The sequence below is a fragment of the Lepisma saccharinum genome, chromosome 23, assembly GCF_977018435.1.
Source record: "Lepisma saccharinum chromosome 23, izLepSacc3.1, whole genome shotgun sequence".
NCBI classification, from domain to species: domain Eukaryota; kingdom Metazoa; phylum Arthropoda; class Insecta; order Zygentoma; family Lepismatidae; genus Lepisma; species Lepisma saccharinum.
Genome location: NC_139251.1, coordinates 4,542,203 through 4,614,291, shown reverse-complemented (window position 1 = coordinate 4,614,291; position 72,089 = coordinate 4,542,203). Strand labels below are relative to the sequence as shown.

The 72,089-nt window shown below is 40.7% G+C and overlaps 1 pseudogene; it reads left to right on the top strand.

The window, feature by feature from the left end:
• Window positions 1–53,884: 53,884 nt before the first annotated feature.
• Window positions 53,885–54,367, top strand: LOC145977844 (protein GVQW3 pseudogene; annotated as a pseudogene).
• The last annotated feature ends 17,722 nt before the right edge of the window (window positions 54,368–72,089 follow it).

Genomic DNA, 72,089 nt, shown 5'->3' with positions numbered 1-72,089 from the left:
TGGTCTAACCTAACCTAAAGCAAGGAGCTGGCAACTTTGCTTGAGGCTTACCTTACAGTGCATAAAGCAATTTGCCAACCTACTGGTACTTTTGCCATAGCTTTTTACAAAAAAAAAGAGAGAGGAAAGAGAGGGAAGAGTTAAACAACCGACAGTGTTGCCAACACCTACCTACAGCCCTTTTTTCTTACATGGCAAGGGCTACCTTGCTTGAGGCTTAGCCAATTTATATACTGGCGTAACATACACACACTGGGCAAGGAGAGCCGGCAACAAATATATACTGCCGTAAAAGAGAGAGAGGGATGGATGGATGGCAACACAGTATGTGTGTGCGTGTGTGTGTATAATATGTAGCATTATTAACTAGATTGTGTTGGCAACCCACCTACAACTAAAAAAATAGAGATGCCAATGTTGCTGTAAGATAAAGAGGGAGAGACCTATCGTGACCTTTGTAAACCTCTCTCGGGGGAAACACGATGTGCTATACACACGTGCGCGCGCTGGTGCCTCTTATTATTTTTCGTATTGTGAGGCAAACAAACAAATAAATAATTGTTTTTTTTTTAGGATTCCTGGCCCCTATAACCTCGCCAGGGTGCGTGGTGCCCAACCAAAAAAAAAGTAAAAGGTTCTAACGGCTGCGGTTGTAGATAACCGCACCTCTGTAGGGTTTCACGTGTTTTTTTTTCCCCCAAACTTCCATGAAACCCTACAGAGGACCTCCGTAATGCATGCAACGTGTACTAACGACTCTAGTGTTATTTGATGTTGTAATATTTTGGATATAGAGTTTTATTGTGTGATAGATAAAAATAATTATGTTTATTATAATATTTTTTTTGATGAAGATGGAGAATGTATGTGTGTGTTACAAATAAAGTTGCATGCTTATTTTTTTAGTGTATTTGTATGTGTATGTGTTTTTGATGTTCGACAGCATCTGAAACGATAAAAAAAAAATTTATTGTTAATTTTCTCATGTAAAAACAACAACAACAAAATTTTTGTGCAAAAATTTCTGATTGTCTCGTGCTATAGTGCAAAAACTGATGAGAAAAAAGATATTGTAACTGATAACTGATTAAATTGATATTGTAACTGATCTTGAACTAGTGAAATTTTCGTATTGTGCCATTGAAACTGATTGTGCTAGTACAAAAATTTCTTATTGTGCAAGAAAAAATGTTAAAAACTTGTTAAAACTGCTCTGTGACCCTCTCGTTCTTCACGTCGTGGACGAAGGACTTCTCGGCGACCAGGATCACATTGCATACGGTGTCCTCGGGCAACGGACTGTTGAACTCGCAGACGACCTTGATGTTGGTGCGATCGTTGACCACCACCTGCTTCCTCTTCGTGGTATTGATGACGGACATGGGTCTGTGGGTTATGAATTCGCTGGGCGTGTAGTACATGTCCACGTTTCCCTCGGTCACGCGTTTGAAAGAGGTGTAAGCTTCGTAAAGTTTTAGGTAATCGTTTTTGGTCATGTCGAGGTTGTAATTCTCGCGCGGGAACACTCCGTTTCTTCCATTCTTCAGATAAACGTTCTTGATCTTGCAGTCGTCGAATTTGCTGGAATTTTTTTCCTGATTCTTATCGCGCCCGGTCTGAAAGAGCACCACGACGAAATCTGGCATGTCGAACTGTATGTTGTTGAACTGCGTTGTCACGTCGAATTCCATGTGACTTCCCGACGCCACCTTCTGCACGCACTGGTAACCGTGAAAGTGAATCGGCACCTGCGGACTCTTCAAGATCTCCGCTTTGTACTTGAGGGCGTAGTTTGTTTCGTATTCCACGATCGGCATTCTCAACTCCATGCTCCGGATGACGCACTTGGCTGCTTCGGGTAATGTGTTGGCAATCGGCGTGCCGTCGGCGTTCAAGTTACTGTATCGCATCAGCGCGTCGTTGTCGTTGGCTGCTCTTCGAAAAGTGACGCGCAATCCTCCCTTCCACATGATCTCTTTGTAGTCCGAGAAGAATCCCGGCAGCAGACGCATGGGAAAGAGCACTGTGTGACTTGTCGTCGATATTTTCGTCCCTGCTTCGAATCCTCCTGCTTGATAGTACGCTGCGTCTGTTTTGGATAATTTCAATGTTCCCACTGCCGTCAGTAGTACAGTGTCCCGGGTTCAAGGACAGAAAATGGGGTTCGGTGGGGCTCGCAGTGTTGCCAACGCCTTACTCGAAAAAATCACTAAGGTTTTTGTGTTTGGGTATAACCTAACCTCAAGCAAGGAGCTGGCAACACTGCGAGCCCCATTTTCGGGCGCAGTGTTGCCAACTCACCCCAAGAAAATTTCACCATGTGATATTTCACAGGAGAAGCTAACCTACAAATGGGAGTTGCCAACACTGATTAGTGGAGGTGCACGGGTTCTGCGCTATTATTTGTGATTCAGTGTTGCCAACTCACCCCAAGAATATTTCACCATGTGATATTTTACAGGCGAAGCTAACCTACAAATGGGAGTTGCCAACACTGACTAGTGGAGGTGCACGGGTTCTGCGCTATTATTTGCGATTCAGTGTTGCCAACTCACCCCAAGAATATTTCACCACATGTTATTTTACAGGCGAAGCTAACCTACGAATGAGAGTTAGCAACACTGGCAACATCAATTGCGGTTCAGTGTTGCCAACTCACCTCAAGAATATTTCACCATGTGATATTTTACAGGCGAAGCTATCCTACAAATAGAAGTTGACAACACTGGTAACATCAATTGCGGTTCAGTGTTGCCAACTCACCTCAAGAATATTTCACCTTGTGATATTTTACAGGCGAAGCTAACCTACAAATAGAAGTTGACAACACTGGTAACATCAATTGCGGTTCAATTTGCCAACTTACCTGAAGAATATTTCATCATGTGATATTTTACAGGCGAAGCTAACCTACAAATGGGAGTTGGCAACACTGATTAGTGGAGGTGCACGGGTTCAAGAACATCAATTGCCAGTGTTGCCAACTCACCCTAAGAATATTTCACCATGATATTTTACAGACGAAGCTAACCTACGAATGGGCAACACAGACTAGTGGAGGTGGCCGGGTTCTGCAACATTAATTGCCAGTGTTGCCAACTCACCTTAAGAATATTCCACCATATGATATTTTACAAGCGAAGCTAACCTACGAATGGGCAACACTGACTAGTGGAGGTGACCGGGGTTGCGTCCGAATCAGCAGCAGATGTCACCTGCACCGTTACATCCGGGGACTCAGCTAATTTTTGTTGTCCGAATTTGCGGTAGACGTGGAGTCGGAGGGAAGAGCAGAGAGGCGCGACAGATGCACGCTTGAACTCGCTGTGACGCTGCGCTTGGCAGCCATATTCTAATTTTTATTTTGTACAGGCAACATTTACTGATTAGAGGATGTAAAACTCAGTTATATTTTAATATTTTATCGATAATGAATGCAGAAAAATTGTAAATGATGAAATAGCGTGTTATATTTTTAATATGAGTAGTTAGGTGGAAATCATTGTCATGTTTGTTTGCGCCCCACGCAGTGGGTGAAGTTCGGGCTGACACCTGGCGGGAAAAGTGACAGCCGTACTACAAGGGGACATGCAGATTCGGGCGACTTGGACGTGACTTCGACGGCACGCGAGAGCAACGGGGAGAGAACGGGGTGGAGCGCTTGCCAATCCGGACACGGCCTTTGTAAACCTCTCTCGCGGGAACGATGTGCCACACACACGTGCGCGCGCGCGTGCCTGTATTGTGACGCAAGCAAACAAACAAAATAATAATTGTTGTTTTTTAGGATGCCTGGCCCCCTAACCTCGCCAGGGTGCATGGTGCCCAACCCAAAAAGGTTTTCTAACGGCTGCGGTTAAAGATAGCCACACCTCTGTAGGGTTTCACGTGTTTTTTTTTTTTCCCAAACTTCCATGAAACCCTACAGAGGACCTCCGTAATGCATGCAACGTGTACTAACGACTCTAGTGTTATTTTGATGTTGTAATATTTTTGGATATAGAGTTTTATTGTGAGATATAGATAAAAATAATTATGTTTATTATAATATTTTTTTGATGAAGATGGAGAATGTATGTGTGTGTTACAAATAAAGTTGCATGCTTATTTTTAGTGTGTTTGTGTGTGTATGTGTTTTTGATGTTTCGACAGCATCTGAAACGATAAAAAAATATTTTATTGTTAATTTTCTCATGTAAAAACAACAACAACAAAATTTTTGTGCAAATTTTCTGATTTGTTTCTCATGCTATAGTGCAAAAAAATATATTGTAACTGATAATCCTTAGCGCGACAGCCCATGAAGGGCCTGGGCATACCTACCGACTGCCGGTCCCCCTCCCACACTTTCCTTCGTCACCTCTAAGCGTGGAGATCTTCAACCAGTATTGGAATAGTCGGGGGGTCGGCCCGACGTATCCCCAGCCGTTATAGTAGGTCTCCGTGACCGGATTACGCTCACTCACTCGGAGCTCCCCAATTTCCTCACGATGGTGGGTTGCCACCGGCCCTATACGTAGGCCGAATAAATTCCGACCAGAGCCGGATTCGAACCTACGCCGTCCCGCAGCGAACGATCTCAAGACGAGTGAACGCCTTAACCCGCTCGACTACGGAGGAGGACTGATAACTGATAACTGATGAAATTGATATTGTAACTGATCTGAACTAGTGAAATTTTCGTATTGTGCCATTGAAACTGATTGTGCCAGTACAAAAATTTCTTATTGTGCAAGAAAAAATGTTAAAAAACTTGTTAAAACTGCTCTGTGACCCTCTCGTTCTTCACGTCGTGGACGAAGGACTTCTCGGCGACCAGGATGACGCTGCACACGGTATCATCGGGCAGCGCGTCGTGGAACTCGCAGACGATCTTGATGTTGGTGCGATCGTTGACCACCACCTGCTTCCTCTTCGTCGTGTTGATGACGAACATCGGCCTGCGGATTTTGAATTCGCTGGGCGTGTAGTACACGTCCACGTTTCCCTCGGTCACGCGCTTGTAAGCTGTGTAAGCTTCGTAAAGTTTGAGGTAATCGTCTTTGGTCATGTCGAGGTTGTAATTCTCGCGCGGGAACACTTCGTTGCGTCCATTCTTGAGATAAACGTTCTTGATCTTGCAGTCGTCGAACTTGCTGGAATCTTTTTCCTGGTTGTTATCGCGCCCGGTCTGAAATAGCACTACGACGAAATCTGGCATGTCGAACTGTATGTTGTTGAACTGCGTCGTCACGTCGAATTCCATGTGACTTCCCGACGCCAACTTCTGCACGCACTGGTAACCGTGAAAGTGAATCGGCACCTGCGGATTCTTCAAGATCTCCGCTTTGTACTTGAGGGCGTAGTTTGTTTCGTATTCCACGATCGGCATTCTCAATTCCATGCTCCGGATGACGCACTTGGCTGCTTCGGGTAATGTGTTGGCTATCGGCGTGCCGTCGGCGTTCAAGTTGGTGTATCGCATCAGTGCGTCGTTGTCGTTGGCTGCCCTTCGAAACGTGACGCGCAATCCTCCCTTCCACATGATCTCCTTGTAGTCCGAGAAGAATCCCGGCAGCAGACGCATGGGAAAAAGCACCGTGTGACTTCTAGTCGATATTTTCGTCCCTGCTTCGAATCCTCCTGCTTGATAGTACGCTGCGTCTGTTTTGGATAATTTCAATGTTCCCACTGCCGTCGACGTGATGCCTGGATAATCGATTCTGTTGATGACGGTGTTGTGTTTCCTCACCTCTACCTGCGAGAACAGGTGAGGCACGAAGTTGTCCACGAGTTTCAAATTTGCATTGGGCGGAAACGCGTCTCCGCTTTCCTTTTTCACCACGTCGAATTGAAGGTAGAGGTCCGCTCTGTGAGGATGAACAAACCCGTCGCCTACGTCCACATCGTATTCGATCTCCCTGTTTGCTTCGTTGAGATTGGCGAACGTGCGACGGTTCGGAGGGAAAGATTGCAATTCGTAACTTTCGATTTGCGCCATTTTTACTATGGGTGTTATTTATTATACGTTGATCTCCACGATGGCAGTGGTCGTTGCACCTGCGAAATCCACCACGTCTCCTTTCTCGTTTGTCACCACCAACTCTATGTCGTCTATGCGGTTGCGGCATACTGGAAAATAGATCGGCGAAGATGGCGTGTAGATGATCGGTTCCATGAATTCGGAACTGGGTTTGAACGTAGCTATGATTCCCGTCTGCTTGTGACTTCCCAGCAACTCCCCGTCCGAGGATTTTGTGATCATGCCTTCCGCCACGTTGCAGTGAACGTTTAGAGTTTCTATGGCTAGAAATTTAGGAATGTTTGCTGCCGTGTGCTTGATGCCAGCTTCGAGTTTGGTGTCGTTCTCGAAACCTAAAAGTTCTCCCATGGTGCCCAGGTCCACGGTCTCCGTCGCCGACACGATTTCCACTCTGTGCGTGACCGAATTTTGAGAAAAATACGTGCCTTTGGGTAACTGAGCTTGCAAAGTGGAAAGATTGTATTGGCCTGGCGTGACGACGATGTGTTCGTTTCCGACACTAATTTTGTTGTTGTGCTGCGTGACGTTAGGTATGAGGTACATGCTGTAGAATGCACGCAGAGCTACGGATTTAGGATAGACGATGTTGTCGTGCAGCGTGAGTTTCAAGATTGAAGATTCGCTTGTGAGATGGAACACGCCCATTGTGTTTAAGATTCCACAATACTTTTTGAAAATGTTCCACCGACGGGTTATTTATTTTAGACATGTATGCGAGAACAGAAAGACATAGGTGGCCGCAGTTAACATCGGTGAAACCTTGGATGCGTTCGTCATTGTAGTAGAGGTTGGCAACACTGAGATACTTCACCAACCTGGCAGGTGGTGTGCCACCGAACGAATCGAAAACAAATGCATTGTTTTCGTCAATTTTGAGGTAGCATATCCAATGTGTACCAGGATTTTTGTAACTGTCCAGGTTGACCACGCCATACTCTTTTTTCTTCACAACAGAGGGTAGAGAATCGGACATGAAAACACCCCTGAAGTTTTTTATTCCCAACAGTTCGATCAGAGATTCAATATCGAAGTTGGACAGGGATTCTTCTTTTTTTTATATTTCTTCAAAGCATCGAGGTTGCTTTTTTGCTTTTTGGTTATACCTTTCCCCTTTTTCTCCATAGCCAGGTTGTGACGTTTCTGTTCTTCCAATTCCGCTTTGTTCTTCTTCGAGTCGATGACAGTTTTTGCGATAGCGGCGCTACCGCCGGCCAAACTTCCAACGGCCCCCAATGCTGCCAGGATGGCTGGGATGCTGAATATGAAACCACCGATTTTTTGCTGTTTCCGCGAACGCTGCAAGCGTCTCAATTGAGGTGTGCTGAGAAGTACTTTCATTCCGCGTCCTTTCGTCAAGCAAGAACGTTTCTTCTCGCGTTGTTTCTTGGTGAGTAACCCATCGAGGGCACCTAGATTTTTCAGATTGGAGTATGGTATCTGGTACACGACACCCTTGGGCTTCAAGTTGATGCTCTATATGTTATTTTCACGGTATGTTATTTATATATATGTTCTGAGATTTTTTTGTTTTGTGTAATTTTTTTCGGTATGTTATTTATATATAAATGTTCTGAGATTTTTTTTGTTCTGTGTAATTTTTTTTTCAAGGATATACTCCGCGCAGAGCCGTTACACAAATTTTATTACGTGCTTTGTTTTCTTACCAAGAAGTTCCTTTGTACCCTTGTACACGATTTGAGTTTTGTTCTCGATTAAAATAGCTAGCTTCTCGTCGGATAACATGTTAGCGTATCGATCTGGTAAAAATAGACTGTATTGTGCGTTGAGCAACAAACGCGCCTTGGGGCCATACTGGGTAGAAACAATTGAACCGGAACTTATTGTGTAAGGTTTGTCCACTTCCAATTCCTGAATTTTTACATATTCGACTGATGAATTTAGCATTTGTTTTAATGCTTGGGCGTCTAGTGATTGTTTACTCATTTTTTTATGGCAAACACAACTGGAGTTTTTTTTACGTAGTGTTATTTATATACCGAAGAATTTTTTTTTTCACGGGTTGAGAAACTTTTTTATTTCTACACACCCCATCCAAATTTTTGTTTCGTGTTCATGGCTATGGTGGTGCCCAGTGCTGCAACTCTTTCTCCCAGCGATGCGTCTCTGCTGACGAATCTTTCGAAAGCTGCGTGCTCTAACTTTCTGTCTGCTTCGTGACGTGCATCCAGATCGGTGCGAGTGGTGTTGTAAGCGATGTCGTGATCTTTGCATGCGGCGTCCAACGGATTCACACCCTTGTCTCCTCTCTCCAATCTTTTCTCGAGTTTGGTACCCGGTCCGCAGTACTGGTAGCCAGGTAAATGCATCTCGAAAGGTAACTTGTTGATGATGTCGTTCACGAGTCCCTTTCCTTCGGCCACGTTCCAGAATCTCGGAGGCAGCGTGTTGATAATTTTAATGAGGTAACCTATGCCCTTGTCGTTGTTCACGATGAAGTTGGAAAGTTTTGTGCTGATCATGTCCACAATTCCTACCTTCTCGTTGTAGAAATTACGATTGCCTGCATTCTCCTCTCCTGCAATAACCAACAATCGGTCTATGAGCTTGCGCACGTCGTCCACCCAAAAGAATTCTTTGGGTAACGTGTTGTAGAGTTTGACGCCGCTGCCTGTTTTGACCTGGTTCCAAATCGGTTTGATGAGATTTCTGTACTTCTCGCCGCTGCTCGATTTCACCCTATTCTGCGAGGCGTCGTTGTTCTGGTACAAGGCATCCGTCATGATCAAAATTTCCTTGTAACTTTGGTAATCTTCGTCGGTGTAATCTTTCGGCTGCTTTTTGGCAACGAGTTCCCACAGTCCCACCGTACCCGGATACCTGTTCCAACTATTCTTCTCGCCTAAATTGACTTTAATGTCGTTGCCTTCGAAGGTAACCTTCGATTTTCCAATCTTCCAAACCACACCGCCGCCTTCGTTGCTCTCCATGCTCGGATACAATCCGAACACTTCATCCTTGTCGAATTTTCCCGTGCTCAGGTAGTCTCGTGCCAAAGGTCCCAACTCGATCTTATCCAAAGACGACGACGTGCTACCTATGGCTCGACGTTGTGCCGGTACGTCCTTCAGTTCGAACGGCGTCGAAGGAATGCTCGAAATGGGCGTGGGTACGGTGTAAATTTTAGCTGCAAGTGGTACGAGTTCGTTGATCAAATTTTTATTTTGTTCCGTGACGCCTTTAATTTCTTTACCTAGATCGCTGATAGCGTCGATCACAGGTTGATCTTGACGTTTCTTCTCTTCGTAGAATCCGCGATTCTCGGATTTCCAACCTTTGAAGCGTTTCGCGAGGTAATCGCGAAGCTTGAGATTTTCGTCTTCGATTTTTCGTTTCGTCATAACGTTATTTATACACGTCGTTTCTCACAACGTTGCAACGTTTAGAAAGTCGTTGATTTTGTTTCTGTATTTTCCGTCGTTGGGTTTTCTCGTCATGTCGATCGTTGCGAATCCGAAATCGTCACTGTTCCAACAGTGGGAGCAGCAGCGTTCCGAAAATTGATTGTAGTTCATGTCTCCGCTTACGTAGTCATCGTACGCGTGCTTGAGGTTGGTGTGATCTTGACGAAACAAACATATGAAATTAGCGTTGTCGCGTACTAACTGTTTTGGAATTTTGGAAAACGTTTGAGCTAGGAAGAAGCAATCCATTCCTTTGTGACGACCTTGCGTGAAAAAATTGCGAATTTCATTTTGATTTTCCAGGATGACATCGTCGAACACAACGACTGAATTTTCACGACAATCGTCGAGTGGTTTTATTTCCGAAGCGAACGTTGCAATGTCCAGACCATCGTACAGTTTCATCAGTTGCTGGTATTTGGATTGCTCCAAACTTTTCGAGAACACGTACAGGTGCCTGTTCTTCCAATCTAACCAATTCGGTGCGAGGAGAAAATTATCCACGAGCAGTGTCGTTTTCCCACACCCCGAAGGACCTACGATCAGACAGCGGATGCTGTCGGGAAGCAACTCGCCGTTCCTTTTCTTTTTTCGATTTTCCGAATCAGGTAGACGTTTCACGACATTCCACGCACTCATAGAATCACTTCCTTTGAATCGATCCAACTCGTGTCCGGAAGTCCCAGCCATTTCACCAAAAGTTTGTCGCCTCTCTTACGCAAAACTTTTTCGATAAGGTACGTGTCGGGGTATTTCGTTTTAGAGAGTTCCTCCTCGTAGAAGCGCCCCAATAAAATTTCACCGCCACTGTCCTTTATTATATACGTGTGACGGTTTCCGGGTAGAACTCGAACCACGGTAAAAAGTTCCGTGCTCCAGTTTCGTGTGAAACCCCTGTCGAACGTTCGCTTCAATTTACTGACCCTCACCTGGTCTCCAATTTTGTATTTTGATTTCTTGGTAGTCGTGGGAGTGTACTTTGGACAGTAAACTGTAGAAATTAAACGCTGCTCGTCGGACTTGGTAACGTCAACTGGCTTCATGCCTATCGTTCTGTGTACCGTATTATTATAGGCATCGACGAGTTCCGGCAGAATGTCGACCCATTTGTAATTTCCCCGAAGCGTGAATCGTTTCCACATGTGTGTTTTCAAGGTTCGATTAAATCTTTCCACGATGCTGGCTTTGATGTGACTGAAAGTCGAATAATGTCGAATGTCATGTTTTTGAATAAACTTTTGGAATACGGCATTGTAAAATTCTTTACCGTTGTCTGTTTGCAAAAACCGTGGTCGTCTGCCGCCGCTTTCGCGAAAAATTGTCTTGAATGCTTCCGTGACGCACGTCCCCGTTTTCGCCTTCAAAGGTAGAGCCCATGCGAATTTCGAAAATGTGTCTATGACTGTGAGGAGGTACTTGTTGCCCTTGTTCAATTTATGTACGTTTTTTAGATTGCCGCTGCTCATCTCCACGAGGTCACTTTGCCAGAGGTCATCGATGCCCTTGGTTACCACCGCCAAACGTTCGTAGTTGCGGCGTGCAGGTTTATGCAATTCTTGGACGATGGCTTGCCTAGACATTTTTTTAGAGATTACGTTTGAAGAGAAGCACCAGCGTGATGGGATTCAAAGAGGGTGGCACCTCACCTGTGTTTTGAACGATCAGCTTATCGCCGGCACTCACGTCGAAAACGGTAAGATCTTCGTCTTCGTGTATTTCATATACGTTGCGCGTTTCGTTCCAACGTGCTAGAGGAATGTTTCCCGCTTTCTGAACACCACGATTCGATATTAAGGTCATGGTGGGAACGCTAGCTTTTCTGCCGTGAGACCAGTACGAAAATTCGTTTATCTGAATCGTGCCATCGAGGAGAAACTTGTAGTACGGATGATAAGGATGCAACATGTACAGTTTGTTACCTTCGACGAACGTGGAGATTCTCTGTTGATTGGGTACGCTGTTGATTTCGATGGCTTGCAGAGAATGCAGTTTAGCGAATTTAGTATCGACGCTAACGAGGTTGCTGTGAAGCTGTCCCAGTGTATTTTGTACGGGCAACAAATGTTCGACGATGGTATCCGTTACTGTAGAAAATGACGGTTTGATTTTCACTTCCACGTTCAACTGCTTGTAGTTTTCGTTAAGTTCTTGTAACTTGGCACCGAAAGAGGCCAGCGTCGATTCCTGCGTGGATTCCAGCACTCCAACTTGATCCCTGATGTTGACGACAATACTCTGAAGGTTCTCGACTTGATTGAATTTCGAACTTTTCTCGGTGAGATCGTTCACGATGCTTCGCATCTCGGTAAACTGCGTGTGAAGGTCTGCGACGCTCTGCGAAGTGGGCAGCGTCGACACCAGCGAAGCAAGTTCGTCTCGAATCTGTTCCACGTTCGCCGTTTCCGTTTCTAGTCGTTTCAGCATACGTGATATGTTCCTTTTTAAAGCGTGTAATTCTTTGGAGGTGGGGAGATTGGCCACCCTACTCTCGAGATCGCTCAACGAACTTTTGATGTCGCTCGATTCGGATAGTGCCGTCACCGCCGTTTTCAATTTTTCCAAATCTTCGCTCGAAGGCACGCTCGTCCGTAACGATTCCAAGTCACCCTGTATATTGTCGAGGACATGATGAAAATGAGCAAGATTGGATTCGACGTTCAAATTTTCTAAATATTCGATCTTCTGCTGAACCGTGCTCAACGTGTCTTGTATGCTCGTCAACGCACTGGCTTCAGCCTGAATATTTTTAATTTCTTCGTTGATCAACTCCAGAGACGCCTGAAGCGTAGCGATGGTGGTTTGAATGTGTTCGAAATCTTGATAAGCCTCCAATTGAATTTTTATGTTCGCGACGCTTTTGCTGATGACCTGCAGTTCGTCTGACGATGGTAGGTTCGTCATGGTATCTTCCAAAGTCTGTAACTTGGATTTAATTTCTTCCAACGTGCCGGCGAATTCTTCTTGTAATTTGGAAACAACAACATGCAAGCGTTCTACATCAATATCCTTCACGACGGTTTGAAGTTCAGAGAAATTCTTTTCGATTGCCGAAGTTCGTTCTTCGATTTCGAGTTTCAATTTTTCCAAATCTTCATTTTTCGATTGAAATTGTTGTAATTTGGCCAAATCATTTTGAAGCTTATCCACGCTCAACTGTATATTTTGAACGTTGTCGTAAGAAGGTACGTCGACATAATTTTTTATGAGCGTTTTCAGTTCGGAATCGATTTTCAGAATGGGGTCGAGACATTGCGTTTGGAGCGTAGCGATCTCGGACTCTAAACTTTTGTTTAAGGTCTCCTGCAAAGCGATCAAATCGCTCCTCAACTTTTTAATTCGGACGTCCAACATGAGAATCTCTTCTGCGTGGTCTACACGCTTGGTGTTGCCGAAATTATCGTTAGGCATTTTGGTTAACGGTTATTTATAATAGGATAGACGATTCGTAATTCTACGAAGAGAGGAATGAGTTTGTCGTAATCTCCTAGGAGTTCCACGTATAAACAATCTCCTGCAGAAACATCGTACGTAATGCTAGAAAGCATCTTGTCGTGCTTGATTCGAAAAATGTTCTTGCCGGTAGATATTTTGATTTCGCCTACGTTTTTCGGATTCACGGCGATTTGAAGTTTTCCATCGATCGGAATTTCGTAGAAATGTAAATTGTTGTTGAAGACGTAAAACATCTTGCCCACATCGTCATCCAATTTCGTCCAAATGCTGTTAAGGTGAACAATCAGTAGACCGTTGAGTTTAGTTAACATGGAAGGTAGAAATTCATGATCTGTCGTCGCGCGGTGTACAGTCTCCATGTTGGTTTGTTTTCGGAAACCAAAAAGATTCATAGGTATGCTGGTTATTTAAGAATACGGCCAAAGTTTTTTTTGTAATAACAGTTAGTGTTTTTTTTTTGTAATAACTAACAAAATGATTTTTTTTTGTTTTTTTTTTTGTTTTTTTTTGTTTGTTTTTTATGAATCTTCTGTTGAAGATGGGCATATGTTGCAGGTTTTGCTTTCTGCTAAACGATAGTGCCCCCACGGCAGTGTGTGGATTCCACATTGGAGAACGCACCTCTTGTCGTCGTTGGGATCCAGGGCAATCTTCCTCACCTTGTTGGTGGTCAACACATGGTCGACGCTCTGGATGCGCTGTTCTGCTCTTAGAATCGACGACCTGGTCTTGAGGCAATCCATGAAGTCCTCGAATGTGAGATGCTCTCGAACCACCTGTCTGCCGACACCCTTGGCCTTCTTGGTGACGCTACCCTCGGCTTTGATGGTATAGGCCTTGGCGCGAAGACCTACAAACTCAAGAATCACGTCTCCGTCCTTCTCGTCCTTGAGTTTACCGGGCACCTTCTTGTTTCGGGCCAGGATACCGTACTGGTTCGGCTGGGGATAGCCCGAGGTGTCGAAGAGGTTAACCAAAGATGGAACTCTGGCTATATCCTCGTATGCGTCGGCTGTGCGAACGTGGTACACCAAGCTGTCCGTGTCCGTGTAGAGAAGCGAGATGTTGTGGTCGTAGTGTGGACGTAATATGTCGTAGTACGTCTCGAACATGTGGAGCTTGCTCAGATCCAGAACAGTGGCTCCGACGTAGATGGGCTTGGTGAGTTTCACCACACCTTGCCTCATGTGAATCAGAGCCAGCCGCTCGTTGTAGATTGTTCGAGACTTGAACAATGGACTCGCGACAAGCTGACGACATAGCTCTTTCCTCGTCACCAATTTTATGTCCACGCGATTCCGTACATTCTCCATGGTCTTGCCAAACACCGCATTATTCATGAGCTTGAAGAAATCCTTATCAAGCTCGGACTCGGCTTTTTTGCGGTGTTCAGTGTTGACATCAATATATGGACGCAACCACGGAGAATGCTCGAACTTGAGGATGCGGTGAACTGCGTGGACCGTGACCCCTCGCTGCATCAACCACCGGAGATTCTGGTAGTGCAGAACGTAATTCTTCTTGGGTTCGAAATCCATGACGAGCTTCGTCTGGTTGGAATCGGGTGGACACTTGAACTCGGGTGCAGGGGGGAGATCGCAGAACAAATCCTGCAGCTTCTCGGAGAACTCAAGGTCCACCTCGGCGAAGAACCCATGTTCCGAATCGTTGAAACCTTTAACGTCGAAGTTGGAAGGGTCAGCCCACTCGAACCCTCTAAAGGGGAGTGGCTGCATCATGGAGTGCCCGTACAAGTTATTCACGTCCGTGTGCATGATGTAGCTTGACGGTTGGGTGGAGTCGTAGCCAGTAGCCATGTGATGGTTGTTGGCGCGCGCGTGCCGTTGCGACACCTGGACCATGCCACCCCGCACGGCACGTTCCACAAACAGTACCATGTCCACGTCCGAAAGAAGCTCCAGCTCGATTTTCGTCACCAGAAACATGGCCGACCACGCCAGTCCGGGGAGACTATAGAAGTAGGCGGGATCCAGGTGGTAGATTTTCATTGCAGTCGGACGGAACGTCTGGAACACGTCGGCGAGGAGCATCACATCAAGTTTGAGGTAGGCATTGTGGTAGTCCTCGAAAGTTCGACAACCCAGCTCGCACCACATGGACTGGGCGTGGTGATATTCTTCGTCGGTGATGTTTGAGCCTCGTAGCTGACTGTAGAACTTCGCCTGGGGAGGTAGCGACGTCTCCGCAAACTTGGTACGGTCTGTGATGTATTCGTAGGGGTAGACCCCCTTACGCGTGAAGAGACCGGGGTCCAAGTTTGGAAAATTCGCAGAGGTGATGCGCATTTGTTCGTTGCTCAGCTTTTTCGTCAGGGCATCGAGGCTGGCCGGGAGGAACCTCAGGGAGTCGAGGAAGCGAAGCTCGACGGTAGAGCCGGATTCTGGGATCGACACTCGCTTGCTCACACTGATGTAACGCTCCTCGTTCTGGGCCAGGACGTTAATTCGCATGTCGTCGTACCCAAGATGCTTGATCAGGTGGTGAAAGTCGTATCCCGAGCCATTGTGAAAAAACACAGGGATAAAGTACGGGTCCCGGGCCATGAGGTTGCATCCGTTGCACCAAGGACCTACGTACCTACCGTTAAAGTGATCGTGGTGATGGACTTTACGGTTGTTGGCGGTGTACTCCTTAACGCAGACAGGGCAAGCGATGGCCTCGTCGTGTCTACGTTGATCGTCGGGGGACAGTGGGAGCATAGACTTGGAGGCCAACAGTATCTTCCCTATCTCGATGGCCTCGACAACCATCCTCTCGAGGAAGTGTTTGGCTGCGTCGAGACCACTGTACACGTAGGGCTCAGGGGGGATGTGTTGGTCTCGTCGCACCACAACGTATGCGAAACTGGATGCCTCGTGAAGTTGGTAAGGGGTGGTGGAGGAAACTTCGGGGTCGGGATCGCAAGTAGACAGGGGTTTGAGAAAAGCCTCGAAATCCGCGATGAAGATAGCGGGGTGCTCCACCATGGCACCGTGCATGCGGAAACGCTCCACGGTGCCAGGTTTGGGCAAAACTGCTACCCCAGGCTCGTTGGCATTGCAATAAAGTTTGTGGCGAGCGAGTTTCTCGGCAGCGATGTTGTGACCTCTGATGCGCTGGTAATCCTGCCGTTCTCGATTACGAAATATAGACAAGCACCTGGGACAAACTTCTATGTGGGTTTTGTCTTTGCTCAGCTGGCTCGAAACAAGTCTAGAGAGAGAACGGATGAGGGTGTAGTGATGGTGAGTTTCATTCTTGATGAGCAGAAGGTGAATTTCCTGCGCACCGTCGTCGTCTACGTCGCTCACCCGAATGGGGTACACCACATTTTCGTCGATGAGGCCATAAACGTTGATGGCCAACCGAGGGTTGTGTGTACGGGCCTCAAACTTGCGAATGTCCGAAAGCGCCACCGGATAGTCGATCCCAGCCATCGCATCTTCCAGCTCTGGCTCGTAGGGTAGGTAGTGGGTAACGCGTTTTGGTTGGTTTTTTGGCTCAACAGGGTGTAATGCTGCAAGCACCGACCAGAGAAAGCACTTGGCGTCACTGTTCTGAATGTTCAGGACGGCCTTTTTTCCACAATTGCTTTTGGTAAGGGGGTGTAGCTGGAGGCGGAGAGAGGTACAAACTTGCAAAGTTTGACGCGCAGTTCGTGAGGCTCACCACACAGCGAACCCCCCGAGCCCTTGGCTTGATGTTCCTCCTGCTTTGCCACCAGCTCCTCGGCAAACTTGTTGTCAATAACCTCGAGGTTGTCGACATCCGCCAGATGCAGCGTCTTCGCCTTGGTGTTGTGGCAGAAGCTGTAAATTTCATCAGACGGCTTCTTGTACTGGCAACGTAGCGATGCGTAGAATTTGATGGAGTGCGTTGCAAGCACATCGCCGAGGATGGAAATAATTTGGGCTTGCACGTTCTCCAAAAAGCTACGCACGTCGCATGAGTCCTCCGAAGTAAGGGGAAAGTCCTCTAACAAACGCTCGAAAGCAGACTGGCTCGCTTTTATCGCAGGCTTGACGCGTTTGGCGGGTGGTGCATTGATGGAAGCTGCTTCTACCTTCCTCTTGGTGGAGGTCGAAGGCTGGGCCCCAGATGTATTTTTGCTTAGACAAGTAAGCTTATGCTTCTTGGCATACGCAATTGTAATGTGTTTATTGCATCCGGAACACAGTTCGGTGGCAGCCAAATGCTTGCCTGGCACGCAGGTGCGACAATGTCTTGCAAAATGTTTGCTTGATATGGTTGTTTTGCACACAGGGCAACTTTTCATGGAGCGCATTTTTTCGGGGTATGTTTATTTATATATGGGTGGTGTTGCCTTCCTCAAATATGTGCTTTAATCAACTCTATAAAAAAATAAAAAATATATATAAGAAAAATATAATTGTAGATAGAAAAAAAAACACAATAAATATTGTACGCATGTGTAATTCTATTTAGTTTATTTTTGTTAGACACAAATTTTCTTCAGATTTTATTGCCCACTAATATATTTTTCTACCAATCTAGTAGATTGCACAAAAAAAATTTGTTGTTGTTTTTTACACAAGAAAATTAACAATAAAATTTTTTTTTATCGTTTCAGATGCTGTCGAAACATCAAAAACACATACACACACAAACACACTAAAAATAAGCATGCAACTTTATTTGTAACACACACATACATTCTCCATCTTCATCAAAAAAATATTATAATAAACATAATTATTTTTATCTATATCTCACAATAAAACTCTATATCCAAAAATATTACAACATCAAAATAACACTAGAGTCGTTAGTACACGTTGCATGCATTACGGAGGTCCTCTGTAGGGTTTCATGGAAGTTTGGGGAAAAAAAAAAACCACGTGAAACCCTACAGAGGTGTGGCTATCTTTAACCGCAGCCGTTAGAAAACCTTTTTGGGTTGGGCACCACGCACCCTGGCGAGGTTAGGGGGCCAGGCATCCTAAAAAACAACAATTATTATTTTGTTTGTTTGCTTGCGTCACAATACAGGCACGCGCGCGCGCACGTGTGTGTGGCACATCGTTCCCGCGAGAGAGGTTTACAAAGGCCGTGTCCGGATTGGCAAGCGCTCCACCCCGTTCTCTCCCCGTTGCTCTCGCGTGCCGTCGAAGTCACGTCCAAGTCGCCCGAATCTGCATGTCCCCTTGTAGTACGGCTGTCACTTTTCCCGCCAGGTGTCAGCCCGAACTTCACCCACTGCGTGGGGCGCAAACAAACATGACAATGATTTCCACCTAACTACTCATATTAAAAATATAACACGCTATTTCATCATTTACAATTTTTCTGCATTCATTATCGATAAAATATTAAAATATAACTGAGTTTTACATCCTCTAATCAGTAAATGTTGCCTGTACAAAATAAAAATTAGAATATGGCTGCCAAGCGCAGCGTCACAGCAAGTTCAAGCGTGCATCTGTCGCGCCTCTCTGCTCTTCCCTCCGACTCCACGTCTACCGCAAATTCGGACAACAAAAATTAGCTGAGTCCCCGGATGTAACGGTGCAGGTGACATCTGCTGCTGATTCGGACGCAACCCCGGTCACCTCCACTAGTCAGTGTTGCCCATTCGTAGGTTAGCTTCGCTTGTAAAATATCATATGGTGGAATATTCTTAAGGTGAGTTGGCAACACTGGCAATTAATGTTGCAGAACCCGGCCACCTCCACTAGTCTGTGTTGCCCATTCGTAGGTTAGCTTCGTCTGTAAAATATCATGGTGAAATATTCTTAGGGTGAGTTGGCAACACTGGCAATTGATGTTCTTGAACCCGTGCACCTCCACTAATCAGTGTTGCCAACTCCCATTTGTAGGTTAGCTTCGCCTGTAAAATATCACATGATGAAATATTCTTCAGGTAAGTTGGCAAATTGAACCGCAATTGATGTTACCAGTGTTGTCAACTTCTATTTGTAGGTTAGCTTCGCCTGTAAAATATCACAAGGTGAAATATTCTTCAGGTAAGTTGGCAACATTGAACCGCAATTGATGTTACCAGTGTTGTCAACTTCTATTTGTAGGTTAGCTTCGCCTGTAAAATATCACATGGTGAAATATTCTTGAGGTGAGTTGGCAACACTGAACCGCAATTGATGTTGCCAGTGTTGCCAACTCCCATTCGTAGGTTAGCTTCGCCTGTAAAATAACATGTGGTGAAATATTCTTGGGGTGAGTTGGCAACACTGAATCGCAAATAATAGCGCAGAACCCGTGCACCTCCACTAGTCAGTGTTGGCAACTCCCATTTGTAGGTTAGCTTCGCCTGTAAAATATCACATGGTGAAATATTCTTGGGGTGAGTTGGCAACACTGAATCACAAATAATAGCGCAGAACCCGTGCACCTCCACTAATCAGTGTTGGCAACTCCCATTTGTAGGTTAGCTTCGCCTGTGAAATATCACATGGTGAAATTTTCTTGGGGTGAGCTGGCAACACTGCGCCCGAAAATGGGGCTCGCAGTGTTGCCAGCTCCTTGCTTGAGGTTAGGTTATACCCAAACACAAAAACCTTAGTGATTTTTTCGAGTAAGGCGTTGGCAACACTGCGAGCCCCACCGAGCCCCATTTTCTGTCCTTGAACCCGGGACACTGTACTACTGCCGTCGACGTGATGCCTGGATAATCGATTCTGTCGATGATGGTGTTGTGTTTCCTCACCTCCACCTGCGAGAACAGATGAGGCACGAAGTTGTCCACGAGTATCAAATTTGCATTGGGCGGAAACGCGTCTCCGCTTTCCTTCTTCACCACGTCGAATTGAAGGTAGAGGTCCGCTCTGTGAGGATGAACGAACCCATCGCCTACGTCCACGTCGTATTCGATCTCCCTGTTCGCTTCGTTGAGATTGGCGAACGTGCGACGGTTGGGAGGAAAAGATTGCAATTCGTAACTTTCGATTTGCTTCATTTTCACTATGTGTGTTATTTATTATACGTTGATCTCCACGATGGCAGTGGTCGTTGCACCTGCGAAATTCACCACGTCTCCTTTCTCGTTCGTCACCACCAACTCTATGTCGTCTATGCGGTTGCGACATACTGGAAAATAGATCGGCGAAGAGGGTGTGTAGATGATCGGCTCCATGAATTCGGAACTGGGTTTGAACGTGGCGATGGTCCCCGTCTGCTTGTGACTTCCTAACAATCCGTCCGAAGATTTCGTGATCATGCCTTCCGCCACGTTGCAGTGTACGTTTAGAGTCTCGATGGCCAAGAATTTAGGAATGTTTGCTGCCGTGTGCTTGATGCCAGCTTCGAGTTTTGTGTCGTTCTCGAAACCTAAAAGTTCTCCCATGGTGCCCAGGTCCACGGTCTCCGTCGCGGACACGATTTCCACTCTGTGCGTGACCGAATTTTGAGAAAGGTACGTGCCTTTGGGTAACTGAGCTTGCAAAGTGGAAAGATTGTATTGACCTGGCGTGACGACGACGTGTTCGCTTCCGACGCTAATTTTGTTGTTGTGCTGCGTGACGTTAGGTATGAGGTACATGCTGTAGAATGCACGCAGAGCCACGGATTTAGGATAGACGATGTCGTCGTGCAGCGTGAGTTTCAAGATCGAAGATTCGCTCGTGAGATGGAACACGCCCATCGTGTTTGAGGTTCCACAATGCTTTCTGGAAATCTTCGATCGTAGGCTTATTTATTTTAGAGAGAAACGCGAGCACGGAGAGGCAGAGATGACCGCAGTTCACGTCTCCGAAATCTTGAATGCGTTCGTCGTTGTAGTATATAGAAGTTTTGTTTGTTTTCAGATAATGGACTAAATTTGTAGGTGGAACGCCTCCGAAAGAATCGAAAACGAATACTTTGTTATTGTCATTATTTTTGTGGTAACATATCCAATGCGTGCCTGGATTTTCTTGACTGTCCAAGTTGACTACGCCGCATTCTCTTTTTTTTAACGGTCGAAGGTAACGAGTCGGACATGAAAACTCCTCTGAAGTGTTTGATTCGTAACGGTTCGATTAGAGATTTAATGTCTCGGTTGGTGAGTGCTGTTGTATCTTTTTTTTATACTTTTTCATCACGCCCTTCCCTTTCTTCTCCATGGCCAGGTTGTGACGCTTCTGTTCTTCCAATTCGGCCTTGTTTTTCTTCGAGTCGATGACGGTTTTTGCGATGGCGGCGCTTCCGCCGGCCAAACTTCCAACGGCCCCCAATGCTGCCAGTATGGCCGGGATGCTGAATATGAAACCTCCGATTTTCTGCTGTTTCCGCGAACGCTGCAAGCGTCTCAATTGAGGTGTGCTGAGAAGTAATTTCATTCCGTGTCCTTTTGTTAAGCAAGAACGTTTCTTCTCACGTTGTTTCTTGGTGAGTAACCCATCCAGGGGACCTAGATTTTTCAGATTGGAGTATGGTATCTGGTACACGACACCCTTGGGCTTCATGCTGTTTTTTTTTTTCACGGTATGTTATTTATATATATAAATGTTCTGAGATTTTTCCCGTGTAATTTTTTTCACGGTATGTTATTTATATATATATATATTTATGTTCCGAGATTTTTTTTTGTTTCGTGTAATTTTTTTTCAAGGATATACTCCGCGCAGCGTTGTTAAACAAATTCTATTACGTGCTTTGTTTTCTTACCAAGAAGTTCTTTTGTACCCTTGTACACAATTCGAGTTTTGTTCTCGATTAAAATAGATAGCTTTTCGTCGGATAACATGTTAGCATATCGATCTGGTAAAAATAGACTGTATTGTGCGTTGAGCAACAGACGCACCCTGGGACCATACTGGGTAGAAACAATTGAACCGGAAGTTATCGCGTAAGGTTTGCCGACTTCCAATTCCTGAATTTTTACATACTCTACTGACAAATTTAGCATTTGTTTTAATGCTTGGAGGTCACTCATTTTTTCAGTCGTCATATCAAAGAGAAATTTCAGTGTGTTATTTATATATATTTTTTTTTTCACGATGTGTATTATTTATATATCAAGTTTTGACACGTATATATATATTATTATTATTTTTTGACAGAGGAAGAAAGTTCGTGCTTCGGAAAACGCGATGATGTGCGTGATGATTTCTTCAGTTTCCTGTTTGGACTTACGCCAATTATCTGTGTATCGTCTTCTTCCCTGCCTTGCCTTGTGCAGTTCGTCCATTCTCTTGTTTAATTTTTTCCCCTGCAGCCGAAAGAAGAGTGTCGAGATCACCGTACCTCATGCCACTGATCCCCCGAAGACGGTCCTTGATAGCCATTTTACAAGGGATGTGAAATTCCGGCGTTGATCTTGCTATGATTAAAAGTTTATTAACATCTCTGTTTACTGCCTGTTGGAATATTTGACATAGTAGTTCGTGCGGCAAATCGGTTATACGAGACATGTTGTTTTTTACTCTATGTTATTTATATACCCCACCCAAGTTTTTGTTTTGTGTTCATGGCGATGGTGGTGCCCAGTGCTGCAACTCGTTCACTCAACGATGCGTCTCTGCTGACGAATCTTTCGAAAGCTGCGTGCTCTAACTTTCTGTCTGCTTCGTGACGTGCATCCAGATCCGTGCGAGTGGTGTTGTAAGCGATGTCGTGATTTTTGCATGCCGCGTCCAACGGATTCACACCCTTGTCTCCTCTCTCCAATCTTTTCTCGAGTTTGGTACCCGGTCCGCAGTACTGGTAGCCAGGTAAATGCATCTCGAAAGGTAACTTGTTGATGATGTCGTTCACGAGTCCCTTTCCTTCGGCTACGTTCCAGAATCTCGGAGGCAGCGTGTTGATGATTTTGATGAGGTAACCTATGCCCTTGTCGTCGTTCACGATGAAGTGGGAAAGTTTGGTGCTGATCATGTCCACGATGCCAACCTTCTCTTTGTAGAAATTACGATTGCCTGCATTCTCCTCTCCTGCAATAACCAACAACCTGTCTATGAGCTTGCGCACGTCATCCACCCAAACGAATTCTTTGGGTAACGTGTTGTAGAGTTTGACGCCGCTGCCTGTTTTGACCTGGTTCCATATCGGTTTGATGAGATTCCTGTACTTCTCACCGCTGCTCGATTTCACCCTATTCTGCAAGGCGTCGTTGTTCTGGTACAAGGCATCCGTCATGATCAAAATTTCCTTGTAACTCTGGTAATCTTCGTCTGTGTAATCCTTCGGCTGCTTTTTGGCAACAAGTTCCCACAGTCCCACCGTACCCGGATACCTGGTCCAACTATCCTTATCGCCTAAATTGACTTTAATGTCGTTGCCATCGAAGGTCACCTTCGATTTTCCAATCTTCCAAACCACACCGCCGCCTTCATTGCTCTCCATGCTCGGATACAATCCGAACACTTCATCCTTGTCGAACTTGCCCGTGCTCAGGTAGTCTCGTGCCAAAGGTCCCAACTCGATCTTATCCAAAGACGACGACGTGTTACCTATTGCTCGACGTCGTGCCGGTACTTCCTTCAGTTCGAACGGGGTCGAAGGAATGCTCGAAATGGGCGTGGGTACGGTGTAACTTTTAGCTGCAAGTGGTACGAGTTCGTTGATCAAATTTTTATTTTGTTCCGTGACGCCTTTAATTTCTTTACCTAGACCGCTGATGGCATCGATCACAGGTTGATCTTGACGTTTCTTCTCTTCGTAGGATCCGCGATTCTCGGATTTCCAACCTTTGAAGCGTTTCGCGAGGTAATCGCGAAGCTTGAGATTTTCGTCTTCGATTTTTCGTTTCGTCATAACGTTATTTATACACATCGTTTCTGACAACGTTGCAACGTTTAGAAAGTCGTTGATTTTGTTTCTGTATTTTCCGTCGTTGGGTTTCCTCGTCATGTCGATCGTCGCGAATCCAAAATCGTCACTGTTCCAGCAAGAAGTGCAGCAGCGTTCCGAAAATTGATTGTAGTTCATGTCTCCGCCTACGTAGTCATCGTACGCGTGCTTGAGGTTGGTGTGATCTTGACGAAACAAACATATGAAATTAGCGTTGTCGCGTACTAACTGTTTTGGAATTTTGGAAAACGTTTGAGCTAGGTAAAAGCAATCTATTTTTTTGTGACGACCCTGCGTGAAAAAGTTGCGAATTTCATTTTGATTTTCCAGGATGAAATCGTCGAACACAACGACTGAATTTTCACGACAATCGTCGAGTGGTTTTATTTCCGAAGCGAACGTTGCAATGTCCAGACCATCATACAGTTTCATCAGTTGCTGGTATTTGGATTGCTCCAAACTTTTCGAGAACACGTACAGATGCCTGTTCTTCCAATCTAACCAATTAGGTGCAAGGAGAAAATTGTCCACGAGCAGTGTTGTTTTTCCACACCCTGAGGGACCTACGATTAGACAGCGGATGCTGTCGGGAAGCAACTCGCCGTTCTTTTTTTTCGTTTGACTTTCCGAATCCGGTAGACGATTCACCACGTTCCACGTACTCACAAGATCACTTCGTTCGCGTCGATCCAACTCTTTTCCGGAAGTCCCAGCCATTTGACAAACAGTTTGTCACCTTTTCTACGCAATACTTTCTCGATGAGGTACGTTTATATATGTTTCGTTTTAGAGAGTTCCTCTTCGTAAAATCTTCCTTTCAAAATCTCGCCGCTACTATCTTTTATTATATACGTGTGTCGGTTTCCGGGTAAAACTCGAACCACCGTAAAAAGTTCGGTGCTCCAATTTTTTGTGAATCCCTTCTCGAAGGTGCGTTTGAATTTGCTGATCCTCACCTGGTCTCCAATTTTGAATTTTGATTTCTTGGTAGTCGTGGGAGTGTACTTTGGACAGTAAACTGTAGAAATTAAACGCTGCTCGTCGGATTTCGTAACGTCAGCTGGCTTCATGCCTATGGTTCTGTGTACCGCATCATTAAAGGTGTCGACGAGTTCCGGAAGAATGTCAACCCATTTGTAATTTCCCCGAAGCGTGAATCGTTTCCACATGTGTGTTTTCAAGGTTCGATTAAATCTTTCCACGATGCTGGCTTTGATGTGACTGAAAGTCGAATAATGTCGAATGTCATGTTTTTGAATAAACTTTTGGAATACGATGTTGAAAAATTCTTTACCGTTGTCTGTTTGCAAAAACCGAGGTCGTCTGTTGCTTTCGCGAAAAATTGTCTTGAATGCTTCCGTGACGCACGTTCCCGTTTTGGCCTTCAAAGGTAGAGCCCATGCGAATTTCGAAAACGTGTCTATGACGGTGAGGAGGTACTTGTTGCCCTTGTTCAATTTATGTACATTTTTCAAATTGCCGCTGCTCATCTCCACAAGGTCACTTTGCCAGAGGTCGTCGATTCCCTTGGTAACCACCGCCAAACGTTCGTAGTTGTGCCGTGCAGGTTTATGCAATTCTTCGACGATGGCTTGCCTAGACATTTTTTTAGAGATTACGTTTGAAGAGAAGCACCAGCGTGATGGGATTCAAAGAAGTTGGCACCTCGCTCGTGTTTTGAATGATCAGCTTATCGCCGGCACTCACGTCGAAAACGGTAAGATCTTCGTCTTCGTGTATTTCATATACGTTGCGCGTTTCGTTCCAACGTGCCAGAGAAATGTTTCCTGCTTTCTGGACACCACGATTCGATATCAACGTCATGGTGGGAACGCTAGCTTTTCTGCCGTGAGACCAGTACGAAAATTCGTTTATCTGAATCGTGCCATCGAGGAGAAACTTGTAGTACGAATGATAAGGATGTAGCATGTACAGTTTGTTACCTTCGACGAACGTGGAGATTTTCTGTTGATTGGGTACGCTGTTGATTTCGATGGCTTGCAGAGAATGCAGTTTAGCGAATTTAGTATCGACGCTAACGAGGTTGCTGTGAAGCTGTCCCAGTGTATTTTGTAAGGGCAACAAATATTCGACTATGGTATTCGTTACGGTAGAAAACGACGGTTTGATTTTCACTTCCACGTTCAACTGCTTGTAGTTTTCGTTGAGTTCTTGCAACTTGGCACCGAAAGAGGCCAGCGTCGATTCCTGCGTGGATTCCAGCACTCCAACTTGATCTCTGATGTTGACGACAATACTCTGAAGGTTCTCGACTTGATTTAATTTCGAACTTTTCTCGGTAAGATCGTTCACGATGCTTCGCATCTCGGTAAACTGCGTGTGAAGGTCGGCGACGCTCTGCGAAGTGGGCAGCGTCGACACCAGCGAAGCAAGTTCGTCTCGAATCTGTTCCACGTTTGCCGTTTCCGTTTCCAGTCGTTTCAGCATTCGAGATATGTTCCTTTTCAAAACGTATAATTCTTTGGAGGTGGGGAGATTGGCCACCCTACTCTCGAGATCGCTCAACGAACTTTTGACGTCGCTCGAATCGGATAGTGCCGTCACGGCCGTTTTCAATTTTTCCAAATCTTCCCTCGAAGGTACGCTCGTCCGTAACGATTCCAAGTCACCCTGTATGTTGTCGAGTACGTGATGAAAATGAACAAGGTTCGATTCGACGTTCAAATTTTCCAAATATTCCATCTTCTGCTGGACCGTGCTTAACGTGTCTTGAATGTTCGTCAACGCGCTTGCTTCAGCGTGAATATTTTTAATTTCTTCGTTGATCAACTCCAGAGACGCCTGAAGCGTAGCGATGGTGGTTTGAATGTGTTCGAAATCTTGATAGGCCTCCAATTGAATTTTTATGTTCGCGACGCTTTTACCGATGACCTGCAGTTCGTCCGACGATGGTAGGTTCGTCATGGTATCTTCCAAAGTCTGCAACTTGGATTTAATTTCTTCCAATGTGCCGGTGAATTCTTCTTGTAATTTGGAAACGACGACGTGCAAGCGTTCTACATCAATATCCTTCACAACGGTTTGAAGTTCAGAGAAATTTTTTTCTATTGCGGAAGTTCGTTCTTCGATTTCGAGTTTCAATTTTTCCAAATCTTCATTTTTCGATTGAAATTGCTGCAATTTGACCAAATCATTTTGAAGCGAATCCACGCTCAACTGTATATTTTGAACGCTGTCGTAAGAAGGTACGTCAACATAATTTTTTATGAGCGTTTTCAGTTCGGAATCGATTTTCAGAATGGGGTCGAGACATTGCGTTTGGAGCGTAGCGATCTCCGACTCTAAACTTTTGTTTAAGGTCTCCTGCAAAGCGATAAAATCGCTCCTCAACTTTTTAATTCGGACATCCAACATGAGAATCTCTTCTGCATGGTCTACACGCTTAGTGTTGCCGAAAATGTCGTTAGGCATTTTTGGTTAACGGTTATTTATAATAGGATAGACGATTCGCAATTCTACGAAGAGAGGAATGAGTTTGTCGTAATCTCCTAGGAGTTGAACGTAAAGACAATCTCCTGCAGACACGTCGTACGCCATGTTAGAAAGTACCTTGTCGTGCTTCATTCGAAAAATGTTCTTGCCGCTAGATATTTTAATTTCGCCTACGTTCTCGGGATTCACGGTGATCCGAAGTTTCCCGTCGATCGGAATTTCGTAGAAATGTAAATTGTTGTTGAAGACGTAAAAAATCTTGCCCACGTCCTCATCCAATTTCGTCCAAATGCTGTTGAGGTGAATGATCAACAGACCGTTGAGTTTAGTTAACATGGAAGGTAGAAATTCATGATATGTCGTCGCGCGGTGTACAGTCTCCATTGTTTGCTTTCGGAAACCAAAAAGATTCATTGGCATGCTGGTTATTTAAGGATACGGTCAAAGTTTTTTTTGTAATAACAGTCAAAGTGTTTTTTTTTTTTGTTTTTTTTTTTTTATGAATCTTCTGTTGAAGATGGGCATATGTTGCAGGTTTTGCTTTCTGCTAAGCGATAGTGCCCCCACGGCAATGTGTGAATACCACACTCGAGGACGCACCTCTTGTCGTCGCGTGCGTCCAGGGCAACCTTTCTCACCTGGTTGGTGGTCAACACATGGTCGACGCTCTGGATGCGCTGTTCTGCTCTTAGAACCGACGACTTGGTCTTGAGGCAATCGACGAAGTCCTCGAATGTGAGATGCTCCCGAACCACCTGTCTGCCGACACCCTTGGCCTTCTTGGTAACGCTGCCCTCGGCTTTGATGGTATAGGCCTTGGCGCGAAGACCGGCAAACTCGAGAATTATATCACCGTCCTTCTCGTCTTTGAGTTTGCCAGGCTCCTTCTTGTTGCGAGTCGGGATTTTGTATCGGTTTGGCTGGGGATAGCCTGACGTATCAAAAAGGTTCACAAAAGCTGGTACCGTGGCTATATCCCCGTATGCATCGTCCGTGCGAACGTGGTACATCAAACTATCTGTGTCCGTGTAGAGTAGGTTGATATTGTCGTTATAGTGCTGGCGTAGTATCCCATAATATATTTGAAACATGTGCAGTTTGCTCAGGTCTAATACTGAGGCACCAACATAAATTGGCTTGTTGAGCATCACCTTGTTCTTCCTCATATGCACCAGAGCAAGCTGCTCATTATAAATAGTCCTCGATTTGAATAACAGGTTTGCTACGAGCCTGCGACATTGTGCTTTGTTTGATATTAGCCTCACATCTACATGATTTCGCACATTCTCCATAGTTTTCCCAAACACCGCATTGTTCATTAACTTGAAGAAATCGCGATCGAAATCAGAAGTGGCGGCTGTACGATGTTCGGTGTTGAGCTCGATGTATGGCCTCAACCATGGAGAATGCTCGAACATCAAAACTTGATGTACTGTGCGGACGGTAACCCCTTGCTTCATCAACCACCGGAGGTTTTGGTAGTGCAGGACATAACGCTCTTTGGGCTCGAAGTCCATGACGAGCTTCTTCTGGTTGGAATCGGGTGGACACTTGAACTCGGGTGCAGGGGGAAGATCGCAGAACAAATCCTGCAGCTTCTCGGAGAACTCAAGGTCCACCTCGGCAAAAAATCCGCATTCCTCATCGTCGAAACCTTCAACGTCGAATTTGGAAGGATCAGCCCACTCGAACCCTCTAAAGGGGAGTGGCTGCATCATGGAGTGTCCGTAGAGGTTATTGACGTCCGTGTACATGATGTAGCTGGACGGTTGTGAGGGGTCGTAACCGGTGGCCATGTGGTGATTGTTGGCGTGCGAGTGTCGCTGCGACACCTGGACCATTCCACCCCGCACGGCACGTTCCACAAACAGCATCATGTCCACGTCCGAAAGAAGCTCAAGCCTGACTTTCGTAACAAGAAGCATGGCCGACCATGCCAGTCCGGGAAGACTGTAGAAGTATGCAGGGTCCAGCTTGTAGATGGTCTTCGCAGTTGCACGAAACGCCTGGATCACATCGGCGAGGAGCGTCACATCAAGTCTGAGGTAGGCGTCGTGGTAGTCCCCGAGATTTTGGCAACCCAGCTCGCGCCACATGGACTGAGCATGGTTATTGTCATCCTCAGAAATGCCCGAGCCTCGCAGCTTGCTATAGAAGTTTGCTCGAGGAGGTAGCGACGTCTCCGCAAACTTGTCGGGGCCCGTTACGTATTCGTAGGGGTAGACCCCCTTACGCCTGAAGAGACCGGCGTCCAAGTTCGGAAAGTTTGCAGAGGTGATGAGCATTTTCTCGTCGCTAAGCTTCCCCGCGAGAGCATCGAGGCTGGCCGGGAGGAACCTCAGGGAGTCGAGGAAGCGAAGCTCGACGGTAGAGCATAATCCCGGGATCGACACTTGTTTGCTCACACTGATGCAACGCTCCTCGTTCTGGGCGAGAACGTTGATTCGCATGTCGTCGTACCCAAAGTGAGGCACCAGATGGTGGAAGTCGTATCCCGAGCCATTGTGAAAAAACACAGGGATGAAGCGCGGGTCCCAGGCCATACGGTTGCAATCGTTGCACGAAGGACCAACGTACCTACCATTAAAGTGATCGTGGTGTCGGACTTTATAGTTGTTGGCGGTGTACTCCTCGACGCAGACAGGGCAAGCGATGGCCTCGTCGTGTCTACGTTGATCGTCGGGGGACAGTGGGAGCATAGACTTGGGGGTCAACAGCACCTTCCCTATCTCGATGGCCTTGACAACCATCCTCTCGAGGAAGTGTTTGGCTGCGTCGGGACCACGGTACACGTAGGGCTCGGGGGCGATGTGCTGGTCCCGACGCACCACAACGTATGCGAAACTGGATGCCTCGTGGAGTTGGTAAGGGGTAGTAGAGGAAACTTCGGGATCGGGATAGCAAGTGGACAGGGGTTTGAGGAAGGCCTCGAAGTCCGCGATGATGATAGCGGGGTGCTCCACCATGGCACCGCGCATGTGGAAACACTCCACGGTACCAGGTTTGGGCAAGACTGCCACCCCCGGCTCGTTGGCATTGCAATAAAGTTTGTGGTTAGCGAGCTTCTCGGCAGCGATGTTGGGACCTCGAACATGTTGGTAACTGCGTTGATCCTGTCCGTCGAATATTGACAAGCACCTGCGACACACCTCGACGTGGTGACTATCACTGCTCCGTTGGCTCGAAACAAGCCGAGAGAGGGAACGGATGAGGGTGTAATGGTGATGGGTCTCGTCCTTGATGAGCAGATGAATTTCCTGCACACCATCGTCGTCTACGTCGCTCACCCGAATAGGGTACACCACATTTTTGTCAGTGAGGCCATAAACGTTGATGGCCAACCGAGGGTTGTGTGTACGGGCCTCGAACTTGCGAATGTCCGGGACCTTCACCGGGTAGTCGATCCCAGCAATGGCATCTTCCAGCTCTGGCTCGTAGGGTAGGTAGTGGTTAACTCGGCGTGGTTGGTTTTTCCATTGGACAGGGTGTAACGCCGCAAGCACCGACCAGAGAAAGCACTTGGCGTCACTGTTCAGAATGTTCAAGACGGCCTTCTTTTCCACAATCGTATCTGGTAAGGGGGCGTAGCTGGAGGCGGAGAGAGGCGCAAACTTGCAAAGTTTGACGCGCAGTTCGTGAGGCTCCCCACACAGCGAACCCCCCGAGCCCTTGGCTTGATGTTCCTCTTGCTTTGCCACCAGCTCCTCGGCAAACTTGTTGTAGATGACCTCTAGGTTTTCGACATCCGCCAGATGCAGCGTCTTCGCCTTGGTGTTGTGGCAGAAGCTGTAAATTTCATCAGACGGCTTCTTGTACTGGCAACGTAGCGATGCGTAGAATTTAGTGGAGGAGTGCGTAGCCAGTGCATTACTAAGAATAGAAACTATCTCTGCTCGCTTCTCCTCTAAAAAGCTACGAACATCGCAAAAGTCATCCGACAATCGGACGTAATCTCCTAATATTCCTCCGAAAGCAGACCGGTCTGCTTTTATCGCAGGCTTGACGCGTTTGGCGGGTGGTGCATTGATGGAGGCTGCTTCTGCCTTCCTCTTGGTGGAGGTCGAAGGCTGGGCCCTAGATGTATTTTTGCTTAGACAAATAAGCTTATGCTTCTTGGCATACGCAATTGTAATGTGTTTATTGCATCCGGAACACAGTTCGGTGGCAGCCAAATGCTTGCCTGGCACGCAGGTACGACAATGTCTTGCAAAATTTTTGCTTGATATAGTTCTTTTGCACACAGGGCAACTTTTCATGGAGCGCATTTTTTCGGGGTATGTTTATTTATATGTGATCTGTTGGTGGTAGAGTGTTTACAAAACAAAAATGCCTTATGAGAAAAATTTTGTAAGCTAATTCTAATTGGTGTTAGTTTGAGGGGTTTATTTATATATGGGTAGTGTTGTCTTCCTCAAATATGTGCTTTAATCAACCCTATAAAAAAATTAAAAAATATATAAGAAAAATATGATTGTAGATAGAAAAAAAAACACAATAAATATTGTATGCATGTGTAATTCTATTTAGCTTATTTTTGCTAGACACAAATCTTCTTCAGATTTTATTGCCCACTAATATATTTTTCTACCAATCTAATAGAGGTGTGAAACTATGAAAATATTCTTGTTTATATATATTCTTTTGTTTTGGCTGATATAATAGCAAATATATATATATAGCTATTTTGAAATTCTAAAATTTTCAGGTATACTTATTTTTACATGCAAACATACATCATAAAAAATTACACAATCATATTTTTTTTCCATACACACATTTTTTATTTTCAGAAAACAAAGTTATTTTCGATCTCCATTTTTTAAATCAAACAATAAACATTATTTGTGTTTATAGTATTTGTCGGGCAATAGCAGATAAAACAAGAATGGGTTTTCTACGACCCATAGTTTTCGAGTTACAAAACAACTTAGAAATTACATCTTGAAATTTAAATTTAAAATAACTCGAAAACAGTAAGCACTAATCATTATGTTTCCAATAGGTTGTAGAGTACATTTAATTTTTTATCAAATGTTATTAAAATTTTCGAAATAGGGTAAAAACTAAGCCAGCAAATCAAGTTTCTCAAAAAATAAAAAAATTGTCTATATTTTTGAAATTTGAGGGGGTGGAATCGATTTTATTTGCTAGTCGAATAGTTTTCGTCAAATTCTATCCAACAAACTTAAAATCATCATCCTAGGTCAATTAGGAGCCAAGAAAATCAATGTCTTGGAAAACATCTTAAGACAAATGTCTTAAGAAAATTTTCTTGACAAACCGGAAGTAACATCTTGACAGACCGGAAGTCGACTTTCTTAAAGATTAAGACAAATATCTTAAGATGTTTTTCCAAGACATTGATTTTCTTGGTTCCTATGGGGCCTAGAACCACGCAACTTTGGATTATGTATATACCGTTGTTTTTTCCTACATATTTACTAGGGTTCAATAGTACTGTGGTTGTGTTGTTGCCATGTAATCAAGAGGTCCTAGGTTCGAACCCGATAAAAGTATATAGTGGTTCGGATCCTACTTTAAAAAAACTGTAGGCCTAGTCCCGATTAGCCTTACTGTGCATAAAATAGACTTAAAACAACAAATCCAACCCAGAGTATCAACAAATTCAAAAAAATAAAATTTCCCTCTGTACACTCCAAGTTCGATACCCGGCGGAGGTGGTTCGGATCCCACTGTAGGTCCAGTTTCGATTAGCCTTACTGTGCATAAAGTAGACTTAAAACAACAAAACCAACCCAAAGTATCAACAAATTCAAAAAAAAAAAAAAAAATCCTTCTGTACACTTGTATAATTTTAAACTCCAAGTTCGATACCCGGCGGAGGTGGTTCGGATCCCACTGTAGGTCCAGTTTCAATTAGCCTTACTGTGCATAAAATAGACTTAAAACAACAAATCCAACCCAGAGTACACGCGTCAATACTATCCACCATGAGTAAACTAACATGATCATAATCATCGTCCCACCCCTCCCTCCGATTGTTACCTCGCTTTTATGTTATTCGCGATGAAGAATAGTTTTTTCAAGCGCACGTTATATATGCTCATATTTTTTTTTGTTTAGCGTAATTTCGTTGTTTAATCAAAACAACACTTTCTGTTCACTAACGCCACTCGCAATTATTATTATTAACACACACACATGCAAAAAAAATAACAAAAAAAAACAAAACTTACCTACAAAAAGCTGCTAGCAATTTAACACACACAAAACGGTAGTATAATCGCGTACAGTTGTAAAAACGTTACTCTTCTGTGCAGAAGCTTTCACATTACTGTGTTTGATCTAACCTACATCGACACCACAGAACAAAAATCACCCCCCCCTTTCCCCCCTCCTTTCCTCTCTTCCCCCCTCTCCTCCTCTCTCTTTCAACATGAACTTGGGGAGTGGTGCACATTCCACACCAAAACATCCGTTCCGCCCGGCACAAAAGTTGATGTTTATCGCGACGTTATGAATCCAACAGGATACACGTGGCGCGTTGAGCGTGTCTCGTAAGAAATACAGTGCTGGGCAGAACAAAAGTTGATGTTTATCGCGGGAGCACGAATCTCACCGGCTGCACAGAAGCAGGTCTCCACGTGTATTTCTCACGGGGACACGCTCAACGCGCCACGTGTATCCTGTTGGATTCATAACGTCGCGATAAACATCAACTTTTGTGACGGGCAAACTGCTCGAAATAGACGACAAACAAAATACGGCTAAATTGATGATAAACAGCATGTATAGTCAGATGTACGAATTGAAAAACATTCCTTGCCCAGTGTGTGTATGTTACGCCAGTATATAAATTGGCTAAGCCTCAAGCAAGGTAGCCCTTGCCAAGTAAGAAAAAAGGGCTGTAGGTAGGTGTTGGCAACACTGTCGGTTGTTTAACTCTTCCCTCTCTTTCCTCTCTCTTTTTTTTTGTAAAAAGCTATGGCAAAAGTACCAGTAGGTTGGCAAATTGCTTTATGCACTGTAAGGTAAGCCTCAAGCAAAGTTGCCAGCTCCTTGCTTTAGGTTAGGTTAGACCAAAATAAAAACCTTGGTGACTTTTCGAGTAAGATGTTGGCAATACTGCAAGACAAGCCTCAAGCAGTATTGCCAGCTCCTTGCTTTAGGTTAGGTTAGACCCAAAAAAAAACCTCGGCGATTTTTTCGAGTAAGGTGTTGGCAACACTGCGAGAAAATGAGGCTCATGCCTTACGAGAGAAATCCATTAAGGCGAGCCTCACCGAGCCTCATTTTCGGTTTGTGAACCGAGTTGATACTACTACTAGCGTAAAAAATTATTGTACTTTAAGGAAACAAAAATAGGGGGCTGTGGCAGTGGCGTCAATTTAAATGAGACTGTGTGACTCGAACCCACACATTAATTTGACTGTTATATTTTTTTTAGAAATGAAGTCTCTCTGCGATTAAGAAAACAGACGTTTATATCATTATAGACTAAAAGAATTATCGCAAGTTTAATTACTAAGTGTTTTTAAAATTTTACATAATTTTTATGAGACTTTTCAGTGTCCTATATTATTTACATCATCCACGGTCATCACTATTACAAATCTAAGTGAGGTTAAATAAGGACTTATAAACAGGATGAGGATTGATAGGCATTAAAAAATCGCAAAATAAACAGGAAAATAAGAATAAAATACAAAATAGGTACTAAACGTTCTTCACATTGCCCTACGACGCCAGGGGTCCCAGGTTCGAATCCTGGCCGGGGCATGGATGTTTGTGAGTGTTCATTCATCAATTTCAACACATCACTCATGTCCATCTCCGCAAATTAGCAAACATTGGCACAAAACGCGAAGTAAAATAAATACAAATTAACCGTGCTGAACATTTTTCATTATTTTCATGGATTAGACACTGCAAATGCTGTTATATTCGAAAGAAGCACTTGTGACTAAAACAGTCACAAAAGAACAGTAAACCTGTGAAACATGAATTCCACTCATTCAGGCACATAGTGGTTCTGGTAATTTACAATGCATTACAGAGAACAATGACGCGACCAAGAAAATTTTTGGATCCAATTTTTTTGCAGGCTGTATTCAACATTCATTTAATAAGACGCAAAATATTTCACGGGGAAGCCAATGCATTCTTTCTACAGGGTGGCTCAATAAGTCACTTAACACCCTCAGTACAAGGCCACTGCAGCGCGCAACATGGAAATGGTGATGACCAATCGTTATCAGGCCTAGGGAGAGCATCGGTAATGCATCGAGATCAAAGTGACGTCTAGGGAGAGACGTTCGCATGCCATTGCACACGATTTTAATCGAATACATCCATGAAGAGCTGCGCATTACAAATGGTTGTCGCGAACAATTTACAGTGTGACGCTTCCATTGAATTAAAAGTCCTTCACAGTGACAAGGCTAATGTTTATGTTCAGAAGGAAGTTAAATAAAAGTAGGGCGATGCGCTAAACAAATTTTAATGCATATTTCTAACACCTCGAAAAGGAGCAAATTGGTACACGAATTCAGTCATAACTTTTTACTGGTTAAAGATACGTCGAAAAAACCTTCACCATTGCATTTCTCGTGAAATTCTAGCCCATTTTGATATGTCGCACGACCCCCTTCAAATTTAAAATTCTGAAGTTGAATTCAAGATGGCGGACATCAAGATGGCCGCCGACCGTGTGGGTGGCGTCAATGTGGTTCCCCCTTGGCCTGATAACGATTGGTCATCACCATTTCCATGTTTCGCGCTGCAGTGGCCTTGTACTGGGGGTGTTAAGTGACTTATTGAGCCACCCTGTATTACAACTTTTGCGCCTCCCCGATAGTTTTGGATTGATTGATTGATTTGTTGTTTTAAGTTCACTTTATGCACAGTCAGGCTAATCGGGACTGGAGTTACAGTTTTTATGTGGGATCCGAACCACTGTGCCTCCACCGGGTATCGAACCCGGGACCCCTCGATTACAAGGCGACGACGTTACCACTACGCCCCCTCTCGATGGTGTAGTGGTAACATCGTCGCCTTGTGATCAAAGGGTCCCGGGTTCCATACCCAGTGAAAGCACATTTTTTTTAATCCCACTTTAAACTATAGGTCAAGTCCCGATTAGCCTTACTGTGCATAAAGTGGACTTAAAACACCAACTCAATCAATCAATCAATCAATACCACTAAATGTCACGAGACGATTTTTAAAAATAAACGCCTACATTATCTGGAGTCTATTATTGTTGCATAAAATTTAAAACAAATTTCCGGGAACAGGCCACAAATTTCCTAAAACTGTGACAAAAACGAGTGGATACACGAGGAGAACATTTCCAACATTTCCTGTGACAATTAACGTGCTTACTTTGAATGTAATTGTAAATATAATTCTGAGAACTTGAAGTTATTTCGAAGCTAGCTGTTTCCATAGTGGAGATATTGCACGCGATTTGACGGTAGTTGGCGTCCGGGCGGACGTTAAGCGTCCAGCCGTCAAGGCGTCTAAGGCTAAGCGGAGGACCGTGTATAACTAACATTCCATCACATAGAGATGCTGACGGGAGTGGAGCCATAAAATTTCGACGGGGTGGGTAGGATCAACATATTCATAAATTAGGGTGGGCAAATGTAAAGTATATATGAGTTTCACAAACATGTATTCTCTCTCGCTCCCTTAATCCACTCTAGAAAAGTTGGCGTAGCCATGTTAAAGCATAGGCCCAAATTTCAATGGATAAACCGTACAACTAATATAGATTCTGTTAGGAAGAAATTTTCGCATATAAAAGATTGTTTTAATCACTAGAACTTGTGATCCTTATAATTTTGTTACGATTGAAGGTATATAAGTAAATAACAGAAAATGAAAATTATCCGTCATGTTCAAACTTCTGCGAACAGATGACGCTGAAGTGGTAGTTTTGTGAATTCCGGTGCATTTTTTTTTATTTTATGACTAGCATGGAAGATTTCGTGGTGAAAGAAAGATCACATGTTCTTCCCGCAAGCATCTGAAATACTATGTGAAAAAATGAAAACATTTCGTACTTTCAGAGAGTAGCGCTTATCATTAAATTTTTTGAAGTGGCGTTTCGTCGCAATATACACTCCGTGGTACACAATTTAGGCAACACCGTTGCCGAGATTTCTCTGCGTGTTTTATAACGATACGTGTAATGCAAGTGCTTCGAAATCGTGAAAGTTAAACCAATTTACCAGAGAATAACAAATCCAGTAAATGTTGGAAGAAGGAAACATCGGAAAGAACTGAACGGTAAGTCTTATATTTAAATGCTTGTTGCGTAATCCATCAAAAGCAAAACGTTTGCAATATTCAAGAGTGCTGCAGAATGTATGATTAATTTATATGTTGAGAAAATACCTTCCGGTATAATTTCTGTGAGAATATCACTTCAACGTGTCTACCTTTTCAACGAAGCACGCCTTTTTCCTAACAAACAAAGTTGATATTTTTTGCAATTGTAAAATCTGAAGAGAATGCTATTTTAAATTATGTATAATGCAGATATTACTAGTTTTGTGATTATTACTAGAGCATGAAATACCTTGATATATACATTCTGGTTATATCGATATTGCACAAAATGCTTTACTATCGTTCCTGTGAGATTATTTTCGTATTTCACTGGTGCTATTCAAATGTACGAACATGGGAATTTGTATTACAAATCAGTCGTTCATTATAGTTTCACTTTCCCTTGTAGTGCATGGTTGGAATGAGTCGTTTCTGACATATTTTGAACAAGATTTCTCTCCTTTATGTTTTGAAACTTGAACACAGTTCATAAAGCTAGCAAATGTTAAATGCATTAAGTAGGATAAGTTAAGTTAGGTTGGATTGGAATAGATTTAATGTAAGATCTCCGAATTTTGTGCAAGTTCTGGACAACATTCAGTTATCTTCTTTCACAGAATCAGGTCAGAAATCCGGTTTTGTAAGCTGTATAAAACTATTCCGATTTCTCCTTCTTTCATAATTTTGTACGCCTTTTAATAGAAGTGCACCATTTCCAATAAGTTCAAGCTTTATGTATTTAAAGTGTAAAAGTACACCCTAACAGCTAAAATAGTAAAGTCCTAATCGTCGAACAAACAATAGTTCACGTGATTGCTGCGAATTTGCAAATTAGTATAGATTAGTAAAGAATACTAGTTCACAAATTTTACAAATGCAAGGCCAATCATTTTTTGTCGGTAAGATTGATTGATTTTCAGAGAAATCATGTTTTGTCCTGCATATGTTACGAATATTTGATTCAATAACCTACTGAAGTCCAAGTCCTATTTTTCATGCACTGTAAAGATAGATCTGGGTTACTGAAGTGAGCTGATACCGTGAATCAAATCTTTAATAATTCTGTTATAACAGGACCACTTCGTTAATCATTATGGTGCAGTTCAAATCAATTATATTCACATCCATTTACACAATATCTCTAAGTTGTTTTTATTTTATTATTAAATCAACTTGTCTGAGGTTGCAACAATGTAATGTAAATATGTTTTTCTTATCTTTTTTCAGTTCATAGTCTCATACAACATATTAACAATATTTTATTTGCTCCTTTTGCAGATGAACATTTGAGAATCTATTTGATGTGTCATCTAAAAATACCTTGAAATTTGTAAAAAGGACAAAAATTTACAACAATGGCAACCCAATACCGTGGAAGTTTGTGGATATGCTTCTATGAAATCAAAACCGTCTGTGTGGATTGTTTGAACTGTACACAATTTGCAGATAAATGGTTGAATTTCGATGGTTTACAAGATATCAAGAGTCAAAAATATACTCAAGAAATGATGTTGCAAGAGTTCCTTATATCTGGTTACAAGTAGTCAGCAACTGGGAACGGTATATTAGAGAAACTGAAATTAATGAAAATAGTATATCTTGTTTGTCTTGTCTGTCAAAATATAGCACACATTCCCTGAAAGTTTTGCTAGTTCCAATTTTTAAGGGTATTTGCCCAAAATCTTAGGATATTCATTGCTTTTTGAATGGGATGATGATTCCAAGACAGCAAGAAGCATACGTATCTATGAGAGAACGACAAAATCTTTTGCAGGAAGGGGGATGAAGTTACGTTGAAAGAAATATGTTAATGTGAATTTATTCGTATATCCCGAATATATAGTTTTATTACTCCCTTTATGAATGATTTGAATATTATCTTAAAGGTAATTATTACCATATTGTATCTGAGAAAACTTCTCTCACAATTCTTATATCTGAGTAGTGCTGAGATCTGTGATATCAAAGTTACTTTTCAATTGTAAGTTAATCACTTCAGAAAATTATTCAGTTATAATTACTGTTGCTTTAAAAAGTATCTAATTTACTTACAATTACAATTATTTTATTCTAAATTAATTACATCTCGTAAGACGTGGTTCAGAACATGAAATGCAAGCGCGCTATTCATTTCATCACAGACGACCACCAACAACTTAGCAAATGGGTATTCTTTGTATGTGATCCTTCATAAGTTTCATCATAATATCACTCGTTCTCATCTTTGCGATTAAACCAAAATGGCAGAAAGCGTAGTAAGATAAATAAATTAATTAAATTAATCAACCATATAATTATAACTAAGTTAATAGATTTTATATGTAAATACACAAGCAAAAAAATCCACATCTTTTAATTAAAATTGAAAAATAATATTTAATTGTATTTTTGTTGAGCAAACAATATATTATTCATAATTATTATTTAACTGTAATGATCCAATCCAATGAGGATTGTTGGAGATTATATAGCCTTATGTCGAAATTATTATAACTAAAATACGCATGGAATAGATACATTCTGGTTCTTGACAATAAATAAGGTTTTTTTCATGGTCTCACGATTTCAATAATCACTAATTCATAAATTCTTTTAGTCGAGGATATGATGCAACAAATTGTAAACATGGAAAAGAAGAAAATTCCTTTCTATGCGAAAAAATAGTAATTGTACACTTCTGTTCAAATCAATTGGTATTTATTTCAATTGATCGACCCTATAAAGAGAGACACTTTATGTGTACAGGAGTGTACAACTAACATTCAATTTAGTTACTAGTTAGGTGGAAAGATATCTGAATTTCAGGTACTAATTTCATAACGTAAGTTAGTAACAGTAACTAAAGTAGTTTAGTTACTGTTACTAGAAAATCTTACTGTTACTTCCAAAGACAGCTGCAGAAGAAACCTCTATAATTCGTGAAGAACTGTGAAACAGGACTTTGGACATTGTGCATAGGCAACGTGTGTAAAATTGTTATTAGTATTTTGAAACGAACAAATATCACTCTGCTGCTCGTTTACTTTTATTCCCGGTTTTCAAATAAACGCCTCGCTGATGGCGTAGTAGTAACGTCGTCCCCTTGTACTCAAGACGTTAGATACATGGTGAAGGCACATTGCACAGTGGTTCGGAACCCACTCTAAACAGTCCTCATTAGCCTATCTGTGCATAAAAAGGACTTAAAACATAAATTCAAAGTTTTCAAATAAATAATTATCTTATACTATATTAATTCGAGCATTAATTTCCATTGTAACACTGTTAAGCCTTGTTTCCATGTTAATGAAACATTTAAATGCTGACCAAGGAAAACTTTTTTAGTATAAAAAATATATACATAAAAACCTAACGTTTAATGTTTTTTGAATTTCCATCATCAGTTTTCTTACAATATTGCAAATAAGAACTTTTTCAGGTTATACGTTTAAATATTATAAACAAAGATTAATTGGCATTATCGTCATCCTGAGAAAATGGAACACTTTTTTTGTATCAATTGGAATTATGAAAAAAAACCATTAAGAAACTGAAATTTACGGCCTTGTGGAAGAATTAACATTACTACTTTTAAGCACTTTTCAACAATATTTGCAATTGAAAAAATTGAAAATGTGTTTTATCTTTAATTTCATTTTACTAATACCGGGTGCGGGAAATAATATCTTGCAAATGGCATTTCAAAAATGCAAGCACGGTGCGTTGCGTGGCGAATTTGCACAGCTCTTTTGACATAGTTCGTTAATTTTGTTGCCATGCAGTATTGAACTGTTTGAGCGTTCCTAATGTGATAATTTCGCTATTAGCCCTTCTTCCATTTCATAAATAATACTTAATACACCAAAATATTTAAATTTTAGATAGCCTATCTTAATTTCTGCAGCGTTATTTTAAGTAAAATGTGATAAGAATTCGCTGTTCAAATTTCGTCCAAATGTCCTCATTTAGATAGTGATCCGTCATATAGGAGCAACCTGAACAGTATTATTATTATTATTATTATTATTATTATTATATATTATAAATTCTTTATTCACGTTCCAAGTTCATCCTGTGGTTGGTCTACCACTTAACCCACAAATTCTAATACAATAAAACAATCAAAAATACAATACCCTTATAGTTGTAACATGATAATTCCATTACATTTATCGCTTCTAAATTTTCAGTAATTAACACTTAAAGAGATAATATAATGAAGCTTTATTTTCATATAAAAATCACTAAGTTTCTGACGAAGGCAGTTTATTAAGATATATAAACACTTAATATGTAACGTTTCAACCCAGTATGAGGGTCTTTCTCAGACTAAGGACTAAACTATTTTTTTTTAGTTTAGTTCTTCGTCTGAGGAAGGCACTGATATAGGATTGCAACCTTACATGTTAAGTGTTTTTATTTCTTAAGAAGCTGCCTTGGTCAGCAACTTAGTGTTTGTTTTAAAGAAAAAGACAATTTTACTCATTCAAACACTTCAAAATGATCGTCTTGGGTTCAAATCTGCTCATTTTTTGTATGTTTTGTTTTCAACTTAAGCATGGTGAATCTAGTCATGTGTTTATGAGGCTCTGTCCCTGATCATCTTGAAGTACTTTTGATACTGCCGTTTTAAAGCTATTGTACGTCGCACACGAGTTAGCATCTGGTGGCAGCGCATTCCAACAATATGCAGAAGCAGCTTTGAAGGATGACAGAAATATGGATTTTGTGAATCTGTCTAGATGAAGATTCACAGAGTGTCGAGTCATGTAGTTGTGTATGTAGTGTCTAAATTGGAGTCAGTCGCATAAGTATGTTTGTGCTTTTGTTTGCGGAATTTTGAATGTTAAGCAGGACAGATGTAGTTTCATGCGTCGTGTAATATTCACCAAATTAAGCCCACTTAAGTACAGCAGTATGTGATCCCTTCTTTTTAAATCAAAAACAAAACCTATACATGAATTCTGTACCTTTGTAAAATTTTAGCATTCTTTTTGGTTAAATTATAACGTAAACGACGGCATAGTAGTCGAAGATGGTATGAACGAGAGTTTGCATAAGACGCAATTTAACATCAGTTGAAAGTAACTGCGATGATTTATAGAGTGATCTATCTATACCATAAGCTTTTGATTAAATATCACACCTAAGATCTTAACAGTCGTGCAGTGTGGGAACCTCACATCATTAATATTAATTTATAAACAATTTGTTTGAACCAATTAATGTAAAGACCATTACGTTTACACTATTTATATAAAGCATCAAGGTCAAAGTTCAGGAGATAAATCGCTGGTTTCGCATGTTTGGGGTCTATTGGCGTCATCAGCTGCGTGTCGTCAGCATAACCACGAGGAACACTGTGTCGTTTTGCAGAAATAAGTCGGCGGTGATGATGGTGTATAGAACAGGGCCTAAAATACATCCCTGCGTGACATCTGAGAGTATCGTGCTGGTAGTCGATGTAACTCCAGAAAGAAGCGTCACCGATTACACTCACGCAGTAAGGAAAGACCGGTACCATTTTATTTCTCCCGTTGAAAATTGGTAGTAATACATTTTTGAAAGGAGTAACTTACGAAATACAAGATTAAAGTTGTTGCACAATTCAAGCAACAACACGACTTTCAGTGCTTGTAAGATGCCGTCTTTTACTTTCATGGTCGCCGTTGAAGTGCTGTGGGAAGGTCGGATACCAACTGTACTGCAGGCAACATTTGTTTTAGCAACAAAACATCCTATCTGCTTGCACACTGCTTTCTCGCTAACTTTTAATGAAACAGGTAAAAACTAATTGGTCGTATGTCATTCATTTCGGTGACGTGCCGTTTCTTTGATAAGGGCAGAATTCTAACTTCGTCTTTTCTAACGAGAAATGTTTCAAGTAAGTCAGAGGTGAAAGAATGTGTGGAAGTATTACCCGTATCATTTCTTGGTTTATGCAGTCTATGCCATAAGAATTAGAATGTACTAGAGTGACACTAAGAGTTTTTAGATGCGGCAGCACTGATTGCAGGAATACATTGTCTCTAGGATATGTTGAAGTTAGTAGTCTGTGAAGTGTGATAATGCTGCAGAATTTATAGTTGTTAATTGTTGTGTGCCAGAAATTAGTCAATTATTGTCGTTTGTGTACAGTAAAATGGATTTAACACGGGAGCACTTCAGAGCAATGATTTTTTACGATTTTCGAGCAGGTTTAACGCAGCAGCAATGTTATGAAAGGCTCCGAAATGCATTTCAGGAGGAAGCCCCATGCCGTGCGACTGTGTTTAATTGGTTTTTAGAATTTCGACGTGGACGTCAGAAACTCAGTGATGAATTACGTGATGGTCATCCTGTGACAGCAACTTCTCAAGAAAACGTCGACAGAGTGCGTCGCATGATAGAGGAGGATAACCGGGTGACATATGCAGTTATTAGTGCAACACTGGGTATTGGTATGAGTCAGGTTCAAACGATCCTGCATGACCGCCTTGGTGTCAGGAAGATCTGTGCCAGATGGATCCCACACCATCTTACTCAGGAGCAAAAGCAGGCACGGGTCACATGGTGCATAAAAATGCTGGACAAATTTAACCAAGGACAATCAAATGCAGTGTATGACATCGTAACAGGTGACGAAACTTGGGTGTACTGTTATGAACACGAGAGCAAACGACAGTAGACGCAGTGGATCTTCCCGGATGAGGACCCACCAACAAAAGTCAGGAAGGGACGAAGTCTTGGCAAACAAATAGTTGCCACTTTCTTCAGTCGGACGGGCCATATTGCAACAGTGCCGCTACAGGGACGTCGGACCGTTAATGCTGAATGGTACACTACGGTTTGTTTACCGGAGATCGTACGGAAAGTTCGTGAAAAACGCCCACGAAGTCGCATTATTGTGCATCAAGACAATGCGCGCAGCCATACAGCAGTACGAACAATTGAATTCTTCAAAGCCTCCAACATCGAAGAAATGACTCATCCTCCTTACAGTCCCGACCTCGCCCCTTGTGATTTCTTCCTGTTCCCTAAAATCAAGGATACATTACGAGGTTCTTCATTTCCTACTCCCGAAGAGGCAGTCATAGCCTTCGTTCAGTGCATTCAAGAGGTGCCTGCAGATGTGTGGTCCCAGTGCTTTCACACTTGGTTTGAGCGGATGAACAAGTGTATCAACTGTCATGGAGAATACTTTGAAAAATTATAGCATTCATACTTTTGGTCTCCAGTATTTTACTTGCGCGTGTCTAAAAACTTTTAGTGTGACCTATCGTATTTTGGAAACGATTTGTGCAATTTCTGTTTCCTTGACGGGCTGAAAGAAGAAGGTGTCGTCGTTTTCAGTAAAGGTAGTTGTAAGGAAACATTCACACTCTTCAAGGCTGAGATCGTCTTTTTTTTTAGAGGGGCTAGCGCTGTCAAGAAAGTGGGTGTTTAAGAGATGTGGATCATTTAAAAAGTCTGCGACACTCAATTCAAACTTTCCGTAAATACAACATATATAATTATATCTTTCCACATTAATTTCGAATCATAAAGATATCTGTTGATGCGGAATGAGAGGTAGGCTTTCTTCTCCTGTCTTATATCCGACGTCGTGAAATTCCGCAGTACTTTATAATAATCCCAACGTGACGGATTATTCGTCAGTATATATTTTCTGACAGCATTGTCTCTAAGTTTCATTAATAGTTTTGTATTGTCGGTTATCCACAATACATTTTTCTTGGTTATTCGTGTAGTATATATAGGGGGATGCATACCTAAAATAGTCCTACTACCATTATTAAGGAAGTTTTATTTTTCGTCAATACACAGTAATGCTCAATTTTGTCTCAGTGAAAAGAATTAGCTTCGGTTTCAAAACTCGCCACATCGATCAATGGGTAGTCTATGTAGAAAATTATTTTGATGCGTTTATCGAGATTCTCAAGCAGAAATGTGAAGTAATTCAAAAAACTGTCTGAATTACTGATCGGCACCGTCACGTCAGCTGAGTGCACAATGAATGGATCGTTATAACCACAACGTAAACTCATGTTTTTTTTTAGAGATTCTTGTAATTCTACTTAGTTTACAAATGACTTGCGTCATGCCGAAGGTGTCTACTGTTGATTTGAGGAAAACTGTTTCTGGCTTATTTTGTGATTAGTAATCGCTATTCATGTCACCGGCTACAATTAGATTTACAACAGTAGGAAACACGTGCGTTGTGTAGGGGATAATGGGGATATATATGCAGCAATTATGCCAGATGATTTGTTATTTACTTTTAATGACGTACATATTATTTCTATTTCGTCGCCGGGAGCAAAGCTTTCGCAGATTTTCAGCGAGGTGTACCTAAGATTTACTGATACGATTGTGAGGCATCGGTGGAGAGAGGCCCGGTTGGGATGTGTCGATGGCGACGGGCAGTAGGTGAAACCGTTACCTATTTGTCTGGAGGTCAGAGTTATAGATGCACCGTGCGCTGGCAGGTTTACCAACTGCTTAGTGTGAGACATTGTATTCCAGCGAGCGAGGGGATAGAGAAGATACGTATATTAATTATATGGAAAAGTTACTTACGATGAGAGAAAACCTTGTGGGAGTCTAAGCGAGCAGTGCAGGCACAATTACATATAATGAAAGACGGACACTACACAAAACACACAAACGCACACACATACACGAACACAGAAGGTTAAGTATAAGGTGGTCCTAATTTGATTATGACATGAAAGTGACGCTCGAAGAGTGGTACTTGCTATGGTTCTTTCCAAAATTTCAAAATAAAAACTTTACGAACAACATAGAAACTTTTTTTACTCTTTGTATGACCTTCATATACCTACGTGGTATTGTTTTTCAATTTTCTTCCTATAATACCATATCTCATAGAACTATTAACCATTAGCAACTGAATAAAATCATTCAATTGAAAACAGAAAACACCAAACAAACTGAATAACAGTAATCATTATCATTAACAACATCTAATTACCATCGCAGACTTGTAAAATCAAGGTAACGTCAAACTACATTCAAAACATCATTCAGTAAAATTCAGGGTTTTTCAGAGCGACCCAGACAATACCTTTTTCTCGAGAACGGAAGATCGTATCAAGTTGAAACAAAAAATACACCACTAAGCTGGGCCCAAAGAATCCGTAGAAAGTATTTGCAACAGCTCGAAAGCAACCCTTCTTGGTTTATGAGTGGGGGGGCACATGCCCCATTCGTGCAGTTTTCAAATGGGAAGGGTATGTTTGGAAAATGGTGTAGAAAATGGTTTTGCAAGAAAAGGAAGGTGAGCCAAATCGAGTATACAGAGCTTAACAATTAAGATATGTGCAGTACCATAACAGTTTTGGAAAGTTCCGGACACAAGCTTTCCAACGATATGCCACATGATGACTGTGGGACTAGATAAGGATGAAACCGCGTGATCGAAGAAGGAGGTCTAAGATTAGGGAAGAACTTGAAAATTTCAAATGGCAAGGGGGGGTCAAGTATTACTTCGTTTTAAAGGTCACAGAAAACGTGAAAAAGATGCGAACATGATTTTTTTAATCCACTGAGATGTTTCAAAATGCCGACCAAAATAATTCCAACCACTGAAGTTGGTGTTCCAAAGTGAGGAATTACATACGTAAATAGCAAGAAACAAACACTGGACAGAGTACATAAGATCATGTACAAAGAATGCCATCGGAACAACTGTTTATTCGTGGCAAGGTTTTTAAATGGTTACTGGTTCGCTACCATTGTAAGACCATGACACCGGTAACATGTAACGTCAGTGTACTGAACGTCCGGGTGAGAGGTTTGCGGTTTCCTAGTAGTACATGCCTCTTTGACTGTACAACATGCAGTGAGTATAACTTCACGTCCATTGTGTCCCACGTGTTCGGTAGGCTTCATTACACAACACAGAATGCTGGCTCAGTTGACAAATTACAAAGTACACCAATTTCCGACGTGTCCAGTTTCATTTGGTTGCACTTACGCTGTTCCAACTGCCCGGTTCAACCAAGCCGATCGGAAATTACCACGGGTCGAGGTGTGACGAGCTCGCCTGCATAGCTGTCGGTTAAAGTGTGCTTGCACTGAGAACGCAAATACGGTCCTACAATCTTGGAATCATTCACAGTTTTCTTTTACAAGTGGTTGCATTGTCGAAAGCATTGTGTGGTATCTCAGGACGTTTTACAGTGCATTCTTCGCGGGTAGTGTGCATTCCTGTACTTAATTCACATTGGCAAATTATTGAATGTGAACTAATAGTGCCTTTCACAAACGAAGAAGCATTTGATATGCTCATGGTGTTGGGTGAGTGCCAACAAAATAGCTCTGCTGCTACTCGTGTGTGTGCTGCAAGGTATCCCGATTGGGAACATCGTTCAAGATATATTGCTCGCATCCTTGCCGATCGTGTACGCAGAAGGGGAAATGTTCAGCCTTCTAGCAGTCACAAACATGAACGTATTGCCAGGCCTGTTATTGATCAGAGGTCTGCTGGTGTACATGCAGCATTCCATCTCAATCCTCACGTGAGTATCAGGCAAGTTGCTCGTGATTCTGGTGTTAGCGCATGTACAATGAGAAAGATTTTAAAGGATCACAGATTTCATACGTACCACCTGTCCCTGCATCAAGAGCTACATGGAACTGATTTTGAAAGCAGACTAGAATTTTGCGTGTGGTCTCAAGCTCAAGTGAATGCAAATGTTCGATTCTTTGACGAAATGTTGTGGTCTGACGAGGCTACATTTAAGAGTCAGGTAAATTGGCACAACATGCATTACTGGGACGCTTAAAAACCCACGTTGGATGCAAGAGGTTGATCATCAACGTAGATGGTCTGTGAATGTGAGGCGTGTAATCATTGGCGGACGAATAATTGGACCTCATTTTTTTCAAACGAGGTTCACGGGTCATGTGTATTCGCACATTTCTTCAAGAACAAATGCCCAGTCTTCTCGAAGACGTAGCCTTACACATCAGAACACACATGTGACTACAACAAGATCGCTGCCCAGCACATTTTGAGCTGACAGCGAGGAATCAGGTGAATGCAACGTTTCGTGGTTGCTGGGTAGGTAGAGATGGGCCTGTACCCTGGCCTCCTAGGTCACCAGACTTAACATGTTTATATTATTCCTTTTGTGGACGACTGAAAGAAATTGTTTACCAAAATCGCCCTACAACGAGGGATGACATGATCGAGCGCATAGTTGCTGCATGGAGGCACATTAGTGAGGCAGAAGTTATTGCAGCACAAAATGATTTTAGTGTCCGTGTGCAGAAATACATTGAGACCGAGGGAAGACATTTCGCACATCTAGTGTAAGTTGGTAAATGTGCATCACACTGGGTGAATTACACATTCTTCTCGTTTTCGTTGTTCATTGGTTTCTGATTACTCTTTCGTTTTTTTTATCATAATTTCAGTTAGGCCTATTTCTCTTGTCAAACAATGGTTTGGCAATCAATTGTGAGAAAAGGACTTTTTTCGTTGTCAAAGCAGCCGTTAAACACGAAAACGAATTCCTCATTGTGCATGACAGTAAACCATGCTTTGCCATTCCTAAGCCTGGACAAAGTGTGAAGGGTGGTCCAAGTTGCAGCTCAAACAAAGCTTAAAATAGTTCAGTGTTTCAAGAGCGGACCCATTACCCATTCCCTAACTTTAGACCCCCTTTTTTTGGATCATGCGGTTTCATCCTTTCTAATTCTCGCAGTCATCATGTGGCATATCGATGGAAAGCTTTTGTCCGGCACTTTCCGAACTGTTCACGTGCTGCACTTATACTAATTTTTAAGCTTGGTATACTCGATTTTGCTCACCTTCCCTTTTTGCAAAACCATTTTCTACACGGAAAACGGCAGGTGGTAAAGACAAATGTTTCATATGACAATTGTATTTTTCCCCGCCTTTTCGAATCTGCATTCCAAACATACCTTTCCCATTTGAAAATCGCACGAACGGGGCATGTACCCCCACTAAAACACCAAAGGGTGGCTTTCTTACTGTTGCAAATACTTTCTACGAATTCTTTGGGTGCGACTTAATTGTACATTTTTTTGTGTGAACTTCATACGATCTCCCGTTCACGAGAAAAAATTTAGTGTTTGGGTCGCTCTGAGACACCCTGTATAGTTACAATTATTGAGTTGTGGTGTATATGGTTGTTTGTATTGGAAGAGTGCATCCCATGCTAGACATATTTAAGTATCATAGCTTCATATTTTGTATTGAGGTTCATCCTGTCCCTTTTACTCTTGGTATTTACATTTAATGTACGAGATACTAGTTTTCTTGGTTTCGGGAACACAGCCGTTACGCTATCAGAGATCTTGTCTTCGGATCTTTCTTCAAGTAAACAGTTCTGTACAATACTCAATCTGTTAACGTCATCCCTCAAATTTGTCACAGTGTCCCGATTCCAATGATATTGGACCTGGGTGAGAACTTCGATTCCGGATTCCTCTGACTCTTATGGGAATAGGGCACAAAGTCAGAAACCATCTTTTCCCTGAAGAATTTCCTCGAATGTTGGTCCTTTTCCTACCGGTTTGTGAGAATTATCCTTGCTTATATCTCGCCCAAGAACGTGCGATACAGAGGTCATCTTGGCAATCAGCTTCTCAAAGTTTTATAACACATTCCTGGTCTCTTGTAATTCTTTTTTCATTACTTCTATGTCTTCAAGTAATCCAGTTAGGAATAGATAAAAACACGTTTGTTGTTATATTGAAAAATATTTCAAGTCGTGCGAATTTTATTAATTATATTACTAAAGTCGAAATAATTTAGTGATTGACTTGCAGATTTGCTCGTTTAGGATATTCTATGCACCAGCGTTTTAATTTCATTCGTTTGCACGTATTTCATTGGCAGAGGTTTACTTTTTCCTTTACTCATACATATATTTCTGGTGCTCAAATTGTCCTTCTTCAATCATGATGTTTTTGTGTATTTTGTTTTTTTTGCTCGGAACAGAAATCCGTCAAACAGTTCATTAATAGGAAAATATTCAATCACAGCTAAGTCAACTTCCCTCATAGCTTCTTCATTCCATTTGCAAGAAATCTTTCGTTTTCGAATAACGTCATAACGTAACGGTCTGCCTTCAATCTCAATACTTCCAGAACTTTCATCAGTACGGAGAATTTCATCGTCGAATTACTACCTACTATTTCCATCTGTTCAGTTACTTACTTGGCTTCGTTTCATCCAGGTCTGGGTTACAAGGGGGTGCTGATAAGTTCCAGGATTTGCTGTCTTCCCATCGTTTCCCATTCGTAATATGAGTATGTTATAGTGCATCAATAATATTCCTCCCCTAATAGCTTCTTTCTATTTTTCAGGTTTGAAGTTGTTATGGGGAAGGTTCAAGTCAGTTTCACGAGGGATGTGGTGACCCCCTCATGTCGCCATTCCATGGACTGATCCTTGATCTCGGGATCATAGATATGTAGCCACGTTTCATCCTCAGTCACTAGTCTGTGCCAAAAATCCTCTTCACCAGCACGAAACCGAGCCAAAATGGCCTCCGGTACTTCACTTTCTGAAATTCCTAATCACTGTTCAAGCATTTTGGAACCCATTTTGCAGAAAGTTTCTTCATGTCCAGCACATCATGTGGCACTCCCCTTCGGGTACATAGTCACCTGCCAGATTAGCACAGGGGTAGTAGATTCATACGATAACTCGGGGCAATTAAACCTGAACAACACTTTAAGGGTTGAGAAAGGAAACACAATAATTTCCAACTACAGAAGGAGTAATCCGTCATATATTCTGAAAAACAAGTTTTTATACAATTCACACACTTAATCAATTCTTTACAATTTCTATATATCGTTTCGTGTTCCAAAATTTCTTCTATAAATTTCAATGATTACAATTTTCTTCTTCTTCTTTGATTACCGGATTCATCTTTTTTTACTAAATATTTCTTCTTCTGTAGCAACCTCCTGTGTTCATATATGGATTTCTTCTTTGACTACAGACTTCGTCTTTGACTACAGGCTTCTTGTTCTGTAGCAACTTTCTATATAATATATCTAAATATGTATTCTGTGTCTACTAGCTTCTTCTTTGGCTACAAGCTTCTTCTTTGACTACAGGGTTCTTCTTCTGTAACAATCTTCTATATTTATCTAATTTTAAGCATCTACCCAAACATCAAAAGCCTCTCCTTCGGGTCGCTGCTGGAAACACTGCCACAGCCTAACTCAACCAAAAAAGGGGTAATCTAAAGGTGCTGTCGATCCCTCGCTGAACCTCGACTCTGAGCTGCATAAATGCGGTACCCGAAAATGCTTGGCGGCTGCCAAGTACTTGGCGCCACCACAGGACAAAGAACCAAAAGGTCAACGGAAAAGCTCGTTTCCGTTAAACAGTAAGAACCCAGAATCGTACTTATCATTTGGTTTCTTTTCTTTTCCTCCCCAACCATATGTCATATTATTTGCAATCCTTTTTTTCTGACGCCTCAATTCAATTCATAATTGTTACATATTCAAAGATTAAACATTTATAATTAACTTTACTATTTACAAGTACTCTCATATGTTTTCCTCGCGCGTTGTTCCATCAATCAGCGTTCTTTCATATTTTCCCGCGCGCTGCCATCTATCGTCTGCTGTATAACTAACCTTTGCGTTCGGGTACGTAAAACATGTATGATGAATCCTACTCGCTCTCTGGAGATGTTCATTATCTCTGCAATCGTCTTGACTGATATTCGCTGATCCATACGAATCATGTCATGCACAGCATCACATTTTGCAAGATCCGTCATTGATGAAACACGACCATTGAGGACCTCGTCTTCTGAGCTGAAAAGTCCAGTTGTGAATCGAGCTCTCCAGGTTCTTATAGTGCTGTATGGAGGACACTTACCTCCCTGTGTTTATGACACCTCACCGTGAATGTCCTTCGCAGACTTTCCTTGAAGGATCAGAAACTTGATCAAACCCTAAATATCCGACGTCGTGAAACTGACTTGTGACTCCGCCATGACTACTTCAAACCTGAAAAATAGAATGAAGCTATTAGGGGAGGATTAATTATTTTTGCACCATAACATACTCATATTACACACTTTCAAATTAGGTATGAATCGCGAATGGGAAACGATGGGAAGAGATTAAAGCCAGGAACTTACCAGCACCCCCTCGTATTTGGCAGGAGAGTTTCCGCCACATCGTGACGTTATACGGTCAGATAAAAATTGTCTGGCGCAGTGTACAACTTAGTTTTATATTTTCGAGGAACGGGTAACCGAAGATGAGTTCTGTTTCCATGTTCCTCACTACATAGATGAAGTCTTTGAATATATGTTTGTGAAGCTGAATTTGATTTGTCTGCATCTTAATATTCGTGTCCATTCTCTGCCTGCAAAATCTCTCAATGTAATTCCAGGATATTTCTGTAGATTAGGTGCTGTCAATTTTTCGCTTAGTTAACTCCAAGTTTTTATTATCATTATACGTATTGAATTCACTGCTTGTGTCAAGAGTGCTAGGTATTTGGACTCCTAAGAACCTGCTAAAATGTCTGGTCTTTTAATGACATCCTCATTGAACCAAGTAGCGATTATTTCTTTGCTTTGAGGAGTTAAAGTACAAAATTAGGACTTTTGAGTCTCCATCTACTGCAAGTTTAGAGTCTCGAGTAAACACAAATTATTTAGTTGTAGAGCCGCGAGAGATCTCTACAACTTCCTTGAGTTGTGCTTCACATAAAGGAGCACAGGGATTCATCTCATGACTGTCAATGGGAGTTACTCCTTCACAAGCAGCTACTATTTATATTTCAGTGTGTATTCTGATTACGCCTTTGAGATATCTAATTTTGATCGTAGCATCTACTTCTCTGAGTCAGATTCTCTCTTGACTATCTATCGTGACATTGAGGATTCCTGTTATTTGTGCTGGGCCTGTCATGATTAGCAGTTGTAATTGTAGTTTTTATTACCCTTGGTTGACTACACTTTTCTCTTATAGTGTGCACTTTTGAAATTCTTCTAACTCATTCGCTTCTTATCTGATAAGGAATGCAGCTAGTTGCTCAATATCGACGGGGTCTAGGGTTCAAATAATTTATCTCACTGCAGCGAATTTGTCCGTAATCAGTAATATCCATCTGCTCAATATTATTTTCTAGACTACAGTAAGCTGCATATAATTCCCAGAAGTAGTATGCTATGCTGGTGTTTCCGTTACGCTTTTATCTACTGTTCCTAAACACCTGTAAATCTCGTACTTCAGCTTCTCGAGAAGCGAAGGGCTTCTTGAAATTAGAGTAAAAATGTTCAATAGTTAATCAATTATTTTTATTGCCTATATTCCATGATTTTTCTCTGCCAATCATTAAAGAATACAATATCTTTAGCTTGTACCGCACTGACTGTATTCGGTAGAGGGGGTTCCTACCTAACCTACAAGCGGCTAGTCAGTTGTCTCCGAGCACCCGGAAAGTCAGGACAGGCTTTTTCGCGCGACGTGTTTCTGTGAGTGGTGCAAGCCGAAAATGCAGCGTTCGTTAGAGCAGAGGTACGCGATTAAATTCTGTGTGAAACTCGGTAAATCTGCGACAGACACGTTTGATATGATCAAGCAGGCTTACCCAGATGATACTTTAGCAAGAAGTGGTGTTTTTCGGTGGCACAAGGCCTTTTCGGAGGGCCGGGAAGAGGTCGCCGATGAAGACCGTGCTGGAAGACCTTCGACTTCGACAAACACCGACAATGTGACTCGTGTGCGCGAAGTTTTGAACTCAGACCGTCGACTGAGTATTCGCTTAATTGCCCAGATGTTAAATTTACCTAAATCTGTGGTTCATGACATTGTGACGGAGCATTTGAACATGCGCAAGGTGTGCGCGAAGATGGTCCCAAAAGTGCTTACTGACGACCAGAAGTTGCGGCGAGTTGAAGTGTGCCAAGAAAATTTGAACATGTGTGAAAGTGACCCCCAATTTTTGGATAACGTTATCACAGGTGACGAGTCATGAAAAGGCCGATGAAAGGCAAGCATTTTGAGACGACGGAGGGGATCCAAGCATCTTGCACCGCGGCTCTAAAGGCTATTCCGGAGAATGCCTTCCGTGACGCCTTCAATGATTGGAAATCGCGCTGTATCGACGCAGAAGGAGACTACTTTGAAAGTTTTTAAAGAATTGTAATGATTGGCTCAATATTTTTTTTTAAATCGACTCAGTCCTATTACTTTCCGGAATCACGCGTAGTTGCATTAAGATGACATTTAAATATAATATAATCAGGTGTTCCTTCAGATGTACTACACTGACAGATTGGGGATTGAAGAATCTTCCTAGTGTACAGGTCTTTAGGGGCTAGGGCGTAATTTAGGTGACATCTAAGAAGATTTGCTAAAGAGTTTCTTGAATGGTTAATGTCTTGCTACCAAGGTTCTTTAGGTATAATTGGTTGAATTGAATAATATTTTTTTCCATTAGTCTTTCCTGTAATTGGTCATTGTCCTGCCAACTTTTCAACAATTCTGTTTTAGCATGCGACTCTAGCGCTTTTGCAGAAAAATTAATCCGAAGCTATCGGAGACTTGATTCTTCAGATGCGTACTTGGCTAATGCGCCTGATGATATGTGGTTCCTTTCTATGGATGTATGCCCAGGAGTATAGACAAAATAAATTTTGTATCCTGAGTTGGTTAGTTTGTGATACAAAATTCTTATGTTAAAAATGTAGCAGTCTACATAGTAATCAGCTGTTATCGATCCCAGGGAGTATAAGACTGACACTGAATAAGTGGCGATCACTACCCTCTTGAGGTTTTCTCCTGTATGTACAACAATGCTTGACGAATAGCAAACGCTTCTGCGTTGAATATTGAAAATTCTGCTGTTAATGGGTAGATTTTGTATTCCATTAGATTATTGCAATATATTGCAGCTCCAGTGTTACCAGTTGCGGAATTTGATGCGTCTGTATATACTATGTAAAAGTCTTCATGCACTACAGAGTCTACATATTCCATGAATATGTTATTCACCATACTTGGCATTGATGTTCGTGTATCTTTAGCTGGATATGGATGAAAGTGAACGGAAAGTAATGTTGCTAGTTTAAAATAGTCTGTCGTAAAGCACGGAGACGTTGAAAATCTAATAACTTTCGGTATGAAATCCTTAATCGACTTGTATGCTGTGAATAGGATTAGAAGATTTAATTTATATTTAGCTGTACGGTTTGATGACATTAAGGCTTGTAAAAGTTATAATTTTCGTATTATCGGACTTTATATGGAAGACATCTTTTTCATTAAGAATTTTCTCGCAAGATATTGTGCCCGTAGATGAAATACTGGTTCTCCTACTTCAATAAACGTAGCATGCTTCGGTGTTCCTTTCCATAGACCAAAGATTCTACATAAACTATGATATTGTATTGAACGTAGTTTCGCAAATGCCAAATTTAGATTATTGTTAATCAAGAAAGAGCCATATTCTAATCTTGAATATAGCATTTGCTTGTGAACAATGTGGAGTAGTCTAGGAATTTCTCCCCACTTTTTCTTGACAGTGAGACATTTTATAATGTAAAATGCCTTAAGCGCCTTTTCTTCCATGTGTTCTACTTGGGTTTTCTATTTCAATTTATTATCCTACATAATGCCAAGAAATTTGTGTATACTACTTTGTTTTATGTGTGATCCATTAATGTCTAACGCAACTGGAGTTTGTATTCTTTTTCTATGGAACACAATTACAAAACAATTTCTACGTTAATGTTTATGCCATTGTTATCACACCATGTGCATAATTCGTTTAAAGCCAGTTGTGTTTTCTCTTTACCATCAGATAGATTCTTGCTGTATTTGTATATAACAATATCATCTGCATATTACAATAATCCAGCATACATCAACACATGTTTACCAAGATCATAAATATACAAATTAAATAATTTTGGACTTAACACCGCACCTTGCGGAAGGATTTTGACTAGTTGTGCGAACATTCGGTAGTTGTTGACCGTAACGAACATAAATTTTTCTCTGTGGTAATAATCCAACTATGCTTTTAGTAAATTGCTTAGTAAGATTGAAATGTTTTAGTCTTTTAACAAGCAAATCTATATGGACTGCATCATATACACTAGAAAGATCCAGAAAAACAACTATACAAAATTCGCGACGAACAATTGACCATATGTCTAAAATAAGTGTAGTCAAAACATCTATTGTCCCCATTCCTCTTCTGAATCCCCTTTGATATTTGGTAATATATTGTTATATTCAATCCACCATGTAATTCTATTAAGTATAAGATGGTCATAAATTTTTAATAAGCATGACGCAGGTGCTATTGACCGATAATGTTTAGAACATCCTGGTATTTTTCCTGGTTCAAGGATTTGAATTACAACAATTTCCTTCCATTGAATATTAACTTGTCCACTATTCCATATCACGTTATAAAGTTCTAATAATTTATCTATCCCCAGTTGCGGTAAGTTTTTATACATTCATATGATATGCCATCCATTCCTGGTGATGAGGAATGTTTCCTTTCACTTATAACGTCCCTTAATTCTGAACTGGTATATGGACATTCCAATGTTGATGATCTGGATTCATTCATTGAATTTAATATGGCGTTAAAATCACAGTCGATGGAGTCTGATGTTAGGGTTTGATGAAATTCCGTTATCCATTTACTGCATATGTCGCCTTTATGATATCTTCTAATATTATTGGCATTAGATATTCTGTTAATGACTTTCCACGCTGTGGTTAAGGATGATTCATTTGTTAATGAGGAACAAAACTTTTTCCAAAACTCTGCCTTAATTTGCCTTACGTACCTTTGAGTTTTGGCTGCTGTTTCTTTGTACTTCAAGAAAAGGTTCATTGTTGGGTGTTCTTTATATTTTATGAATGCATTTTGTCTAGCGTTTATTAATTTCTGGCAGTTTGTCCTCCACCACGCAGCAATCTTTCTTTTCGAGTCACGTTGAAGGGGAATTGTAGATCTGTTCAAATTCTCTTTAATTAGTGATGTATAGTTTACGCAATCTTTCCCCAGTTTGTTGTTGGTAGTTTTCAGTAAAGAGATTGATTTGTCTTGAAAATTCGTTCCAGTTAATATTTGTAGAATAGTATGGACTTGTTGGTCTTTCCGGAAGATTATTAGATATAAGTGTTGTATCTATATTTGAATAAAATGATATCAAAATTGGAAGATGATTACTATTATATGGATTTTGCAGAACTCTCCAGTTAATATCGGCAACTATATTCTCTGTCACGAGTGTTATGTCAGGGGCACTAGGATTTTCATTTGGTCTCGAGATATATGTGGGAGTGCCATCGTTTAGTATTGTTACATTTGACTCTTGAATGTATCTGCACAGAGATTTCCCTGGCATATCTGAACCATAACAACCCCACAATGGATGATGTGCGTTAACATCCCCTCTGATTATAACAGAAGTATTTGCCGGAAGAGAAGAGATTACACCAGAACGAATACAGTAATTTAGACGAAGGTGGATTATATAGTGTAACAAATGTAGTACTATGTATTGTTACTCTAAATATTTGAATATTATCAGGCATATTCCTTAAATGTATTACTTCATACCTATAATTATTTTTAATTCCTATGGCCACTCCACCATATCCGTCATCTCTGTCGTGTCTTATCCAGTGGTATCCATAGGCTTTAATTTTTGATTCGGATTTCGACCACGTTTCTTGAATTAATATAATGTCTGCTGGGAAAAAGTGAAGAATGTTTTTTTATACAGTGTATATTTTGAATTATGCTTCTAATAATCCATTGAAAAATTCTCTTTATCCTGCCTGGCATTCTGAGGGATGAATTAGATAATTTATTATACTTGATGCTACAACATACCAATCCTGTTTGATGTTATGTGATGAGGAGGCATTGGAGAAGTTGCATATTCCTGCTAGATACTTTTAAAAAATTGTTAAAAAAGGGTCATTCATTGATGGTCCACAATCTGAACGCGCTTGCATTTTCTGCGATGGTGGAAGTAATTTGTCTTTTTGATCTATAGCCGAATTCATTGAAGCACTCTGCTGTTTTTCTTTCCAATGTGGTTTTGTTTTGTCAATTGTCGATGGGATCTGTCATTTTGTTCTAGATTTTGAAACGTTTCTGATGATTATGGACGTTTTCCCTGCGATAACTTTGTTGTTTCCTGGTTACGATCTACTTGTTGAGCTCATTTGTTAGGCAGTTGGTGATGAAGCGTTTGGTATTGGATTTCTTGTTTACAAGTATTTGCATTAGTCTTGTTTCCTTGCATGTTGATGCGTAGGACATGTTGTATATTCTGTTCTCACTTGGTACTACTGATGCAGTAGTTAAAGTAGCTTTTGGGTATTTTTTCACAGCTTCATGATAGCATAGGTCCTCAAGCGCTATAGTCTTTACTATATCCTCTTGTCGCTGTTTCTCTGGACAGTCCTTGTCTGCTGCCCAGTCTTCTTGTGTATAATTAATGCTTATGGCATTATTATTACAGCTTGAGAATTCATGATTTTCCACACAACGTTTACACTTCAATGTATTCTTACAGTTAGATTTGAAATGCTCATAATAGTAGCAGTTTGTGCATTGCTTTACCATGGGAATGTAATGTTCTATATCAATCTTTGAATAATATTTATTACATATGCTGGTAAGGTTTGGGCATCAAATGTCAATATTAATGATCTCGTTGGCTCAGCAATTCGACTTCCGTTTTCGTCAATTTTGTATTTCATCATTCGTCTGACTTTGAGTACGTTGAAAACATTAAGTTTTACGTTTTCTAATAACTCATCATCTGTAAATCATCCTTTAATTACACCCATTCTCCTCACTTTATGTGCTGGTGCATAAGCAAACCATTTATTGTTCATTAGAACTGGATGAGAGAGAAATTTGTTAGCATTTTTGGCAGATTTGAATTCAAATTTCGCCAGATTTTTCCTCATGGTCTCAATTGTCTTTAGACCTTCTATTTTGGCTTCATGAAGTTTTTTCCCCTATTGTAGTATATGTAGCTGTCCAATATTACTTCTAATTGTTCCATTAATTCCATTTGCAGTTCTTACAAATATATCATAAGGCCTCAATTGTGTATGTTTGTATGTAATTGTTTCTAGATCTTTAGATATTTTAACTTCTTGTGTATTTACTGTATCCTGTGACAGGTTTTTCTGAGAGACATCACTTTTGTCTTGACTAGCTACGCTAGCAGGAGCCCAAACTTCCACACATTGTGAAGTGTCTGTGTCACTTACATGAGTATTCATTTTGTTTAATGGCATCGAGCCATATTAAACACTTAAGTTATATTAATCACTTTATCTTTACTTAATCTATCAATTCACTTTATTATATTATATATTACTTTTTAAACTCTCAGTTTATACGTATATATTCCTAACTTATAACACAAAGGACAAGAAACACTAGAAGATTCTCTCTCCTCTCCCATTCCAGACCAACCATACGTCTTTTCTCATATCATGAGATATCCAATCGAAATGTTCTGGTTAGGTGCAGGTAAGAACCTCTCTCCCTGCCAAGTTTCCGTGAATATCCTCAAACAGGGATGTCTTCAACCAACGAGTAAAATCCCATTGGGTGGGTCAGTTGGATTGGAGAACACAAGAGAAAAATCCCAGCATGTCTCTTTGTTTCTGCGAACGTGCACCGCTTTTATACTGGAAATTGTTATTTCGTTGACATGCAGTATTCAATTGCTTGAACCTAGTTAAGGCAATAATTTATCTATTAGCCCTTGTGGCAATTCATAATTTATAATTAATACAACAGAATAACCTATTAATTTTTAGAAATCCTTTGAGAATATAACATTTTAAATTTACGCAGCGTTAATTTATATGTGAAATATAATTAGCATTCGCTGTTCTAATTCAATCAAAATGGTCATGTTTTAGAATATGGCCGTCGTATAAAAGCATTCTGAATACTTGAGTATTGTAAAGTGATTCTCTTATAGGAGACTCTTAATTTCTTAACGACAGGAAAGTGGAACTCTTAGAGAGGTACATCCAACGGCAAAATAAACTTTAGGCGAATTGTCCACCACCATTTTCGTTCGGTCTGTATTATACAATGTGATGACAATGAATTGAAAAATTAACGTTAATAAGCAGAGAACAATGCATTTTTCGAACCAACATAGTAAAAGTAAAGTGCTCCCCTGTGCATAGCACCATGCCATGAAGGCGTATAGGGGGTGTGGGGGTAACGCCCCACACTTTCTTGATCCGGTCGTGAGTGGGGGTGATGTGATCAGCATCACGCCCCTGACCGCCTTTACCCCCCAGGGTTTCCCCCAGGTACCCATGTTATTCGACGCTGGGTGGGCGCCGGGGCCGCTTTCACCGTTAGAAAAGTTCCCGGATTTGAACCGGCCGGGGATCGAACCCGGGACTTTTAGCATGGTAGTCAGACGCGTTACCGACTGAGCCACCGCGGCCATGGAACCAACATAGTTTCATTCCTTATAGGTAATGAACATAGTGGTGAACAATTTGCCTACCATTATCTTTGCCTTTGACTGCACCTTTCAAAAGTTAGATAGTTTGAGATGCAAGTGCCGTTGTACCTGATGCCTGCATCTACGTAATTTGGTATTCCTCGGAAATTCTCCAGGTACTCCGATCATAGGCAGATCCGCCGTTCCGTTCTTAGATACAATATCAACTCTCTGCGATACTGAATGTTTAGGAAGCAACACAATATTGCAAATTTCAAATAAATAACATTGCCCAGGATGAAAAATAATTTTCATGTTGCCCACAATGATGGTGTTATTGTACGAAGTTAGATTCAGTTTGAGATACATGCTTAAGAATGCTCTCAAAAGCAAATATTTCGGATAAATAATATCATCGTGTAGTTGTAGTTTCAAGATCTATGTCTAGTTGGAATGATGATAGTCTCCAATCTCATACGTACCACAGTGCTTTGTAAAAATTTTGTAATGTAACGTGGTGTACTTTAGATAGCAATCAAAGCTTCAAAACGCAGATGTGACCAAAGGTAATATGATGAATACCTTGAATGAGTTCTTCGTTGTTATAAATGCTACATTGGGTTAAATTGTTCACTAGATATAATGATTTCCTCTGTTCAAATGAATCAGAAGTGAAGGCAGTGCGATTATGCTTGCAAAAATCAGATGCAGTGCGTATGAACATTTTTAGGCACATCCAAATTCACCACAACACATTCTTGCGACAAGGGACTATTTCGATGCAGAGAATCAGACATATAAACCTCTCTAAAATATAGCATCTTAAATATTTGAACTAAAGTTTCAACGTCTTGCTTTGTATGCGGTTGTTCGTTTTTTAACTATTCTCGATGCTTTGAATGTCATGACATGACCTACTCTTTTCTCCATGACCAAGTTATGGCGTTTCTGTTGTGCAGATGCAGCATTATGTTTATTTGCATCGATGAATGTTTTGGCAATTCAAGCACTACCTCCTACTAACTTCCCACAGCACTCAAAGCTGCTAATGTAGCCGGGATACTAAAAGTATTTCTTCCACTTTTCTGTACATTTTCTGTATGCCTTTTAATAGGTATATGCTGATTGTTTTATTACTTGTCCATTGTGCAGTGATTGTGGTCCGAACATAATTCAAACAATTCCAATATTTCAGATATTGATAAGGCATTTGGTACTTAGATAATACCTTTCGGTTTCGAACTTTTTAATGGGTATTTACGAATAAAAGCCCCATTATAATTTTTATTTTGTAATCATTGCAATCGAGGTCCCTCGAGCAGCTACAGATTCACCTAATGATGCATTTCTATTGACAAGACTCCCGGAAGCTGCATTTTCTAAAAAAAAAAAAAAAAAAAAAAACCTGCTACGTGTCTAGTAATAAGATATGTGCTCCTGATGAAAGGGATGACATGCTGCGTGCATGATACATCCTGTGAATTCACACCTACATGTTCTCTCTCTAAATTTTCTCAAGTTTTGTGCCGCGACCACAATACTGATATTCTGGGATATGCAATTCGAATGGCAATATATTAGTAGTATGGTTTAAAAGACTTTTATCTTCAGCCAAATTCCAGAATTTCGATGGGAATTTGTTCAAAATTTAAATCATATATCCTATGCTTTTCTTTCCAACATTGCACAGGGCAAGCTGAGGCAACACAAAAATTCAATTCTACTTAGTTTGATCAGTGTCTATAAAAAATTCACTTTCAGTTGGGCACATCGCGCGAGTATAATTCCATTGAAGAATTAAAGAGAGGCATACGTTTTACAATGGGCAATTCGGCTAGGAAAGCGGAATTGTTTCGTGTAATTTGGAGATTCCTTCCGTATGATATGTTTGACAACCAGAAGATTTTAACGAACGAGTAGGCGAGATTTCTTTTTTCAACTAGTAACATGAAACTCACGTTACTAATACGAAAGATCGAATGTCTCACGCTGCAGAAGTATTGACGAAGAGTGAAGTAATTCAAGGTCTCGGGTAGAGCATTGGTTGTTGGCTAGACCACGACGGAGCCAGGTCAGACGCGGCATGGCTGGTGGATCAATAGGCGGGAGAACCAACATACGAACCAACCCATTGGCTCCCTGACTGCGGTGTGACGTAAGGAGGCGGAGCATAGCGGGCCTACTGCCTGCCTGTTCTCAATTATTGCCAATCAGAAATGGTACGTTCCTTCTATCTCCGAAACCAAATTTTCAGGCTGGTCAAAAAACTAGATCCTTATTTGCCTCAGTTGCAATGATGCCCCATCCCCCTCGACTCTGAGCATCTTTTTCCTCGGCATTCAGAATGTGTTCGAGCATCAGCGAAATAAAGTTCCCGATTCCTTGCAACATTTGGATGATGTCTGAGTTGCTGTGACTTTCCGGTACTTGTACCTTGAATGAAATTACGTAATTTATTGCCTCATTTTGGTATTTTTTGCATTGCGTATTTCTGCCACTAATAAACGTAGGTGTTGGAAATAGCGAGAATGAGTACAGGGTCAAACATGTGTCCGTATCTTATCCAGAATTCGAACGAAACATTTCTGTGTTCGGAGTGATACACAACGAAGCAACCATTCCAAAATTACATGAAAATATCCCTCTAAGGTACAGTTATCGACAATCAAAATGGGACACCTAGTTTCTGAAACATTGGCTTCCCTGCAACGTGTTGCGTGTGTTGTTAAACTCTACGGCGATGCGCAGACTCAAATAGCAACTTTTCAACACGAAGTTCTCCCCAAAACCTGCCCCTGTCTTCTTCTTCTTTTGGCTCGCAGCGTGCCGTTATCTTGTCATTTGTTGAAGGGAAAACATTCGGGGTACTAGCTGATTCTGAAAGAAAAATGGAGGTGGGGAGGGAGGGATCCAATGTCCGAGGGATTCGCTGACCAACGACAGGTGCGGTCCTCCATTCATATTGGGTGTTAGGCGTAGAGCTGACAACTCTGCACTGTAAAAAGAGATGTCAAGAAACAGCAACATGAGGCCATGGATGTTCCCAAGGTAAAATAGTCCCCCGTTAGGATCTCCGGGTTGGAACTACTTTGTGAGGTCCCTGGACTAAGAATAAGATCTACATTGGGAATAAGGATATTAACTTAGGCACCTGGAATATTCTAAGTCTTTACCGGCCTGGGGCATTTCTGAGTACAGTTAATGAGATAGTTAAGTATAAATTAGATGTAGTTGCTTTCCAAGAAGTTAGGTGACCATGAGAAGGGAATTGTAAAACTAAAAATTATATATTTTTTTCTACGGTGGTACTGAAAATCATAATTTTGGAATAGGTTCTTTCATAAATAATAGAATTATCTAGGCTCTTAAAACAGTAGAATTTATTAATGATAGATTATCATATGCAGTTTTACAGGGTAGGTGGTGTACAATTATTTTAATAAACATACATGCACCAACGGAAGATAAAGATGATAATACTAAAGATGATTTTTATGCAGAGTTAGAAGAGGTCTTTGATAAATTTTCTCAGTATGATATGAATATTCTGTTAGGTGACTGTAATGCACAGATTGGCAAAGAAGAGACATTTAAACCCACGATTGGTAAATAAAGACTTCATGAATTAAGTAATGATAATGGTATAAGATTGATTACTCTTGCAACCTCAAATAATTTAATTGTGAAAAGTACCATTTTCAAACATAAAGATATTCATAAATATACCTGGTCTTCTCCAGATGGTGAAACTCATAATCAGATAGATCATGTTCTCATTGATAAGAGAATGCATACTAGTACAATTGACATTCGTACACATAGAGGTGGTGACTGTGCCAGTGACCATTATTTAGTAATTGCTAAATTAAGACTCGCAGTGATAAATTATCAGCAACAAAATCTAAAAGTTCTAAATTTTAATATAGGAAAATTTGCTGATGAAAGAATTTAGAAAGATTACCAAATTAAACTGTACAACAGATTCGATGTCTTGCAGGATTTAAATGATAATGAAAATATAAATGAAACAGACGTAAATAAGAATTGGGAGCACGTCCATAATGCAATAGAATCAGCAGCTAAAGAAAGTATAGGATACCATAAACCGAGAAAAAGTAAGCCATGGTTTGATAATGAATGTCATAATCTAATAGAAATAAGATATCAGGCTAGACTTAGGTGGTTAAATAACTCTGGTGATACAAATCTAAGCAAATATAATAGAATAAAGCGAGAAGTTAACCACACATTACTTGAAAAGCAAAATTAACGAAATTGAAACAAACAGCAAAACCAAAAATATCAGAGGTGTAAATGAATTTAGAAAGGGGTGGCAACCTAAAGTAAACTTGATAAAAGATAAAGACGGTGATTTTCTAGCCGACCCAAGTGATATTCTAAATAGATGGAAGAACTACTTTAATGACCTTTTAAATTTTCATGTACGAGATAAATCAGAAGTAAATGAAGTACACAGAGCAGAACCTTTAGTTCCTGAACCTAACTTGACTGATGTTAAAGATGCAATTAAAAGTCTATAAATAACAAAGCTTCTGGAATTGATTTAATACCAGCTGAAATAACTAAATATGGTGGAAATTCGTTAATATGTCAAATTCATAAATTAATTTGTTTAATATGGAATAAAGAAGAAATCTCTCAACAGTGGAAAGAATCCATAATTTTTCCTGTGTTTAAAAAAGGTGATAAAATGAACTCTAATAATTACAGTAGAATTTCTCTACTCTCAACAACATATAAAATATTATCTAACATTCTTTTAACAAGACTAACCCCATATACTAATGAAATTATAGGTGATTATCAATATGGATTTAAACGTAACAGATCAACTACAGATCAAATTTTTCTCATGAGACAGACACTCGAGAAAAAGTGGGAATATAATCAAAATGTCCATCAGCTATTCATTGATTTCAAAAAAGCATATGATTCGGTTAAAAGAGATAAATTATATAACATATTAGTCGAGTTTGGAATACCTAAGAAGTTTGTTAGTATGATAAAAGTATGCACCAGTGAAACAGAAAGTAAAATTCGTTTGGCATTAATGTGTCTGACAAATTTACAATTCATGATGGGTTAAAACAAGGAGATGCATTATCTCCATTGCTCTTTAATTTTGCCTTAGAATATGCTGTTAGGAAGGTAAAAGAAACCAACGAGGGACTAAAATTAAATGGGTATGACTCAGTTGTTAGCATATCCAGATGATGTAGACGTATTAGGGGATGATATAAATACAATTAAGAATAATGCAAAAATATTTTTCAAAGCTGCTAAAGAGATAGGTTTTAAAGTTAACAAAGAGAAAACTAAATATATGCTTATAGGCCGAAACCAAGTGTTAGGTAATAATCAAAGTCTAATTATTGATAACAACTCGTTTGAACCAGTTTCCAAATTCAAATACTTAGGAGTAATATTAACAAATGAAAATGACATTAAAGAGGAAATAAAAAGTAGACTTAATTCAGGAAATGCATGTTAATGCTCTCTTCATAAACTTTTCTCTTCTCGTTTAATATCTAAGAAACTAAAAGTTAAAATATGAAAAACAGTAATTTTGCCTGTAGTGTATGGGTGTGAAACTTGGTCCCTTACATTGAAAGAGGAACATAAATTGAGAGTATTTGAAAATAAGATCCTTAGGAAAATATTTGGACCAAAATGGGGTGAGGAAACAGGTGAGTGGAGAAGGTTACATAATTTAGAACTACACAAATTGTATTCATGTCCACATACTATTAGATTAATTAAATCAAGAATAACTTAGGTGGGCAGGCCATGTGGAACGAGTGGGAGAGGCTAGAGGAGTTTACAGGATTCTTGTTGGGAAACGTGATGGTAAGAGACCTGTAGGAAGACGAAGACGAAGATGGAGGGACAACGTTGAGATAGACCGAAAGGAAATCGGTAGGGATGCAAAAGAGTATATAGATCTTGCTCAGGATAGGAACAGATGGAAGGCCTGTGCTGCTGCAGCATGAAGCTTCGGGTTTAAGAAGGCTAGAGAGTTAGTTAGTTAGTAATCCTATGCTTTTGACATCGTTTACATTAAAATTCTTGAGCTTTTAGCTGATCCTATCCTTGATAGACCTTTTTCATTGTAATAAGTTTTGTATCAATCATTTGCATCAAGGAAATTACCAATATTCAATCTAGAAGCTTCCTTACATCATCTACTGAAACATACTCTTCTCGTCCTCGCCTTGTAATCAAGGGGTACCTGTTTCGATACCCGGTGGAAGTACATAGTGGATCGGATCCCACTTTTAACTCTAGGTACAGTATTGATTATACTTATTGTCAATAAAGTGGACTTAAAACACCAATTCTATCAATAAATCATGTTTAATGAAATTTTCTATATTCAATTCATTACAAATGGGTTTAATGAGATTTATCTACATTTCGCCACTGCTAGATTTCACATTATTCTTTGAGGGATCTTGATTTTAATACAAGGCCTTCAATGTTTTAATATATGTTTTTTTTCTTTCATACTATTCCTTCGTGTAACCTTCAGAACATTAACGTGTTTTAAGTTCACACAATCCATAGTGGATGGGTACTTCACAAAACTACATTTTCTACTAAATAATGCACATTTTGAACAAAAGAAATTGCCATGAAGCTAACTCTGAAAATATCAATTTTCGAAATAATTCTTCCACCACGTTCAGTGTCTGAACAAAACAAAACACGTCATCCTTATCTTATTTTCTGCAGCTCAAATATTTTGTTTCTATGGGACCTTTTTCAATCGGGTCCAGAGTAACAGATATGGGTTTTCGTGGAGTTGGTATGGGAGCAAATATATAGTAAATTCTAGAGATTAGCGTGGGTGGATAATTTAAAATGTTACTAGCAGACACAAGTATCAGTTCTCGGATCAAATCTTTACTTTGTTCTGTGACATTTTTATTTCTTCACCAGGATTTCCAATATCATGATAGTGGGTCACTCTTTAATAAAATACTTATCTGCGTATATTATTTTACTCAGCTCTTCTTCGTAGAAACGTTCTTCCAAACTATCCCTCTATTTATCTTTGATCAAACATATATGCCTGGTACCCTTTAAAATTTCAGCTACTGTGAATGCTCTCTAGAATGATTGATCCTTTATTCCTGTTGCCTGGTAAAATGTCAGCTACAGTGAAGATTTCCGTACTCTAATTTTTAGTAAATCCTTTGTCGAATGGACGTATAAATAAACTGATTTTCACGTGATCACCTATTTTATATATTTGTTCTCTTGTATGTATAATGTGGGATAATATACAGTAGAAATTCAATGTTTTTCGTTGATTTTATTTACTTTTGAAGGTTTTGTGCGTATGGTACTGCGCATTGTGTTATTATAACAATGGACAAGATCAGAAAATAGTATCATCAGTCCATAGTTGCCTTGCAATGAGAATTGCTTCAACATGTGGTTCATTGATGTTCAATTGAAGCTCCTGATCATGCTGGCTATCAAGTTACTGTATGTAGAAGAATGTTTGATACCAAGTTGTTGCATTAATTTATTTAACATGAAATTGAAAAAAATATTTTCCTGTATATGTCTGCCGATAACACGGTATCCTGCCTTACCTCAAAATATGTTGGAAAGTATTTAAAATATAAACATCATATTTTAGTTTCAAAGAATCACCCAAGCATATTTACGAAATTATCTAATGCAGTAAGCATATACTAAAAAAACTTTAATTATTTTATTGTCGCTATTCATCTCCACCAGATCAGCATTCCATAGATCTTTGAAGCATTTCGTTACGATTAAAATACGTTTACATTGTCGACGAGGTGGCATGCAAAGTTCGTTGATATTACTTTTAGTAGAAATTCAACAATGTTAAATTTTGAACAGAGAAACTAATATTAATGGATCCTTAGAAGGATGTACCTTGTTGCTGTTATATACAAATATTCGAAGTCCATCTTCTAGATCTATAACAAACAATCCTTCTTCCTTGTCTATTAGATACACAGAATGAGTATCGTCTCAAAATGCCAACAGTATATTCAGGGCTTTTATCACACCACGCTTGCTAATCAAGCTCATCAGTAAAGTACTATGTTTTAAGCCCACCAAAACCCCTTACTTCAAATTTCAAATCCAAAAAGTTTTTTTTTCGTTTTCCACGTTTTGAAACACAGATCAATCCGTTTTCGGCATGTTTGCTATCGCAAAATCTCATTTTGTAAAAATGCTGTGATTCTTAAAGACCGAGTTTGGTATTTTTGTCTGCACAGTGGTCATTTGCATCTGTGATTTAGCATTTTGTGATTACATTTTAATTCGATGTTCTGAATTTACCACGTCCGAGCAGGGGTCCTGCGTTACGCATGAGGCAACGTGGTGAGTTATGATTGAATGGAAAGTAAGTTATACTTAAAGCATGAATGGCAACATGCGATTTCAAATATAAATTTAAGGATTTGAATGATAAAATGTCGACATCAAAGCAATATAAGGAACTACGTAATCAAATTTTAAAATATTTTCAGTACGTCAAGAATGTTCTTCTTCCGTTCCTAACAAATAATTTGTATGAGCTTTAAAGAAACAAATTTGGTCTATGCCTGCGAATTATATAATATGTTGTTAATTCTCGTCATTTCTCATACCGCAAGTTCTAGCTGATTGTGGTGATACTGACAATTTATTTATTAATTGAGCAATAGTAACAAAAGGGGTCACTAGAAAGGGCAATGTGTGAGACAAAGATTATAATTATGAATTTCAACAACTCAGATTACATGAGTTTGTAAAACTTTCCAATCAACATTTTGCTTGTCTGAGATGCATTTTGGCAGCGGCAGTGGCAGAAGCAGCCGAGCAGGTGCTGCTGGCGTTTCTTTATATATTTTGTAACTTAGTGCGTCCCTCTCTTCTTACTGAGTTGCGCTTAACATCATCAGAACTGTTATTTAACATGTGGAATTGACAGGAGATGTATCAGGTGCTCTGTAGTAGACGTATTGGAGCGGCTCAAATTCATACTTGGTACGAGGCCTATTATTTTTATTAATTTAATACCTATTTTGACGATGTTTTTGTCGATTTTATGCTATTGCAAATCTGTGAATTTTCATCTCATACTTCGTACGAGTGTCATAATTTCTTTCGAGTTAAAGTACGTAACACATACACCCACCTAAATCCACGCACACCCACAGGCACACCCACCCACGCACACCCACCCAGCACACCCACGCACACCCACGCATACCCACGCACACCCACGCACACCCACACAAATTTAATTCCTTTCTACTTCCCGTCTACTTCTATTGCATCAAGTTGTGCAACAAGTTATTACGCAACATTGCGCAACAAGTTATTACGCAACATTGCGAGAGCTCGTAAGGGTAAACTATTGTGCAATGTTATGCAACAAGTTATTACGCAATATCATGATGAACCCGTATCTAACGTGTTGTTTTCTGATTGGTTGGTTATGACTTAATGCGATGATGTGCTGTTTTCTGATTGGTTGGTTATGACGTAATGCGATGATGTGGTGTTTTCTGATTGGTTGGTTATGACGTAATGCGATGATGTGGTGTTTTCTGATTGGCTCACTGTTTCGGATGTTTCCAACGCGGTCCGCGCTTAGGTTACTTAAAGGGTTTTAGCATTACAGTTCAGTCAGTATCGTGAGAGTGTTTGAAGAGTGCGGACGTGTTGTTGAGTTGCTCCTCATAACTGTTTTGTTAAAAGTTAAATATTTAATTTATTTTAAAGCTATACGAGTATATTATTTATTATTTTTAAGTTTAAAAAGTGTATCAAGTGATTTTTTCATAGTAATTTCAATCAGATTGAGTTTTGGAGTGATCATATGTTACTTGTTGTCTCCGGAAATTTTGTATAAATAACATAGCTGAAAATTTTATCGTAATAGCTAAAATTACTTGTATTTTATTTTGAAGGTGGTTCAAATCGTTTTTCATACAGATCAAATTTGTATGAATTTGTATTTGTATTGAATTTTGTATTTTTTTCCCGAGGAAATTTATATATAAATAACAGAGTTGAAACAATATTATAACAATATTTTTTTGTAAGTTACATTCTATCAATTATCAGTAGTGTAATCATATTCCTTCAAATGAACACTTGGTACGAGGCCTATTATTTTTATTAATTTAAGCACATTGGAAAACCTATTTCCATGATGTTTTTGTCTTCTTTATACTATTGCAAATCTGTGTTTTTTCATCTCACACTTCGTACGAGTGTCATAATTGCTTTCGAGTTAAAGTACGTAACACCTAGACCCACGCACACCCACGCACACGCACACCCACACCCACCAACGCACACCCACACTTGGTACTTGGTACGAGGCCTACTATTTTTATTAATTTAAGCACAGCGGTAAACCTATTTTGACTATGTTTTTGTCGATTTTATAGTATTGTAACTCTGCGATTTTTTCATCTCGTATTTCGTAAGAGTGTCATAATTTCTTTCGAGTTAAATTACGTAACATTAAGCAACATTGCGACGGCTCGTAAGGGTAAATTATTGCATTATGTTTCGCAATAAGTTATTAAGCAACATTGTGGCGGCTCGTAAGGGTAAACGTTTGGGCAATGTTTCGCAATAAGTTACTACACAATATTATGATGACACGTATCTAACATGTTGTTTTCTGATTGGTTGGTAATGACGTGATGGGTGTCTTCTATTTGGCTCACTGTTTCGGATGTTTTCAACGCGGTCCGCGCTTAGGTTACTTAAAGGGTTTTCGCATTACAGATCAGTCAGTATCGTGAGAGTGTTTGAAGAGTACGGAAGTGTTGTTGCAGTGCTCCTCATAATTTTTTCGTTAAAAATTAAGCGTTTAATTTATTTTAAAGCTACATATTATTTTATTATTTTAAGTTTAAAAAAGTGTATTAAGTGATTTTTATTTTCATAGTAATTTCGATCAGATTGGGTTTTGATGTGATCAGATGTTACTTGTTGTCTCCGGAAATTCCGTATAATTAACATAACTGAAAATTTTGTCGTAATAGCTACACGTTTTTATTTTGAAGAGGATTCAAATCGTTTTTTCACACAGATTGAATTCGTACGAATTTGTATTTGTATTTAATTTTGTATTTTTCCCCAGAAAATTTATATATAAATACCAGAGCTGAAAAATATATTATAATTATAACTATTGTTTTTTAAGTTACA